Source organism: Erpetoichthys calabaricus, chromosome 1 (assembly GCF_900747795.2).
Source record: "Erpetoichthys calabaricus chromosome 1, fErpCal1.3, whole genome shotgun sequence".
Taxonomy (NCBI): domain Eukaryota; kingdom Metazoa; phylum Chordata; class Cladistia; order Polypteriformes; family Polypteridae; genus Erpetoichthys; species Erpetoichthys calabaricus.
The window spans coordinates 258,034,423-258,106,511 of NC_041394.2; positions in this window are offsets into that span (position 1 = coordinate 258,034,423).

The window sequence follows — 72,089 nt, forward strand, 5'->3', positions numbered from 1 at the left end:
AACTTTCAACCCTTACCCAAAAAAAAGATATAAATAAAGGTCTAATTGAAAGTTTCCAGAAGGAGCTGCTAATTTGTTCTTTGAAGTATTGTAAACTTGGACAGTCTGTCAAGCATCTCACCTAAAGTTTGCTTTTTAATTTGTGCTTAGCACTGCCATGGATAGTGGTTTAATGGATAATGAATGATGGTTGTTATTTTGTCTTATTTTGCCTTATTATGAAAGTTTGCATGGTAAATCAGTTCCACTTGTCTCTAAGCGCTGGTTTATGGTTAGTGTATTTCAACTTATGCCATGCAAAATAATGCATCTAATGATTTGCATAGTAACGCTTTTTGAGTAACAGATCTGTTGTTGTATTGGATGTGAAACAGATATCTGACCCACTCTGATATGTGGAATGGAAGCTTAAAGATATGAATAAAAGTATGAGAGCCCTGACTTACACTCAACACTATTTGTATAGTTAGTGACCACTTGCAGGATAATAAAATAAATGAAGTGCTTTGTGCTAGCTTTGGAAATTATTGCAGAATGTTACAGCTCATTAAAATGCATTCAACCTTTTTCCTTTAAGCTCTTTTACAGCAGGTGTAATATGAAAGCCATGATGAGTAAGATAACAAGACACCTTGTCAGTTGCATCATTTTAAAGCAGTTGCAAGTTAATGCCTCAATCATCTGTAGCTTTCATTGTTTTGGTCTTATTATTCATGTTCTATACTGTACCTTTGAATTTTGATTTGAAATGATTGTCTTGTGTGAAGCTAGGACAGCTGTTAATTGCTTCAGTGTCAGCTTGCCTGTCTGTAGCGTGTCTCTGCTGTGCCACAAAGGAATGAAACATGGCCATCTGTTAATGATCAATTGGATCAGTCATGCTAATATTCAGCAAGGAAAAAATACACCGAAGTGAATGAGCTCTCCATACTATATTCATACTTCTGGTGTTTTCTTATTCACTGGCTCAATTGGCAGCACTTAGTAAAATTAAATTTACCCTATGTGTTTAAAAATAAAAGCAAGGACACTTGTTAACTATAAATTATATTACTCTCGCCAAAATGACATGTACAGTAAATCTGGGCTGCTTTTTGTATAAATAACCTTCAGTCTTGTTTAAGTGGTTATCAAAGTCACCTGGTTGAAAAGAAAACTTAAACCTTGTGTTCTGTAAGTTCTTGACTTTGTCCATTACTGAGAGGAGAGCTAAATAAAACCTTTACACTTGACACCTGGCATTTCTCAAGTTTTGCTTGAGCCAGCACTGCAATGATGCTTGGCTTACGGATTTGAGAAATAAATCCTTAAGTTAAATTACTTAGGAAAAGCTAATTGCTTTTTTCCTAAACATGCAGAAAATGGGTAGGTCTTTCAGTATTCTTCTGAGACAGCAGGCATTCTGACTGCAATATCAGACATAGTGTTCTAGCAGGTAAAGCAGCTGTCATGCGTGTGCAATTGGGAGACAACCTCAGGGCTCGTTTGATTGCCCTCTGAACCAGACATTGCCTCTCTTCTATCTTCTTCAGCAGAAAGAATGACTGATGCTCTAGGCTCTGGTGACATCACTTCTACTACTCCGGTCTACTGAACTCACCACTTCTTATGAGTGTCCTACTTAAAGACTGACTTCTTGGGACAGTACAGTGAGATCCATTGGAACAAGACCTGCTTTTCCCTTTGTTCAATTTATTTTTCCAACATATTATATGAGGTATCCCAAGCCTTTATGATCTCTCTGCTTGTGCCTTTACATAGAATGTATTTTAAATCATAAACCAATTCCCACATGACCTACAATGGAGGTTTCCTCACCTCTCTCTCTCTCTCTCTCTTTTCACCTGATAGCAGTCATGAGCAGGAAGAAAGGCAGCAGATGTGTGCCTTGATTGGATTAAAGAGTTCTTACATAGTAAAGTATAGGTGGAGGTATGGATTGAGGAGTAGCTTGGGATGTGTAAAGAACACCTCAAATAAAACCATTTGCAAAACACTTTCAACTTAATAGTTAATTATTGTACAGATTCCTTTTGGCTGACTGGCGACCTAATTGCTAATACAAAGTAATCCTATCTATACAGCTTTACATTTGTCTCAACTATTCTGTTGCATCTTGTTTGCATTCCTTGATCTTCTCCTTCAACTCCTTCTACATGTACTACAATTGTCCCTATGCTGTGTTTAAGGTGAAAGCAACATGCCACAAGGGACTTGGAGAAATGGGAGTCAGGAAAACGAAAATAGGTTTGTAACTGGAAAAGTCAATAAAGCCTAGTGTCACAACCAAAATGAAATCCTAATTAGTAGTTATTTTTCAAGAATATTAGTTTTTAAGAATAACAGTCAAAACAATAAACAATTAGTTTTTAGTGTGTATTCACAAATTTCGATAATCTGGAAGTCTAAGGGACTGAAATGTATACCTACTTCCCTGTGACATCATGCATAGCATGACCCTGAATGTCACTCCATAGCAACTCCTTAGAAACGCATACAAAAAATAGCAACACATATAGAATTTCAAGATCCTTTTTTGGGCAAATGAAAAAAAATAATTTAACAACCTTAAAATGAAACAATTCAAAAGAATTAATAAGACATTTATTGTGTGATACTAAAACACCTAATAGAGTTAGAAAAAGGAGTTCATTTGCAAGATTAACATAACACAAAAAAGAAATAAAATCCAAGTTACAAATTCCCCTGTTTGAAAAGCTCTCTTTATGATATTCAATAGCATCTTACATTCACTAGTAATAGACAGTTTATTACTAGCAAAACACTTTAATCTCACAGTGGGTGTACTGTTATCAACACAGAAATTCATGCAGTCATTTATGCAGTAAGTAAGACCATCAATGTCTTCCTCATGTGTTTCACACAACATTTTCCAGCTCCTTGCCTCAAAGCCATCTTCTATGGCCTCATTTGTCTCTGATGTCCACCTCCTCACAATCCTAATAATCACTAGTACTGTGGGATTCTAAACAGGCATAAGAAAAAAAACAGGTTATGATCTGACATTATTGGAGGCTAGTGCAGTGGAACTACTGTACATGCATCCTTAACATACAGAAAGTCTAGTCTTAATTCCTAAATTTCCAGTAAGAAAATGTAGAAAGAGTAAATAAGAGAGAGGGGTATGATTAATTACTACAAGACTTAGCTCTGAAAGTAGTGGGGTGATATGTTTGGAGCCTGGCAGTAACTGATTATACTGAGTCACACACTGCTGCCTCATAGGAGTTTAACTGCTTGTGGGGCACTGAAGAATTGCATTCACCATAGAAAGGCACTTTATAAAATAAATTTAGTTTGAGTAGCAAATGCACAAAACCCCTGGATAGCAAGTCTGATAAATGACATTAGCAGATCCATTTACAACAGGAAATGAGGCACTGCCGTGTCCTTTATTTCACCCAGACTTAACTGAAAGCAAGTATTCTTTCACAGCGATTGAAAATGTGGTGGTGTAGACTCTCTCTAAAATCTGCTTTATTGCTCATCTGTATTATCTTATGTGTAAATGTCAACCTTTCTACCTTCTGCTGTGAAACATTCTGAACTGTCATTGTTTACACATGTCTTAAACAACTATTATCTTACACTGATAATTTCTGTATTATCTATATCTATTATTTATTATTTATTATATTACATATCTATTGACTATATTTATGTTTCTAGATTGCAAATACCATACATTGCATCAATGTTCATATTGCTAACTACACGTCAATATTTCTGCTACTTTTTGCACAATGTCATGTCTTGTTTGTGTTTTAATTTTTAAATTTAAATTTTAATTCTATTTTTAATTTATTATTTGCATGTCATGTTGTTACACTGTGGACCCTGAGCTTCGCAATTTCATCTATCTGTATACTTGTATATGGTTGAGATAACAATAAATTTCACTTTGACTTTTCTGCTACTTATGCCAATGTGATTTGTGTATGAGGACACCAGAAAATTATGAAAACCTCATGAGCAGTTCAATTAAAAATTATATCGCAAAAGCTTTGGACTGTGTAGGTAACTATTGTTAGATAGAAATATTTATACACTGTGGAACGAGCCCCGGACACAGACAGGCAGAAATGTTATTTTTGCACCACCACACGTTTATTTACACTACTACTATTTACAATGTCTCTAAGTGCACCACAAACCCCAATCTTCCCCAAAGTCCAGGCCAACCACTCTGCCTCTTCGGACCGCCTCCTTCTCTCTTTCTCCAAACCTGTCCTGCTTCCACCCGACTCCAGCCTTGAATGAAGGGAGGCAGCCCCTTTTATCTATACCCGGATGTGTTTCAGGTATGCACCGGCAATCCCGCGGACACGCCCCAGTGTGGCGGAAGTGCCTGCTGTCCTCTCGGAAGCACTCCGGGTGTTCCCTCTCTTCTTCCCCCCAGCACTTCCTGGTGTGGCGGAAGTGCTGGGGTCCAGGGTCCATCAGGCACGGGGACGCCCCCTGGCAGTGACCACGGGCTCCTACAGGGTTGAGCTTCTAAGCCCTGTACTCGTGGCCCCCAATACAACCAGGGCGGTCGCCCCCTTGTGGTCTGGAGGAGGCATGATCCCTCCTCCTGTCTCCCCGGGCATCCCGGCCTGGTAGGAATCCCAGCCGGGTGCCACAACATCTATTTTATATTTGCAATATATGAGAAACTTTATATTAGAACAAAGAATTCATTATAGAAACTTGACTAGCACAGAAATCCAATTAAGTGTTTCTCCTCAATGTAGGACAAAGTGGGCACTGCCCATTCTGCTAGGCTATTGGGGCACACCAGGCCTGTTAAGAAAGGAAACTTAACAGGGATGTAGGACTCCAACTGCACCTTTCCACTCTTGCATTCCCAACTAAGTGACTGAACTCTACCTTACACCAGGATCTGCCTGGACTTCACCAGATAACAAAGGTGCAAATCAGAGTTGAACTGACATCTCTCCAGAGGCTCCTCTGCAGGCTTCTTGAACCAGGAAGACTTATAATTCAAGAAATGATAGCTATGATGGACTGAAGAACTCATCCATGAGGAAACACTGATTTTGTAACTGTAAGTGATTTTAATCCAATCAGGGGAAGTTATGCATTCCCATAAAACACTCTGTACCATTCTGAAATTGCTTTTCTCTTTGGGATATTCTCTGGACTCTCCCTGAAGTGCCTGGAAAATTCTCTCGGAGCGCCCGCTCTGGGATTCTCTGCCCAGCAGGCAAAACTTTGCTAGCAACTGAGGACATTGTCTGTAAAAACCTCAGAGAGAAAATGGCATTACCACCATTACCATTACCAAAGGTGAAGAAGGAGAAGAACTTCTGAACAAAGAAAGAAAAATTGCTTAGAGTTCTTTCCACATGGTCTGAAGAAAGTTGATGAGAAAAAGAACAAATTATCATCTACAAAAATCCTCAAGTGCACCTACAGGTACTCGTCGACTTACGACCTATGCAAGTTACGACTGTTCGACTTTACAACGCGTTCGACAGTTTCCCCCGCTGGCCGTTGGCAGCGCCAGTCTCCCGCACTCCCAAGTCTTGCTACACAGCAGTAATGATATACGCAGCAGTGTTGCCCCACGTGTGTTTGTGTCTTGTTGTTTTGGCAATTTTCAATAATAATATACCCCTAACATGTCTACCAAGAGGAAATTGTCTCTGTCCACTCTTCAGCCTGCCAAAAAGGAAAGAAAGGCCAGTGATCTAGACACCATAATAATGATAATAAAACTATATGAAGGAGGAAAGAAAGTGAATGCGATCACATGTGATATAAAGTTATCACACTCTACTGTGTTGACTATTTTAAAGGACAAAAATAGAATTCGTGAAGCTGTGAAAGGTTCTGCACCTTTGCGATCAACAGTGATTATGAAGCAACGTACCGGGCCCATCCATGAAATGGAGAAATTGTTAAACATTTGGATGGAAGATCAGATTCAAAAGCGGACGCCGTTAAGCCTCTTTACAGTACAGTCGAAGGCTAGAAGTCTGTTTGGGACTTTAAAGGAACGCGCCGGAGAAGACTACAGTCGAGAATTTGTGGCAAGTTCTGGTTGGTTTAAGAGGTTTAAGAAAAGATTCCAGTTGCATAATGTTCGAGTGACTGGAGAAGCAGCGAGTGTGGATGAGGAAGGAGCTAGTAAGTTTGTCGATAGTTTAGACGAAATAATTAAGGATGAGGGTTATCTCGCAGAGCAGATTTTTAATGTGGATGAAACAGGGTTATATTGGAAGCAGACGCCAGGACGCACTTACATCCACAAAGAAGCCAAAAGCATGCCGGGATTTAAAGCACACAAGGATAGACTGACTCTGCTGCTTGGCGGGAATATCGCGGGGTTCAAGCTGAAGCCCTTCTTAATTTATCATTCCGAAAATCCACATGCATTTAAGAATGTGAACAGCACACTTTGCCAGTTAATTATAGATCAAACCATAATGCCTGGATGAACCAGGCTTTATTTGAGGATTGGTTCAGTAATTGTTTCATTCATCAAGTGCGTGAGTACTGTTTGAAGAGAGGAATTCCCTTCAAAATTTTACTGTTGCTCGATAATGCGCCTGGACATGCACGTCACTTAGCTGATCCCAATGTGAGATTCAACCGATGGACCAAGGTGTGATTGCTACATTAAAGGCAAACTATCTCAGAACCACCTTCGCCCAAGCCATAGCTGCTATAGATGCCGACCCGGAACTATCACTATGCGACTTTTGGAAACAGTATAATATTCTTAAGTGTATAAAGAATCTTGCTACCGCGTGGGATTCTATGATGGGAAAGTGTATGAATGGCATATGGAAGAAGTATGTTAAGCGTTATGTGAATACTTTTCCTGGTTTTAACAGTGAACAAGAACTTGATGAGATTCGTGAAAAAATAGTGAAACTGTCAAAAGACCTTTCATTGGAATGTGAAATGGAAGATGTCGAGGAGTTGCTAGACCGGGAATCAGGTGAAATTACAAATGAAGAGCTGATAGAATTGGAAGAAGAAAGAGTGGCGGAAGAAGAAACAAGAGAATTGGAGAAAGACAAAGAGGAGGAGGTGCCACAACACATGTTCACCACACAGGGATTGTCAGAAGGTTTATCTCTACTGAATAAACTCCTCGCTCATTTTGAAAAAATGGACCCAAACATTGAACGATTTGCAAGGATTGAACGGATGGCACGCGGCACATTTCGTCCTTATTGCAAAATTTATGAAGAGAAAAAAAACAAACAATTCAGACGAAGCTCACTATGTTTATGAAAAGAGCAACTCCTCCTATCATCCCGTCCACAGCCTTGCCTGATGAAGGCGATATTGACAACCCGCAGCCAAGCACCAGTGGTGCCAGGAATTAAATATATTTCTTATTTTTGTATGTTTTCCACATATTAAACCAATTGTACTGTAGTATGCTGTGTTTGACTTAGAAAGTAAGAAAATGTTGATAAAATATTACTTTAAGATGATTACAATATCATTACCCAGTCTAATATTCTTAATTTAATATAGGCTGATTTACGTCCAGATCAACTTACGACCAGTCAGTCAGAACCAATCGTGGTCGTAAGTTGACGAGTACCTGTACTTTGTCTCCAAGAGCTATTAATTGTAACTTAATAATTAGGATAAATGCAGCTATTGGATTAAGGTATTGGTGTCATTGTAAATTAAAAGTAATAATTTTTGTGCAGGATAAGTGTTTAGCTGTTGAAACTTTCTTTGTAATCCCATTACGAAAGTTCAGAGCAGCATCTCACACACATACACAAAATGCATGGGGGGGTAAACCAATGCAGACTAGCTATGAGTTAATAAATGTCATGGTATAAACATTAGAACCCTAATAACTAGCTAAAGAACTTATCCATCTTGACCACATGAATTGAAAGGTCATAATTTATATCCTGTTTATTTTCCAATAGTAGGGTAAAGGGTCTACCTAAGGCAAGAGATAGAATTTCTAAGTTATGTGCCTTCTTCTTTAAGAGAGAAAATTTTCAATGAAGCTTTCATAATTTTATTTTTTGTGTTTTTTTTGTTGTAGTTCTTCATCTATATATATCTATATACATGTACTGTATATCTATAAAGACATACAGTATATATACTTACATATATCCATCTTCTATTATCTTTATGTTATTAATAAATTGTATTTGTTTTATTGTGGTAAGCATGCCTGGGTTTTTTGTTAAAAAGTACTCACCACATCCAAACTACAACAGAGACAGTGAAAGTGTTTAATGTAGACTTTAGATTCACGAACCCCATTCATAAGTTGTATAAATCTCTTCATATTTTTGCCATCCTGGCTGGAAGGTGAAGTTTCTCACATTTCCTACACCATTGTCAACAGATGTATAAAATGAGAGACATAGCCATACAAACTCCATTGTCAAACATTGGCAGTAGAATGGGTTGTACTGAAGAGCTCCGTGACTTTAGATGTGGCACTATCATAGGATGCCATCTTTGTCACAAGTCAATACATGAAATTTCTAATTTGTTAGATATGTCCTGGTCAACTCTTAGTGCTACTGTATTATTGTGAAGTGGAAGCATCTAGAAGCAACAACAGCTCAGCCACAAAGTGGTAGACCACTCAGACTCACAGAGCAAGGCCGCATAGTGCTGAAGTGCATAGCACTTAAAAATCACCTATAGTTGGTTGCACCACTCTCAACAGATTTCCAAACTACCTCTGGAAGCAACATCAGCACCAAAACAGTGCCTCTACCTGGGGCCTTTTCGCAAAGCAAACCCCTTTAGTAAGCAAGAGTTCATCCTTGATTGAAAAGTCTGGTTCCAGAGTCAGTGTTGTTCAAAGAGGTGAGACTCACTATATCTAGTTGAAATTTTTGCACCTCCAATTTTTTCCCTTAGATAAGCTATATTTCTCATCCTAAGAACCAGTATTCACTGCAAACATCTAATATGTCATGATCAGTCCCACTCCTACAGGTTTCCTCACTAGCACTACACCCATCTCTCACCCTTCTCTTTATCATAATAAATACACATGGCAGCTTCCAACTGATTTTGTAGAAGAACATGACTTAATTTTATGGTCACAAGCTGCTTGTCCACAAATAAAACTCAAACACCTGGATCCTGGACTGGATTCTGTTAAGCCTATTATGGAAGATGTTTTTTAAGATTTAATGGGACTGATCATAAAAGTAATTTCTGGATTGCTTTTTATTTGACCCTACTCCTTAGACAAGTTTTGGCATGAGAATCTCTACCAAGGGCACAAGGAATACGATATTTAGATGAATGATCAACTTTGCAGTCATATCATATGATCTGAGTCTGTATGGAGTGATGAAACAGATCAACTGATTTTAGAGAAACTGAGGTCAACGTGAACAGACCCAGAGAACCAAAAGTACTAGTGAGGATATAGTACACTGAAAATGCTGAGAAGATGCCTCTTATAATAAAGAGGTAAGCTCTCTTTTCCAGAAGAGCTCCTTGTCAAGACTTCAGTAGCGGAAGAAGCTGTGTTGTTAGTGCCTTTCATGGTGGCACCCTTAACACTAGAATCCCTGAAGCCTATGAAAAAACTTGTAATCCCATCCCACCTTAAATCCCTTCTCTTTATCAGTGTCTTTTGTGTTGTAAATGTGTCGATCAGCACAAGCAGTAAACAGCCTGCTGTCCCATCCTCTGCCTTGATGGAGCTCAACTCGGGCAAAAAGCTCTCCCAGCTCAGGCCAAGGCTCCTTATCTTCATGTGAGGTTCATTGTATAGGGTAAATAGTACAGTATATTGTTATTTTGAATACATGTATTTCATGTGTGTTCCGTGTCTACAAAGATCTGGATAAGTGTAGGATGAAAGGAAATGCAATGCAAGAAATGCTGAACACATTACTAAATCAGAAACTTTTTCCATGTTATACTAATAATGACGTGAAGTGTATAATGCGTGAATACTTTAGTCCAAATATCAAATAAATGTGTGCATTGTTATTCAAGAATATAACCAAAGATAAAAAAGCATTTGATTAACATACCTAAAGCAGAAACTTTTTCTATGTTATACTAATAATGAAGTGAAATGTATAATGTGTGAAGACTTTAATCCAAATATCAAATAAACATGTGCACTTTTACTCAAGAATGTAACCAAAGAAAAAAAAAGCATTTGATTTATATGTTGCTGTCAATGAGCTAAAAACCCAAGCTCAAATGTCAATTGACAGAGAGTTTCTATGTATTTTTCAGTGATGCAGAGGTAAGAACCGCTGACTTATAACCCAAAGGTCCTGGGTTGAAGACTGGGCACTCTGTGTTTTGAGTAGTAAGCTGCTATTACTATTATTATTACTAAAATATAATAAAAAACATACATTTGATTTGAGTCTGTAACAGCTGGTATAAATTTTGGCTACTTGTAAAAGTTAGCGCTTGTTTTTTTATTATTCAGTTTTATTTTCTCAGTGACATTCACATGGTACAACGAACTTTCCTCTCCCTCTCTGAATTGACGGCATTTATCTCCATTCTTTTCACAAGAGCAGCAATGACCATAGTGGGTGCTTTGGCTGATACCTGCTCAGGACTATATATTGTCCCGTTACCGCTATCAAACTGGACAAAGGCAGGACCGTAACAATAGCCAGCTTCTTTGCAGTGCTTTTGCTGGCTAATAGACTGCTGCACCTCAAAACAACTCTGCTTGGCACCAAAAATATAATGGGGCTTCCAACTGCAGCTATAGTCACTTTATTATGCGAGCAATTCACCATGCTAGTGTTTAGATATGGCAGTGTCATGCTGACGGTGTATGCGCTCAAAAAGAAGAAGCCTTTGATTTCAGCCTGTAACAGCCAGTTTAAAGTTTTGCTACCTGTAAAAGACATCGTTGAAGGGGTATAAGCAGATAGACAAACGCTGGTGAGTCATGTCTTCATGGTATCTTGTTGTCAGTTGAATTTTTTGTTATTCTGTTTTATTATTGAATAAAAGCAACTTGTTTCATTATACCAGAAGTGTTTATTTTATATTCCAGTAACCACTTGAATGAGATCAAATCTGTCAATGCTTCTGTCAAGCACACACACACATTCATACATGAAAAAGTCAATATTTCAAAAAATATTTTACTAGTCATTGCTAATCTTCTAGCTCTGGAAAGTTCCAACTCTTTTCTTCTAAAAACACACGGATCACATCAAAGCACTCGACAAACTTCTCCAAACCTTTTCTGCCACTGAGCCATCTCACAGAGCATTGGATAGGCAAAGCCTTGTAAGCTATTTCCATCTCCTCCAGTAGCAATTGATACTGTTGTTGAGTTAATGTTGAGCAAGAGATCAGAAAGTTAACAATTCTAATGACATTGTCTATGACAGCAGTTAAATCAGACTTCATTATTTTGGCACACAGATTTTTTTGGTGAATAATGCAATGAAATGACATGACCGATATGATTTTCAGTTAAACTCACAAACCCCTTCTGCTTCCCCACCCTAAAAGGGTCAGCATCTGTTATAATGGCAAATATTTTATTCATGTCTATACTTCTTTGAAAATGATTGGTAAAAGCTTTTACCACCTCTTCTCCTTCAGTAGTGCCATGCATAGGCCTAAGGCAGCAAAACTCCTCTTTTACACCAATTCCTTCACAGTATCTGGGAACAGTAGCTAGACTTAAGATGTCATTGATATCCATATTTTCATCCACAGCCATACTCTACCCTGGTGCATCTGTCAGTACAACTGATTACTCCAAATGGACATTTTCTACAGTTTCAGAAATCCGCCTTTATGTAGTTCTTGCTGAAAAGGGCAAATCTTTAATTCTGGACATGATTGCTTCTTTGTTTGGCAATCCATCAAACAAAACCCCTGTAGTGCTTGCGAAGGCTTCTTTCAAGTACTCTCTGTCTGTAAATGGTTTTCCGTAATTGGTGATACATTCTGAGGGTTTATAGCTGCCTTCTGTAACCTGAGTTTAACTGTTGCATAGGGTTTTGAACACTCCGTTTTGCTTCTCATATTTTGCTGCTGCTCTCCTGATAAATTCTGCTCTGGCTGCCTCATCCCTGAATTTTACTTGATGTTCAGCAAACAACATTTTACAGCACAGAGTACATATGGCTCAACACCCTCTCACAACAAAATCAAATTCCTTTGTCCACTCAGGTTGAAAAGAACAACTTCTACACTTGCCTGCCATTTTGTACTGTATTAACACAAAGCTACCTCAGTTAGATGGTTTGGCACTGCAAAAAATGAAATCTAAGCAAGTGAAAGTATATATATATATATATATATATATATATATATTGTGACAGTTTGAGGCACGGTCGTCCTCTTGAACCCTCAGATCAGAAGTCAGACACCAGATAAAAATCCAATTATTATTTATTTTATAATAATAATGTGCACCAAGCACCCTTCTCTCCACAATACTCATAAATTAATCAATACAAATAAACCAATCCTCCTCTCCCAGACGCGTTTCCACCCTTCCACCCAGCTCAGCTCAGCGTACTGGGCTTTCCCATGGTCCTTTATATCCCCTGACCCGGAAGTGGTTCCTGTTCCACAACCCACAAGTCCTTATTACTTCCGGGCCAGGGTAAACAGTCCTTTTCTTCAACCCGGAAGCACGGCGTTTCTTCCTGTCATGGGATTATGACGCACTTCCGGGTTATAGGGCATGTAAGAGTCCACGAGCCTCCCTACATCGACTCCTGGTGGTCCCCAAGGCATCCAGCAGGGCTGTGCATAAAAACTACAACGTCCATGAGACCCTGCTGGAATTCGGGGCACGTCCACGCTGTCGGGAGAGCTCCTCCTGGCGGCCTGGGGTTGAGGGTCGGAATATGTAGCCGGCCATCTATCACAATATATATATATATATATATATATATATATATATATATATACATGTACATGTACATGTATATATCATGACATTAAATCTTGTTTTCCTTATTATAAGAATTATTGGGTTATCAAAAAATTAGTATTTATGATTTTTTAGCCTGCTTGAGGAAATGGCGTAAATTTTGCTCACCCCATTGACGGATATTTTTACTAAATAAAAGCGAAACAACTTTCTTTGCAGTGTTGCAATTGTTACTGCTGCTCTTGTGTGTGTGGCAGCTCAATAAAGAACACATGCATGTGGAATATTGCTCTTAATTTTTACTTTTTGCACTGATTTAATCTATTTTTTAATATAACTACTACAGTATAATAAACTTTGATGACACGAAAGACTATAAAATGTTTAATAAAGTTTAATAGTTATGTTTTAATGAGAAATATAAAATAATTTTGTAGACATGTGACTATCAATCTTTATGGTGCACCTAAGGACCCTGACAGGGCTGCGTTTCCAGACACCAATTCCTATGCCACTCTGTGGGTTCCTAATTGGGTTCAGCCCTGAGGAACATGGCCACTTGCCATGTGGGGGAATGAACTGCTCCTGGGATCTACTTTTATAGCATAGGATGAATTTGCATGATTATAAACTTTGTAATATTGCTTGAGTGATTATTATGAGCTTCAGTGATTATAAACTTTTTAACATTTTCTTCATTTTGTCTTTGCACATATATGAATGCACCCTTCTTGCAATGATGAGAAACTGTTGCTAAGTAAGCCAGGGTGTCTTGTTCTACGTGTTTATTGGGCAAGAAGGCTTGGGTATGGTTAATTTTAAAAACAGACTCTTTTTAAAGAACATTGTCTCTTTTCCTTCAGATATAAATCTTTTTATTTTTGATAGAGAAAACATAGGTTGTAACTAAGAAAAAGAGCCTTCTGGGAATATTCACCAGTGTCTTCCTTTTGCTAATGATACTACATGATTTAACCCACCAAGGTAATATGATTCTATATATTACTTCATACTTGCTGTTATTGGTTTTGATGCAAATAATTTAAGAGTGAAAACTTAAAGCCAGGTTTTCTCTTTAACTGCTACTAGAGATCTGGAAAATTAGAAAATTAGAGAGTTCATTCCTTGTCTAACTGCGATCCCTTACAGTCTCAAGGAGACACTCTTGTCAAGCACCCTGTTGAAGGTAAACTGTATTAAGATAAAGATTTGAAAGCAAAGACAGCCCTAGTCAGCGAGCAGCCTGCCAGCAGAGGTCCCTAGTGTTGAATATGTAAGGTACAATATAGACAGTGAGACGGGTAAAAGATTGCCAGTAACAGCTACACACAACAGGGTGCTGGTGGAAATTAGACTACTGTTGCCCCAAAGAAGGAGAAGAAGAGAGGGAAGATTTTTATACATGGCCCCCCTCCAGAGGCAGGAGGAGAGGAGGACGGTAAAGAGAGTGGAATTGAGGGTAGGAACTTTGAATGTTGGCAGTATGACTGGTAAGGGGAGAGAGTTAGCCGATATGATGGAGAGAAGGAAGGTTGATATATTGTGCATGCAAGAGACTAAATGGAAGGGGAGTAAGGCCAGGTGGATCAGAGGTGGATTCAAATTGTTCTATCATGGTGTGGATCGGAGGAGAAATGGAGTAGGGGTTATTCTGAAGGAACAGTATGTCAAGAATGTTCTGGAGGTGAAAAGAGTGTCAGACAGAGTAATGATTATGAAGCTGGAAATTGGAGGTGTGATGATGAATGTTGTTAGTGCATATGCCCTGCAAGCTGGGTGTGCATTGGATGAGAAAGAAGATTTTTGGAGTGAGTTGGATGAAGTGATGAACAGTGTACCCAATGGACAGAAAGTGGTGATTGGAGTGGATTTCAATGGACATGTTGGTGAAGGGAACAGAGGAGACGAGGAGGTGATGGGTAGGTATGGTATCAAGGTGAGGAGTAAAGAAGGTCAGATGATAGTGGATTTTGCCAAAAGGATGGACATGGCTGTGGTGAATATGTATTTTAAGAAGAGGGAGGAACATAGGGTGACGTACAAGAGTGGAGGAAGATGCACACAGGTAGATTACATCCTATGCAGAAGAGTCAATCTGAAGGAGATTGAAGACGGCAAAGACGAGCTGGGAAAGGTGTGCAGCAGGATAGGGTAATAAAGGATAAAGATGGAAACGTACTCACAAGTGAGGAGAGTGTGTTGATCAGATGGAAAGAGTACTTTGAGAGGTTAATGAATGAAGAGAATAAGAGAGAGAAGAGGTTGGATGATGTGGAGATAGTGAATCAGGAAGTGCAATGGATTAGCAAGGAGGAAGTAAGGACAGCTATGAAGAGGATGAAGAATGGAAAAGCCGTTGGTCCAGATTACATACCTGTGGAAGCATGAGGTGTTTAGGAGAGATGGCAGTGGAGTTTTTAACCAGATTGTTTAATGGAATCTTGGAAAGTGAGAGGATGCCTGAGGAGTGGAGAAGAAGTGTACTGGTGCCGATATTTAATAATAAGGAGGATGTGCAGTACTGTAGTAACTACAGAGGGATAAAATTGATGAGCCACAGCATGAAGTTTTGGGAAAGAGTAGTGAAAGCTAGGTTAAGAAGTGAGGTGATGATTAGTGAGCAGCAGCATGGTTTCATGCCAAGAAAGAGCACCACAGATGCGATGTTTGCTCTGAGGGTGTTGATGGAGAAGTATAGAGAAGGCCAGAAGGAGTTGCATTGCGTCTTTGTGGACCTGAAGAAAGCATATGACATGGTGCCTCGAGAGGAGTTGTGGTGTTGTCTAAGGAAGTTGGGAGTGGCAGAGAAGTATATAAAAGTTGTACAGGATATGTACGAGGGAAGTGTGACAGTGGTGACGTCTGTGGTAGGAGTGACGAATGCATTCAAGGTGGAGGTGGGATTACATCAGGGATCGGCTCTGAGCCCTTTCTTATTTGCAATGGTGATGGACAGGTTGACAGAGGAGATTAGACAGGAGTCCCCGTGAACTATGTTTGCTGATGACATTCTGATCTGTAGCGATAGTAGAAAGTAGGTTGAGGAGACACTGGAGAGGTGGAGATATGCTCTAGAGAGGAGAGGAATGAAGGTCAGTAGGAACAAGACAGAATACATGTGTGTAAATGAGTGGGAGCTCAGTGGAATGGTGAGGATGCAAGGAGTAAATTTAGTGAAGGTGGATAAGTTTAAATACTTGGGATCAACAGTACAGAGTAATGGGGATTGTGGAAAGAGAGGTGAAAAAGAAAGTGCAGGCAAGGTGGAGTGGGTGGAGGAGAGTGTCAGGAGTAATTTGTGGCAGACGGATATCAGCAAGAGTGGAAGGGAAGGTCTACAGGACAGTAGTGAGACCAGATATGTTATATGGGTTGGAGACGGTGGCACTGACCAGAAAGCAGGAGACAAAGCTGGAGGTGGCAGAGTTAAAGATGCTAAGATTTGCATTGGGTGTGACGAGGATGGACTGGATTAGAAATGAGTACATTAGAGGGTCAGCTCAAGTTGGACGGGAGACAAAGTCAGAGAGGTGAGATTGCATTGGTTTGGACATGTGCAGAGGAGAGATGCTGAATATATTGGGAGAAGGATGCTAAGGATAGAGCTGCCAGGGAAGAGAAAAAGAGGAAGGCCTAAGAGAAGGTTTATGGATGTGGTGATAGAGGATATGCAGGTGATGGGTGTAACAGAACAAGATACAGAGGACAGAAAGATATGGAAGAAGATGATCTGCTGTGACAACCCCTAACGGGAACAGCCGAAAGAAGAAGAAGAAGGTCTGCGGGGAGATAAGAGAGAGGATTAGTGCTCTCTGCCACCCCCTGATCTAACCGGGAATGACCTTCTTTTGAGCCCTTTTGCAGCCTCCCATGCGCATGTATGTGACAACAGACATTTTTATACATGGTCCCCCCTCATTTTCAGGGGTTCTAAAGTATTTTGACTAACTAACATAATCGTGAATATAGCGATTACTTTCAATACTTCGTTGAAAATCCTTTGCAGTCAATGACTGCCTGAAATCTGGAACACATGTCCTTCTTTAAGTGCTGGGTTACTCCCCTACTAATGCTTAGCCAGGCCTTCAGATACTGCTTGTTCGTTGGACTTTCTGCCTTCATTTTTGTCTTCAGCAAGTGAAATGTATGTCCAATTGGGTTGAGGTAAGTTGATTGAGTTGGTTATTGAAGAATATTCCACTTCTTTGCATTGATAAGCACTTGGTTTACTTTCACAGTATGTTTTTGCTCATTGCCCACCTGCACTGCGAAGCGTTGTCCTATCAGTTTTGCAGCATGTAGCTGAATCTGAGAAGATAGTTTTGCCCTAAACACTTCAGAAATCATCCTGCAACTTTCTTCAGCAGTCATATCATCAGTAAACACCAGTGACCCACTTACATTGGCAGTCAGGCATGCCCATTCCATAACACTGCCTCCACCATGTTTCACAGATGATGTGGTATGCTACAGATCATGAGCAGTTCCTTCTCTTCTCCCTATTCTTCTTTATTCATCATTCTGGTACATATTGATCTTAATTTCATTTGTATAAAGAGAACTGTTCAAAAACTGGACTGGTATTTTAAAAATAATTTCTGCCAAAGTCTAATCTGTCCTTCCTATGTTTGAGGATTAACAATGGTTTATGCCTTGTGGTAAACCCTCAGTATTTACTTTCATGAAGTCTTCTCTTGATTGTAGACTTTGACAATGATGGATCTACCTACCCAAGAGTGCTCTTGGTTTGGCTAAATGTCATGAATTATTTTTTCTTCACTAAGGAAAGAATTCTCCAATCATCACAGTTGTCTTCTGTGGTTTTCGAGACCTTGTGGAGTTCACCAATGTGTTCCTTCTTTTAAATAATGTACCAATTGTTGATTTGACCACTCGTTGTATTTCTGCAATCTCTCTGAAGGGTTTGTTTTGTTTTCTCAGGCTAATGATGAACTGTTTTTACTTGACAGTGACAGCTTCCAAATGCAAATTCCACACTTCGAATCAATTCCAGACATTTTACCTGCTTAATAATTAATAAAATAAAGAGAGAACTGCTCCCACCTGGCTATAGAACAGCTTGTCAGTCAAATGTGCAAATACTTTAGAGCCCCTGAAAATGGGGGGACCATGTATAAAAATGTCTGCCTTTTCTAAATGGCTCATAGGATATTTCTGTTAAATGCTTTGAAATAATGCTGAAAGCCTACACTTCAGTCATGTAATTATTTCTTCATTTCAAATCCATTGTTGTGGTGTACAGAGCCATAATTATGAAAATTGTGTCACTGTCCAGACACTTATGGACCTGACTGTAGCTGGTGTGGCACACGGCTGGGGGTGGTACCCAGCCAAGACGCAAAGGAGGACCTCCTCAGACCATGAGGGGTTGACCGCCCTGGTTGCTTTGGGGACCACAGCTGCAGAACTTTGAAGCTCAGCCCTGTAGGGGCCCGTGGTCACCACCAGGGGACACCCCGATGCCTATGGAGCCCTGGATCTCGGTACTTCCGCCTAACCCGGAAGTGCTGGGGGGAAGAGGATTGGGGACACCCGGAGTGTTTCCGGGTGCGCAGCCGGCACTTCCGCCACATTGGGGAGTGCCGGTGGAAGATTGTCAGGAGGCACCTGGAGCACATCTGGGTGACTATAAAAGGGGCCGCCTCCCTCCATTCGAGGGCTGGAGTTGGGAGAGGAGCAGGACTGAGCTTGGAGGAGAGGAGTGGAGGCGGACCTGAAGAGAGGCAGAGTGAAAGAGGCCTGGGGCCTCATGTATAACGCCGTGCATAGAACTCACACTATAACATGGTGTAAGCACAAAAGCGGGAATGTGCGTACGCACAGAAAAATCCAGATGCAGGAATCTGTACGTACACATACTTTCACGTTCTTCTGCTACATAAATCGAAATCTGCGTGAAAAGTAACGCACGTGCACGCGCCTTCTGTCCCGCCCCAACTCCTCCCAGAATTATGCCTCTTTGAATATGCAAATCGATATAAATAGCCTTCTGTGAAAAGACAATGGGAAAAGCACGGGGGAAAATATAAGAATTTCAGCGAATACCAAGTGGAGGCAAAGGAAAAACGTACTATTTGTTGGTTTAAACAGTGGTATAATCAACAAAAGAAAGTTGATCGAGTGACATAGCGTGTCGGAGAAACTCGAAAGCTCAAGTTCACAAAGTCGCACAGTGCCCGAAATAAAAAAGAAGTCACATATCAAAGTCAGCGTGAAAAGGCGACTTGTAGCACAGGGGTCCCCAACCACCGGTCCCCAACCACCGGTCCGCGACCCACTACCGGGCCACAGCCGGGCCGCGAGAGAACTGCCGGCAACGGAGACTCACTCAGACTTTTCAGAACGCTTGGCGGGCGGGGCTTTGCTGCGGCGCAGAGAGAGGAGAGAGACCGAGGTGAGAGAATATTACAACAAAGTATTGTTACGGTCCCAACAGTTTCCCCATATGACACGAGTCTATAGAAATCACGTTACTACGAAGTACATTCAGCAGATGCTTTCATTACAACGAAGTGACCTTGAAATGCCTGAATGAATCATCCACAGAGCAGTTAGATCTGTGGTCGCAGCTCAGATGTGCACGTTTGCACAACGATCCCCAAACAGAAACATTGTAAAAAAAATTCATTCTTCGAACTTTCCTCATACTGTTTTTTTTTTTGCTGTTTTTGTTTTCTGTGGTTTTCAGTGATACCTTTTGCTTATTGCTTGTCAACATTTGAAAAACATCCATTGGAATTTAACTCATTGTCACCCTCCTATAGAAACGGCAGACACGAAAAAAACGATAACAGTGTTAATGTTTGTGATGTGCAATCTGTTGGAATGGCAAATGCAAAGCATATGTCTTTGTTATATGCAAAAAAAGAAGAAAAATCTCAGGTTGCAAACGTATGCGAACTGCTTAATAACTTAATAATAATAGAAATGTTATGTAAATGGGCGGCACGGTGGCACAGTGGGTAGCGCTGCTGCCTCGCAGTTGGGAGACCTGGGGACCTGGGTTCGCTTCCCGGGTCCTCCCTGCGTGGAGTTTGCATGTTCTTCCCGTGTCTGCGTGGGTTTCCTCCGGGCGCTCCGGTTTCCTCCCACAGTCCAAAGACATGCAGGTTAGGTGGATTGGCGATTCTAAATTGGCCCTAGTGTGTGCTTGGTGTGTGGGTTTGTTTGTGTGTGTCCTGCGGTGGGTTGGCACCCTGCCCGGGATTGGTTCCTGCCTTGTGCCCTGTGTTGGCTGGGATTGGCTCCAGCAGACCCCCGTGACCCTGTGTTCGGATTCAGCGGGTTGGAAAATGGATGGATGGATGGATGGATGGATGGATGGATGTTATGTAAATTGTGTATAAAACTGCCCCCCCCGACCAGTCCGTGGAAAAATTTGCATCTAATAAAGTGGTCCTTGCTGTCAAAAAGGTTGGGGACCACTGTCGTAGCGGACCGTCTGAGTGTCATATGAAAGCTTATTAGGGTACAGAGAAAAAAAATAGGCACACAGTGGGAAAAAATTACGAAATGTCAACTTTAATCTCAAAATTTCCACTTTAGTCATGTAGTTTATTTTGTCATTAAAGTAGAACATCATAAACTTCATCTTAAAATCGTTTATTTTACTAGTTTCTCAAGTAGCACGTTAAATGCTTTGTTCTATGTTTGATCTTCTATGTGCTCTATGTGTGTGAATCACTACGTGCTTCCGTTCTTTCTCTTTCTCCGACAGGGCACAGAATCCATTACATTCGTGATATTACAGCTCTCTGAATAATTAAAATACTGAGATGTATACGTGATATCTTTTTCATGATGATAGGAATGAAAGCATGTTATTAAACATGGGAACACGGTGGCGCAGTGATTGTATATATCTCAAGAGGCTTGCTGCACTATGTGCGACCTTCGATGAAATAATTTATTACAGAAGTACTGTCTCTTTTAAACGTACTAACCTCCAATTCCTTTCCTTACTTTTCTTTCTCCAAATACCCAATCGCCACACAATCAGCTCTGTAATAGACGTTAAGCCATCTGTAAGCTTAGAACGCCGATTCTTCAAAACTTTTAAGGAACATTGAAATATCTTCATAGTACATGTTTAATTATTCTATCCGTCTATCCTTCCAGTGTCGCGTCAGCACCAGCAATAAGCACAAGGCAGGAGCTATCCGTGAACTAGGTAGCGCTGTGGCACCATGTCCTCACATGTTTAATTATTAACAATACAGATTATTTAAATGAAGTTAAAGTTTTATCTGTATACTATAAGCAACATATTTTGCTGCATTTCATCTTAAAAATGTAATCGTCATCATACGCGCTTTATAAAGTGGCGCAGGTTGTGCAATATTATAACTGTAGTGCAAGTTTACAGTGGGGTAATTGTACTTATAAGTACAAACAGTTCTACAAGGAGCACTTGATTGAGTGCGTTTATAGTTCTTGGGATGAAACTGTTTCTGAAACGTGAGGTCCGTACAGGAAAAGCTTTGACGCGTTTTGCCGTGGCTGAGGTAGTGTGTGCTTGAAACTGTATACCGATAATTCTCTTTCCAATCAGCTGCTGCTGTGATTCCCCTCTCAGATACAGTGATATAAATACTCCGAGTGGTGCAGTGAGAGTAATATGGAAAAAGATGATCCGCTGTGGCAACCCTTAACGGGAGCAGCTGAAAGAAGAAGAAGATGCAGTGAGCGTAACAATGGTAAAGCAGTTATGGTATTTGGAATACTATGGCTATTCCCTGGACCATTATATTGCTGCAGGTTAATTACAATCAGATGCATTACACTAATAAACAATATGCAGTTAATTTCAGTGTATTTATAAAGCCGCGTCAGGAATGTGGGTCTAAGAAAGAAAGGGTGATCACACAGGAACAGTAGCACTGCTTTGACGCTGGGCGCCGCCAGTCTGCAAAACCGAGCGGAGAAATTGCGTATTCCAGGGCATGAGGTATCGTGGAAATGTGCGTGGCTTTATGCCAAGTTTAGGTTTTATACATCGCGATTTGAGCGTGGAAACGTTCGTACGCAACATGTCTGTGCGTACACACCGTTTATACATGAGGCCCCTGGACTTTTCGGGAGTTTTGGGGGTTTGTGTGCACTTAGTATTGTAAATATTAGTTATAAAATAAACGTGTGGTGTTGCTTAAAACATGTCTACCTGTCTGTGTCCGGGGCTTGTTCCACACTGGTTTCATCAATTTGTCCTATACTGCATCTGAAAAAAAACACAAGAGATTAGTAGATACATTTTGTTTTAGATGCATTTGATAGTTGATCTGACAACATGATAAAACAGTTGAAATCCACAATATTGGACAATCTTGAAGTACACAACACTGACCTTTATAAAGTGGGGATGATATCCTTATGTGTGATACACTTCCTGTCATCATGTGGCAGCAACCAAGACAGCAACTGAAAATGAGATGGTGTCAATTACAAAAACAAAAACAACAAAAAGCAAATATCATGTTAAAATGAAACTCAAAATAAAAAATGATGATAAAAATGAATTCTAAATCAAAACCAAACCCCTTAATGGAATAGTAACACATGAAATCAGACAGGGTGGAGTGCAAATTAAAATAAACACAGAGTATCTGGAGAATAATATGGGCACATGAAAAACTTGTAAACAAGCCTGACTTGAATTTGAACCCATCCCCCTAGACAAGTAAGGCAGCAGCACTAACCACTGAGCCTCTCTTCTCAATTGTTGCTTTACTCATCAATTTATAAATCTGTTCATGAGAAGTCAAGAGTTAAAAAGAATTTCAGTGTACTTGTTACAAATGTCACATGAGGTATTGGATTTGAACTTTAACCTTGTGTTGTAAATGCCAGCTCCACGGTTTTCTAGATTGTTTTTGTGCAGAAAGTGGGCAAGCCATCTCCCCAAAGGGAAGAATAATAGATGCCACACAAAATGAGAGTGTAAACTGACTCCCAAGTGTAACAATATTTATTACTCTTCTGTTGAAAAGAAAATGATTGGGTTTGAGTATGTGTTGAACAAAATATCAAAATTATTAGCTATGACAATGACACTGCTATAACAGCTGAAATTGAGCATGATTTAAAAAAATATCATAATGAAGCTAAAATAAAAAGATATTAATAATGGAGTGCTGCTCATTACACTGAAATATAAAAATCAAGTCAGCTCTAGTCCAGCATTAGTGAAAATACTTAAGTCACATCACAAATAAGAAGAAGGTATAAGACATAGTGGGAAACACAAACTAAGATGGATGGATCAAATCAGGGAAGATTCTGGAACAAATTATGGCAGAAAAGCCAGGTGAGCTATTACCTAATAGGTCACCAAGAGATGTAATGAATAGTAGAACAATTCATTTTATAGAAGTGGGAATTTGTTCAAAAATGAAAACATATACAGTAATTATTAACCAGATAAATTCTGAAAAGTTTTTGTTTATTATTTTGTATACGCATATGTGCTTATTACAACTCAAGCCTCTATGTATGAGTCCACAGCAAACATCGCTGCTTACTGATGCAATTAGTGACGCTGCTGCAGAGTTCCTAGCTTTTATTGTGCAGTTATTTTCAGTCATTTAACTTTTTAAGGATTCATTTTAATTAAGCTCAACTAAAAACTTTTTGTCCCTTCTATTCAATTTGAAGCCAGGAATGTTCACTCAAACTACTTAGCAACTCTGCCATGGCTCTGCTATAGAATTCTAATTCCACAGTTGAATCTGGAGTTTGGTCAAAGTTGTGACTTGCTTATGTACAAGAATACACACAACAAAGTGAAAGATTTGGGGTTCCACACCATGTACTTGGAAAAAGGTTGGTTAGGTAAGTCTTTACAAATGTGAATTCCTCTTATTCCAAAACAATACATGAAAAGAACAAATAATAAAAGTGTACTGTAGTTGAGACTAAGTAAACCATTTGAAGTTCAGCATGTTTATGCCTGGCCAGTATCTCAGAAAAGTACCATCTAGGAAAAGCTTGGGTTGCTTACCCTGTGTTCTGTGTGTGGATTCCAAAGCCCCAATGCAGTGACAGACAGACAGACACACTGTGCTGTAAAAATGACTCCATTTTTCAGATGACATGCAAATTCAAGGTCTTGACTGTCTGCTCATTAAAGACCTCTGGGCATCCTTCGTAAAAAGCATGGTGTATCCCGATGTCCAGGTTAAATTGCCCTTCATGGCCTAGTCATTCTTTCCCCCACCGCTAATCATTCCCTGTCTCTAGCTGACTATCTGTCTCACCCTTTAATCACCTAAAAGTTAATATATGATGACAGTTCTAGTGCAAAATGGCTGCCATCGTACCATCCATGTGGGTGCTACACATTGGTGTTGGTTGAAGTGGCTCCCCACTCTTTATGTAAAGCGCTTTGAGTAGTGAGAGGACCATTATATCAATGTAAAGATTATTATTATTAAGTTACAAAAACAAATTTAAAACACATATGAGTGACCAAGTTTATAACAAGTTGAGGCTTTGGACTATTTACTGTCACTATTAGAACAGAAAACTGTGACTGATGGCCATAAATGACCAAAGAATTCCACAGAATAAGCATTCTGAAGTTGAGGAGTTGTCACTGTGTCTTTACAGTAGAAGTTAAGTTAAAACATTAAACATGAAAAGTTAGTGTAATGGTGACAAGGGTGTCAGAAATGTAACAAAGTAAAAGTACATTTTTTATTTAGAAATATACTTAAGTAAAAGCAAAAAGTGTTGCTGACAAAAACTACTCTGAAAAGTACAATTTCACTGAACTTTTACTTAGGGAAAAGGAATAGAATAAATTTTACATGTTGCTATCCACTTTAATTTTGTGTTTTGACTAGTAGTTTAGCAAACTACTTTAATATTGAAGATCAATCTCTGGACTAAACATATTTTGACCTTGGCTACAGCGGTTTTCTATTTTCTAATTTTCCTTCAATCTCAATTTAATAAAAGTGGTCCATCAGGACTTAATGTGAAAAAAAAAACACTACAAGGTTGTTGTTGCTGCATAGGTGAATGCTGCTCTCTGGTGATATGACAATCAGAGAATGATGGGGATCACCTTTTATAGGGATGACAAGCTGAGCATAGCTTGAGATGGAGAGGTATGCTTAGAACTGTTGGGCTCACATGTTCTTCCTCAAGGCTAGTGACTTCCAGATGTGGATGAAACAAAAAGGCATGTAATTCTATGGGCTTATCTCTCATTCTCTTTAGAACAATCTAGACAAGAACAGGCCATTCAGCCCAACAAAGCTTGACGGTCCTATCCACTTATTTCTTCCAAAAAAGCATCAAGTCGAGTTTTGAAAGTCCCTAAAGTATTATTGTCTACCACACTACTTGGTAGCTTATTCCAAGTGTCTATCGTTCTTTGTGTAAAGAAAAACTCCCTAATGTTTGTGCGAAATTTACCAATAACAAGTTTCCAACTGTGTCCCCATGTTCTTGATGAATTCGATCCACTGTACTAATTCCCTTCATAATTTTAAACACTTTAATCATGTCACCTCTTAATCTTCTTTTGCTTAAACTGTATAGGCTCAGCTATTTTAATCTATCCTCATAATTCAACCCCTGTAGCCCTGGAATCAGCCTAGTCGCTCTTCTCTGGACCTTTTCTAGTGCTACAATGTCCTTTTTGCAGCCTGGAGACCAGAACTGCACACAGTACTCAAGATGAGGCCTCACCAGTGCATTATAAAGGTTGAGCATAACCTCCTTGGACTTGTACTCCACACATCATGCTATATAACCTAGTATTCTGTTTGCCTTCTTAATGGCTTCTGAACACTGTCAGGAAGTCGATAGCTTAGAGTCCACTATGACTCCTAAATCCTTCTCATAAGGTGTATTCTCGATTTTCAAACAGCCCATTGTGTATTCAAACCTCACATTTTTACTTCCTATGTGTAATACTTTACATTTACTGACATTAAATTTCATCTGCCACAAATCTGCCCAAGCCTGTGTGCTATCCAAGTCCTTCTGTAATGATATAAAGGATTCCAAATTATCTGCTAATCCACCTATCTTGGTATCATCTGCAAATTTAACCAGCTTGTTACTTATATTCCTATTTGCACCCATCTAATAACATCACCCTGAACTCCTACTTTTTTAGTTTGATGCCCTAACCTCTCATGAGGCACCTTATCAAATGCTTTCTGAAAGTCAAGATAAATAATATCATATGCTCCACTTTGATCGTATCCTTTTGTTGCCTCCTCGTAGAATTCCAGCATGTTAGTAAAACACATCCTTCCTCTTCTGAACCCATGCTGACTGTTCAGAATAACTCCTGTCCTTGGCAGGTGTTGCTCAATCTTATCCTTAATAATTCCTTCCATTAATTTTCCTGTGATGCATGTTAAGCTTACTGGCCTATAGTTGTTTGGATCTGCCCTGTCACCATTTTATATAATGAGATGATATTTGCCATTTTCCAGTCCTTTGGAATCTCTCCAGTGTGCAATGACTTCCTAAAAATATGTGTCAAGGGTTTATATATGTACTCATTAGCCTCCTTAAGAACTTGAGGGTAAATATTATCTGGTCCTGGTGATTTGTTTGATTTCAGCTTATTTAATCTGAGCAGCACTTCTCCCTCTACAATGTCCAAATCCCTCAGTACCTCCTTAGTAGCCCCGTTTACCTCTGGGAGGTTATCCACTTGCTCACTTGTGAAGATCTCAGAAAAATGTAAGTTTAGGGCACCCACTATTTCATTGTCTGTATTTTTTAATTCCCATTTACTATTTCTGATGCACTTCACCTCCTCCTTGAGTGTTCTTTTACTACTAAAATACTGAAAGAATCTCTTATGGTCTTCTTTCGCCTTATCTGCTATATTCCTCTCCAACTGTCTTTTAGCCTCCCTGATATCCTTCTTAATGGTTGCCCTCATGTTCTTATACGCTCTACGATTCACTTTGCAGTCATTAGACATATGCCTTATAAAGCAGTTTTTTCCTTTGCAGCCTTTTTTTAAATCTTTATTAATCCACTGTGGATTTTTTAAAATTTCCTATTAATTCCAAATTTAGGTATGTATCCGTGCTGCATTATATGTAAAACATTTTTAAACCTGTTCCACTGCTCCTCAACTGTCTCCACACTTAAAAGTTTATCCCAGTGTATCCTACTTAGATTTTGTTTGTTGCATCTGGTCAAAATTTGCCCTACCAAAGTTCAACTTAACAATTTTAGTCTTTGCATCTGCACTCTTACAAAATACTGAGAATTGTATTACATTATGGTCAATTGACCCTAGTAGTTCAATCACTTCTACACCCTCAATTCTATCTTAATTATTACAAAATACTAAATCCAGACAGGCTTCACCCCTTGTTGGTGCTTTAACATGCTGTGTTAGAAAACAGTCACTGATTACTTCTAAAAACTCCTGCTCTTGTGCTCCTCCATCTGCAAGGTTATCCCAGTTAATATTTGGATAACTAAAGTCCCCATGACTATATCTCCCTGTAAACGTGCCTTTTTGATATTACTAAAAAGATGTGTGTTGAAATTACTGTCTGAATTGGGTGGTCTATAATATGTTACATATTACACATAATGTTACACTCATCCCCATCTTTGTTATTTAGCCAGGTTTCCGTTATTGCTATGATATCATAATTATGCTCTGCTACAAACAACTACAACTCACTTACCTTATTTTTGATACTTCTAGCATGAAGGCAAGCTATTTTTAATGGGTTACTCCTTCTACATTTAAATGTTGGCTTAAAAATACATTACTATGTATTTTTATTTCTACACTGTTGTTTGTTTGTCCACGTATAGTTCTAAACCTGGCCTGTCCTAAACTCCCTGCCCCCCATTTCCTCTTCTTGCATCCCTTAATTTGAGCTGAATGGTCAGAACTGTTCAGAGAAACACAATACATATAGCATTAGCCTTGGAGGCGTAAGTACAAAGGCAAAATGATGACTGGTCTATGGTTCCATTCCTCTCTAAGGCTTGCAGTGGTTTTACTGGCTTGCAGTGATTTACTGTTTTTTATTTTACCAGGGTTTGTTCCTGAGCTTATGTTTTTCCCACTTTATTGTTAATTTTGTTATTTTTGTTAATTATAATTAAAAAGTGTAGAATGAGATCCAGGGACAAAGTTGGGCAGCTGTGCAAAACTTGAAGCATCTTAAAAGACTAGTGCACAAAATGGCCAAGGAATATAATTCTTTCTGCCATCTATGAATAACAATATGAGAAGTTCCAATGCAGTATACACACAATCTAACTAAACATTTACTGTTAGAAAAAAAAAACACATCTTATACTTGCATTATATAAGAAGTGACTGTATCCAGGGTAATAACAGTGAAATTATGCAAATCATGGAGAACCCTGGTTGTTACCTTGGAGTTTAGGAAAAGAAAATTAAAGAGGAAATTCATGTTAAAAATGAGAAGTGGACCTTGAAAAGGTGTTGATGTGCTGAGATCTACCTTAATGCTATCAAATCTTCTCCTAATTCCATATGTAAAGGAATTTCCAACTTCCAAAAAAGATGAGAGACACAGTCTTGCTGACTTTGAAAGTTGAGGGAGGAAGGAGAGAAGAAGGAAAAGTTTTGAGATGTTAGCTAAAGTGGAATGTCCAATATGCAAGCACCATCCCTCACTACCACCTGGCTTTATGCTTGGAACATTTTTTAATTTTGTGTGTGAACCAAAACTTTTACCTGCTCCGGTCACTTCCTTTCATATTCCATTCTCATTCTTCCACCACACACAGCTGCCTAGATTGATGATTTTAAAGGTTGTGATACCCAGGACATAACTACAGTATAACCATTACCAGATCACATCATAATGAGATCTTTTAAAGTCTGATGTCTTATCTTTCCAAGTGCAGATCTAAAAATTTGTAGATTCAGTTAGTAGATCTATTGGCTTATATTCGAAATCATTCACTACTCCGTGTTATTATATGAATTTCTTTTATTAGAAACTTCTCATTATGTCTGTGATAAAAATAGGTTTTCTTTTAAAAGAACAGTTTAATAATTGGATTGCCCTTTAACACTAGAATTACCAGAGCCTACGAAAAAACTCGTAAATCCGTCCCACCTTAAATCGCGTCTTAAATCCGTTTGCACCTCTCCGCCAGAGTCCTTTGTCATCTAAATGTGCTGATAAACAAAAGCTACTAGCAGCCAGCTATTCCATCCCCCCACCGACTTAGAATGAACTTCTCCTAGCTCAAGCCTTGACTTGATTTGATTACCTGGGATTGAAGTGGAGTTTTAGAGTGGAAATAATTCTAGCGTTATTTGGAATACACGCATTTCATGTGTGTTCCATTTCTATAGTAGGCTGTGCAAACACATTTTTAAAACAGAAACGTTTTTCATATTCTAATAGTAAATGACAAAATGTAGGCATAAACTATATAACGTATGAAGCCTGAAGTCCATATATCAAAGAAACACTTTCACAAAAGGTACAAATAAGAGAACACGTGCGCTTTCATCCAAAAAAAAAAAAAAAAGCCGCGTTAGCATGCCACATTGACATTCTTACTATAACTGCTGCGGTGGTGTAATGGTATCAGCCCCTCACTGGGAATCAGAGGGTGGCGAGTTCGATCCCGCACGGCTCCACTTCGAGAAATGATCTGCTCTTATTCTTACAATTTTAGAATAACAACATAAATTTGATTTCAGTCTGTAACAGCCGGTGTAACTTATGATACTGGTAAAGGTTAGCTTTTTTTTTTTTTTTTTTTTAATTCACTTTTCATTCTCGCAGTCACATTCAGAATCAATCCATACAACCCCATCTGACACAGCTGGTTTCACATAAATAAAAGTGCACTTTTATTCAAGACTATAACCGAAGAATAAAGAAAGCAAGTTACAGTTGGTGGTTGATACGACAGCTTGCGTGGTGCAATGTTAAGAACTGCTGATTTCCGATCCGTACTATATAAAATCATCACATTCAAATATTACCAGTTCCCACACACCCAAGGTCCGCCATTCCTACATTTACGACATGTGTACTTGTTGCAGTGTACACACCTCTCTGTGCTATGGTTCCTATTACAGTGAATGAGCACCTGACACTGTACTTTCTTTCCTGGGGGAAGCTGAGGTCTTATAATGGAAGTTTGTTGATGCTGTATCATCTTTTCTTTTTCCATCGCCTTTTCCTGTAAGAAGCGACGACGAAGTTCCTCTGCAAGGTGAGCCATGAACACTCTTCTTTTCTCAGCGGACCCCGTGCATGCCTTATACAGTACGTGTGCGTTCATCGCTGCTAGGTCAAGGATGTTGTAGAACACAGCAACCGGCCACCTGCATGTTCCTGTTCGCACTGAACAAGCACGCGCCTTCTGGTCCATGATGTCAACGCCACGCTGGGGAAAAAAGAAAGACAAATATATGTGACATTTTGAAGAAATCATTTTATCACCAGAATAGCACCAGAATACTTCATCACACTAATATTTTTTTCATTAGCATTAGCTGCAGGTGGAAGTTCCCGTCGCACTTTATTCATGGTGCCAAGCAGAGTTGTATTGCAGTGCAGCAGTTTATTAGCCAGTGAAAGTGACGTGAAGAAGTTGTCTGTTGTTACGGTTCTGCCTTTTTGGATTGCGGCAGATTTTGAGACAAAGTACATGTGCAATGCCACTCCTTATTTAGGAAAAGATCCCAGTCGTCCCACGGGAGAAAGACTTTCCGAGTCGGTGGTCATAAAGCTTATGGAGCCATTTCTGGACAAAGGCAGAGCCGTAACAACAGACAACTTCTTCACGTCACTTTCGCTGGCTAATAGACTGCTGCACTGCAATACAACTCTGCTTGGCACCATGAATAAAGTGCGACGGGAACTTACACCTGCAGCTAAAGTCAGTTCAGTACACGAACAATTCTCCACGCTGGTGTTTAGATCTCCCAGTGCCATGCTGACAGCGTATGTGCCCAAAAAGATGAAGTCTGTCTGCATTCTCAGCACAATGCACCATGATGTGGAGATTGGGCAAGATAAAAAAAAAAAAAACAAACACGGTCACAGACTACAACCACATGAAAGTATGCTAATGAAAAAAATATTAGTGTGACGAAGTATTCTGGTGCTATTCTGGTGATAAAATGATTTCTTCAAAATGTAACATATATTTGTCTTTCTTTTTTCCCCAGCGTGGCGTTGACATCATGGACCAGAAAGCGCGTGCTTGTTCAGTGCGAACAGGAACACGCAGGTGGCCGGTTGCTGAGTTCTACAACATCCTTGACCTAGCAGCGATGAACACACACGTACTGTATAAGGCATGCACGGGGTCCACTGAGAAAAGAAGAGTGTTCATGGCTCACCTTGCAGAGGAACTTCGTCGTCGCTTCTTACAGGAAAAGGCGATGGAAAAAGAAAAGATGATACAGCATCAACAAACTTCCGTTCTAAGACCTCAGCTTCCCCCAGGGAAGAAAGTACAGTGTCAGGTGCTCATTCACTGTAATAGGAACCATAGCACAGAGAGGTGTGTACACTGCAACAAGTACACATGTCGTAAATGTAGGAATGGCGGACCTTGGGTGTGTGGGAACTGTTAATATTTGAATGTGATGATTTTATATAGCACGGATCGGAAATCAGCAGTTCTTAACATTGCACCACGCAAGCTGTCGTATCAACCACCAACTGTAACTTGCTTTCTTTATTCTTCAGTTATAGTCTTGAATAAAAGTGCACTTTTATTTATGTGAAACCAGCTGTGTCAGATGGGGTTGTATGGATTGATTCTGAATTCGACTGCGAGAATGAAAAGTGAATTAAAAAAAAAAAAAAAAAAAGCTAACCTTTACCAGTATCATAAGTTACACCGGCTGTTACAGACTGAAATCAAATTTATGTTGTTATTCTAAAATTGTAAGAATAAGAGCAGTTCATTTCTCGAAGTGGAGCCGTGCGGGATCGAACTCGTCACCCTCTGATTCCCAGTCAGGGGCTGATATCATTACACCACCGCGGCGGTTATAGTAAGAATGTCAATGTGGCATGCTAACGCGGCTTTTTTTTTTTTTTTTTTAATTTTTTGAATGAAAGCGCACGTGTTCTCTTATTTGTACCTTTTGTGAAAGTGTTTCTTTGATATATGGACTTCAGGCTTCATACGTTATATAGTTTATGCCTACATTTTGTCATTTACTATTAGAATATGAAAAACGTTTCTGTTTTAAAAATGTGTTTGCACAGCCTACTATAGAAATGGAACACACATGAAATGCGTGTATTCCAAATAACGCTAGAATTATTTCCACTCTAAAACTCCACTTCAATCCCAGGTAATCAAATCAAGGCAAGGCTTGAGCTAGGAGAGAAGTTCATTCTAAGTCGGTGGGGGGATGGAATAGCTGGCTGCTAGTAGCTTTTGTTTATCAGCACATTTAGATGACAAAAGACTCTGGCGGAGAGGTGCAAACGGATTTAAGACGCGATTTAAGGTGGGACGGATTTACGAGTTTTTTCGTAGGCTCTGGTAATTCTAGTGTTAAAGGACAGTTAGAAAATATGTAATATGTAGAAAGGGCATTTGGCGAAACTGTGGTGTCCTGGAAAGGACAGTTGATAAAGATTAGAAAATAAAGGATTTGGGCAAAGTGGGTAATCAAGGGGCCAAAGCAAAATCTAAACTGATCAAAATATCAAGCAAACAGCATTAGGCAAATATTGAGCTCAGAAAATGAAATGAACTCTTAAGCCAAAAGACGTTCAAAACAGTAAAATAACCACTAACAGAGAATTATACTTCTTCCCAATACCAGTATACTAAACAGGCTGTGCCATCATGTTTTGTAGCCACATGGTGATGGCATCACATGTTAGTCATCTGACAGGGACTTGCAGCAGCAACATTCAACAAAAGAAACAGGAAATGGTGGTACCCATTGAAATCCAAGATCCAAAAATAAGTAAATTATTAGAAATGCTCAGCAAAGATAACATTAATTTCCCGAGATGTTAAACCTTTAAAGTCTACTTCATATTTGCCAGTGTTCAGACACAAGAGATTTTGGAAGCAAAGAATGTGTTCAGCTTTAGTTGGTAACTTTGGTAAAATCAATTCAGCAGGCATGTTGGAACAAAGTCAATCCAAGAGCTATCAGAGAGCCTTTGTAGTCACGTATAAAAGGACTTCAAAATAAATCAGAACTTATTAAGTCAAACATCAACTTCTGCACAGTTTGGATCCAAGCCTTGAGAATGAATATAAAACTGAACAAAAATGTGTGGTGAAAACTAGGTGGGCAAGAGTCTTCTTTTTCTGAAATAACTCTTACTTTTCTGCTTTAGCTTTTCTCATTTACAAAAAAATATATTCCGGTAGATGTGAATCTGCTGAAAAGAGGCTAAAATGTATGGACATTGTAGTTCCAGTTAGAACAGTATGCTGCTATGCTAACAACAAGCCATGGATTACAATTGACATCAAGGGCCTTTTGAACTAGAAGAAAAGGGCTTTTAAAGGCGGTGATCAGCATGAGCTCAAGCGCGTGCAGGAGGAATTTCGAGTCCAGCTCAGGGCGGTGAAGGGACAGTACAGGAGAAAGCTGGAGCAGAAGTTGCAGAATAACAGCATGAAGGAAGTGTGGGATGGGATGAAGATCATCACTGGCTGCAGCTCAAAGCAGGGTGCCACCATTGAGAGAGATGTGGAGAGAGCAAACCAGATGAACAACTTGTTTAACAGTTTTGACCACCCTAACCCACTCTCACCTCGGAGTACTGCACCCTCCACCCATCCTTCTGCTGATACCAGCATAGGAGAGAGTTTCCCCCCACCCACAATTACAGCAGCCCAGGTAAGCAGACAGCTGAGCAGACTTCGTGCCAGCAAAGCAGTGGGTCCAGATAGAGTGTTGCCACGACTTCTCAAGGCCTGTGTGCTGGAGCTGGGGAGTCCTCTACAGCGCATCTTCAACCTGAGCCTGGAACAGGGGAGAGTCCCAAGGCTTTGGAAAACATCTTGCATCACCCCAGTCCCAAAGGTATCACATCCTAGTGAGCTCAATGACTTCTGGCCTGTCGCTCTGACGTCACATGTGATGAAGACCATGGAGCGGCTGCTGCTTCACCACCTGAAGCCATAGGTCCGCCACGCCCTTGACCCTCTGCAGTTCGCATACCAGGAGAAGGTGGGAGCGGAGGATGCCATCATCTATATGCTACACCGATCCCTCTCCCACTTGGACAGAGGCAGTGGTGCTGTAAGAATTATGTTTCTGGATTTCTCTAGCGCCTTCAACAACATCTAACTTCTGCTCCTTAGGGACAAGCTGACAGAGATGGGATTAGATTCATACCTAGTGGCATGGATCGTGAACTATCTTACAGACAGACCTCAGTATGTGCATCTCAGGAACTGCAGGTCTGACATTTTGGTCAGCAACACAGGAGCGCCGCAGGGGACTGTACTTTCTCCGGTCCTGTTCAGCCTATATACATCAGACTTCCAATACAACTCAGAGTTCTGCCACGTGCAAAAGTTCGCTGACGACACTGCTAACGTGGGCTGCATCAGGAGTGGGCAGGAGGAGGAGTATAAGAACCTCATCAAGGACTTTGTTAAATGGTGTGACTCAAACCACCTACACCTGAACACCAGCAAAACCAAGGAGCTGGTGGTGGATTTTAGGAGGACCAGGCCCCTCCTGGACCCCGTGATCATCAGAGGTGACTGTGTGCAGAGGGTGCAGACCTATAAATACCTGGGAGTGCAGCTGGATGATAAATTGGACTGGACTGCCAATACTGATGCTCTGTGCAAGAGAGGACAGAGCCGACTATACTTCCTTAGACTCGGTTGTGGCGAGTGCCCTCTTCTACGCGGTGGTGTGCTGGGGAGGCAGCATAAAGAAGAGGAACGCCTCATGCATGGACCAAACTGTGAGGAAGGCAGGCTCTATTGTAAGCACAGAGCTGGACAGTTTGGCAGAGCGACGGGCGCTGAGCAGACTCCTGTCAATCATGGAGAATCCACTGCATCCACTGAACAGTATCATCTCCAGACAGAGGAGCAGCTTCAGCGACAGACTGCTGTCACTGTCCTGCTCCACTGACAGACTGAGGAGATCGTTCCTCCCCCACACTATGCGACTCTTCAATTCCACTCGGGGTTAAACGTTAACATTATGCAAAGTTATTGTCTGTTATACCTACATTTTTATCACTCTTTAATTTAACATTGTTTTTTATCAATATGCTGCTGCTGGAGTATGTGAATTTCCATCCATCCATTATCCAACCTGCTGAATCCGAACACAGGGTCACGGGGGTCTGCTGGAGCCAATCCCAGCCAACACAGGGCACAAGGCAGGAAACAATCCCGGGCAGGGTGCCAACCCACCGCAGGACACACACAAACACCAAGCACACACTAGGGCCAATTTAGAATCACCAATCCACCTAACCTGCATGTCTTTGGACTGTGGGAGGAAACCGGAGCGCCCGGAGGAAACCCACGCAGACACGGGGAGAACATGCAAACTCCACGCAGGGAGGACCCGAGAAGTGAACCCAGGTCCCCAGGTCTCCCAACTGCGAGGCAGCAGCGCTACCCACTGTGCCACCATGCCGCCATCTATCTATCTATCTATCTATCTATCTATCTATCTATCTAAAAATATTAGCAGGCTTAGATGGAACTCTGCACAGGAGGCTGTGCGGCAATTCGATGTAGACTTCAGGCAACATTTATATCACGTAATATAAAACAAAGCCCCTTAAAAAGTGGGGTATAATACAGGGGCCTATGAAATGATATTTGTTTCCTGTAAATTTCTTTCAGAAAGTGGAGGGTTGTCAGCTGCCTTTAAAAAACAAGTTTAGGTGTTGTGGGGGTCTTACTGACAAATCAAAGTCAAAAGAATCATGAGGTCAGATGGTGACCTGAAGCAGTTTTCTCAAATCAAATCAAATGTACAATATTAATCTATATTAATCTTGCCTATTTAATAAATACATACTAAAACAGAAATGAGTGGCAGGTTCCCAAACTATCATATAGTCCTCTGACACCTTTTGCCAGTCAACATTGATCTGCAGCAGTATTGCTTTGCATTTTTCACCTATTCTAGATTTTTTGATTTTGCCTTGGGATTTAATGTATGCTTTTGCATTTGTTACCTCTGACCATGTGTGTTTAGTCCTCTGTTTTATTTTGGGTTAGAGGCTAAAAAATCATTGTTTATCATTTACCATCTTGTTGACTTTGACCTCTGTTCTGTCATGGCTTCCCATTTTTAAGCATGCTCATCTTGATCTGCACCACCTTGTGTGGCCAAGACAAGCTATCATCTCAGTCAGATGGTTGCCTCTCCCAACATAGCCAGTTAATGTACAGTAGGCCCTACATTCATGTTGGTTAATGGACAGTAAAGCTACTTTGCTGTTTACTTGGATCCTTGTGAAAGAAATCAAGAAAGTTCTAAAATGTGCCATTGGATTACCAGGAATGTTTATTAGGATCATCTGCTCTCACCCTTGAGGATTAACAGACACACAGATACATACACATAATAATAATAATTAATTACATTTATATGGTGCCTTCCTCACTACTCAAAGCGCTTTACACAGTAAGAGGGGAGCCACTTCAAACACCACTAATGTGCAGCATCTATCTGGATGATGTGACAGCAACTATGTTATGTCAGTATGCTCAACACACATTGGGATACACCATACTCTTTACGAAGAATGCCTAGGGAGGGATCTTTTATGACCACAGAGAGTCAGGACCTCGAATTTACATCTCATTCGAAAGATGGCACTATTTTTACAGTACAGTGTCTGCACAGGGACATTCGGTTCCATATTCAGACCACAGGGTAAGCACCTCTTGTTGGCCTATCCAACACCTCTTCCAGCAGCAACCCAATCTTTTACTGGGTGTTCTCCCATCTACGTACTAGAAGAACCTAAGCATGCTTAGCTTCAGGTGGATGACCTCTTCTGAAGTGCATATACAGAGCGATCCTATCAAGACAGAGTTTCAAATGGTGCCAATTTCCAGTGATTCTTCATGTAGGGATTCACTGTCACCAGCTCTAACAAACGTTGGTTATATGCCACTTACTAACCAAACTATGTTTTGTTTTTACCGCAGTTGTTCTAATTATTGAGGAGTGACCTCAACACTCTTGACACACTCTGCGAATGAGACTGTAGGTATCTAACTCACACTTGGGTACCCTTTAATTATTTCAATTGCCCTAGATAAAAGACAAAGTATATTAAAGGTAAAAGCAATATGATATTTATTAATGTATAACAATACCAAATAGAAGAAAATATAATAGAAAATAAAAGAGACAGCAAAGTCTGGATATGAACAGTCTTAAAAAAGTTTACTGAAAATCAGAAATGTCAAGGGCTGGATGTTCTAAGTAGCTTTTTTGATTTAGTGATTGGTGTTATTCATAGGGTACATCCAAATCAGACAGTCTCACGTTTCTTGATCTTGTGTTGCTTCCTATGTTGCCATTCTGTCGTTGTTTTCCTTTTACCATATTAGTGTATCAGAGGAGCCATATTTATGTTAAAACACACACATGGAGTTTCAAGATGTGATATTGCAAACATTTAACTGGCTATGTTGTCCTGAAGATGAATGACTCTAATCAAAGTGTTTGATCTTTTAAGTACCTCTGCACTCCTTCCTTTCCCAAGGTGTAAACTATTTCTGCAATTCTTAGCCTTGTGGCATCCGTCCATTCCCTGGAGGTAAATTAATTAAAACAGGTTCTGTTGCATCTGTACTTATTTCCTATTTCCATGTCAAAAATTAATTGTAAAAGAATCTGACAGGAACAAATGCATACATTACTGGTACAATACAAAAGCATGCTTGCAATGTCCATAATTAATGTCCTGTAAATTCAGTTCATCCTGGTTCGCTTGAACAAAATAATTAAAATTTAATATGCCTGTCTGTAATATGAAAAGTCTGCAGTTCAAAAATTGAAAATTTTCCATACCAGGACAGTTAGACAGGACAATTTATCCTTCTGCAGCAGCAATACTTTCTCCTTGGAAACCTGAAATCTGAACAACTCCATCTTATACAGAAGGCCTTGTGGAATCCAGTACCCAGGTGTAGATGGTTTCTTAAGCGATTACTTTTTGGCACAATTGTCTTCCAAAATCACAGTTAATTATGGCCATAGGTCTCTTTAATGGATTCTTTGCCAATTCTACTAGTGATCTGTATATTTATACTTCAATGCCTATAATGCGTATATTGGCACACTTCACCCTAGGGTATGGAATATGTTTATTTTTAACAACGCTATTTGTGTTTTATGTAGTGGAGTCATAGCATTGGGTAAGACTACAGTAGATCTTTGTCACTAGCATTATTTCATTTGTACATTGGGATTAGTAATATGATGACTTATGCACTTACATATGAATATGACTATTAGATGGACAGTGCTATTCTGATCTCCATTGTCATCTATTTAGTAAGGAGTTATTATTATTAATTTTCACTTATTGTATTGATTTAATGCTTTCTATATCCTGTCGCGGAGTGTCTCCATAGTCTGACACTCATGTCAATAGCTGTTAGTTTGACATGAGATACATTTGATTGTCCAAGTTGTACTGTAACATGGGGTAACGTACTATATAGGCTCTACTCACGCTGTTTGTGGTAAGGATCTCTAGCATATCTTGAAATTATTGTTTGGCAAATAGGTGACCAGTAGCTATTCGTAAGACAGAAGCTTTGTGCAGGATAGCTCAAGATCAATACTGGAGTGATCATAAGAACCAGGTAAACAAGACACAAGGGTAAGCCAAAATTCATTGCCAGAAGGATAAAGGAGTTCAAAACTGTTGCATAAGCTATAGCTTGGTTTACTTAAAAAATAGGTTAACAATGCTTGAGATATTAGATATCTTTATCCGCGAACTGATGTCACCAATATTCAGCTTGCATGCACATGACATGTCTCAGAGTCTTGCATGAACAAAAGATAGACAAAATGAAACAAAAAACAAACCCTGCCAAAATACTTAAAAATGTTACACCAACTCCTAAATCTTCATTCCATATGCTGAAAAGCTATAAACAAGCAGAGGATCATAATAATAATCACAAATTGCTGCCTCATTAAATATGAAGCCCTTTATTTTGTAACACTATGACTGATTATTTTATTAATCATAATTTATTTTACATACTACTTTTCTTTAGTTAGTACAATCACAAGAAAATTGTTTACGTGTGTTTTAAGTTGTTTGCTCAGAGTCACCATATAAGTTGAATCCGTATTATTTACTGGCCAGTTCCTTTGTCACTGCACCATGCTATCCAGGGAACATAAATTTATTAAAATCTCCTCGTGGTTCCATTTCTACTGTACTGACATAATGAGCTTATTCTTGAGTTACTCATCATCATTAGCTTACTAAAGGATTAAAACCATAATATATGAAATTATTAATTGAAACTAGATGCTACATATGTTTAAGACACAGGGAAGTAAAACAGCTAGAATAAAAAATAGTAACTTTTTATTATGTTTGGTGTACTGTTTTATCATAAAAATTCTTTGGGGACACCTCTCCCTCAAGTATAAACTCCTTCTCAAAGATTCTTTTTAATGGTTTAATATAATTTAATAAGTTAACTTAATATAATTCAATTAGTTCATATTTTCATATAATGGTTAATTCTCTGTCACTACTTTCATGTGCATATTCTTGTACTTATTTAGAGATACAGTAATCCCTCGCTATATCGTGCTTCGACTTCCGCGGCTTCACTCTATCGCAGATTTTATATGTAAGCATATTTAAATATATATTGCAGAATTTTCGCTGGTTCTTGGGTTTCAGTGGACAATGGGTCTTTTAATTTCTGGTGCATGCTTCCTCAGTTGGTTTGCCCAGTTGATTTCATACAAGGGACGCTATTGGCAGATGGCTGAGAAGCTACCCAATCAGAGCACGTATTACGTATTAAATAAAACTCCTCAAATATATTGTGAGCACGGGGGCTGTTCGCACCCCTAGAGGATACGGCCGCTCCTCAAAAAATGCTGAAAGACTACCTTCACATTGCTCCCTTCCTTGCTGGGCTTCCTTGTAGCTGCTTTATCAAGCGACATGCTTCCTGCAAGGTGCTTCACATACTTAAAAGCCCGAACAGCCCTATTGATTTTTGATTGTTTGCTTTTTTCTCTCTCTCTCTCTGACATTCTCTGCTCCTGACGCACACTCCTTTGAAGAGGAAGATATGTTTGCATTCATTTAATTGTGAGACGGAACTGTCATCTCTGTCTTGTCATGGAGCACGTTTAAACTTTTGAAAAAGAGACAAATGTTTGTTTGCAGTGTTTGAATAAAGTTTCTGTCTCTCTACAAACTCTTGTGTTTCTATGCAAATCTGTGACCTAAGTATGACAATATAAAAATAACCATATAAACATATGGTTTCTACTTCGCGGATTTTCACCTTTCGCGGGGGGTTCTGGAACGCAACCCCCGCGACCGAGGAGGGATCACTGTATACTGTTCACAGTTGTAGTGCACTTGCACCCAGGACTACAGTCCGCTACATTCGTTCAGTAGTTTCTTCAGATATCATCTAGGAATGACTGCCATTGAATCCTGGCTATCATACTCCCTCATTCCTGATTGACCAAGCTGAGAAAGGACCTTGGTTTCCAGTTTCTGGTGGTAGAACAGAGCAAATGTGAAGGCGGGAAGTAGACTTAATAAATTTTAACGTTTAAGTATTATTCACATAGCTAGTGCCATACCCAAAAGAAAATAGAGTGTGGCAATGCACACCATACAACCTGCTACTGCTAAATGTTTAGTCTTTCCAGATTCAAGCAATGCAAGAAAAGAAGCGTTGTTTTGACTTCTCACACCCTTTCCTCTCTTTTATCAATGCATTTCTCTAACCTTACACATTATCTGAAGTATATAAAACTAAAAGGATGTTTCTCAAATCAGCTGCTTTAGCTCAAACCTCTGGTGTTATAAATACGAGCAAACAGTGCAATGTGCCTGTATGACTTAGAGACAGCTTATGACACCATGCATGCATTATGATAACTGTTCTGCATTATACATTTGCTTAAAACTGATTCTTATCTCTTATTAGTTAAAACATGCATAATCAAACAATGCCTTAAACTTGCAATACTGTAGAGCTTTTTAAACTTTCTGCTTAAACTCATTATCAACATATTCAGGTTATTCTTAAACAAACACAACCACATTAACAGATTAGGTATGTTTTTCAGTAGCCAAGTAACACAACAAGGCAAGTAGGAATAACTTGAGCAGATGATCAATGACTCCTTGAACTATTGTATGAAATCAAAATAGAAGAAAAACAGAAAATGTTTAAAAACATAAGAACATCTTATTACAAAACTGGTAACATTTTTTGAGCCTTAAGGGTGAAGGAAAATACAAGAGATAGATAGATAGATAGACAGACAGACGGACGGACGGACGGACGGACGGACGGACGGACGGACGGACGGACGGACGGACGGACGGACGGACGGACGGACAGACAGACAGACAGACAGACAGACAGACAGACAGACAGACAGACAGACAGACAGACAGACAGACAGACAGACAGACAGACAGACAGACAGACAGACAGATAGATAGATAGATAGATAGATAGATAGATAGATAGATAGATAGATAGATAGATAGATAGATAGATACTTTATTAATCCCCAAGGGGAAATTCACATACTCCAGCAGCAGCATACTGATAAAAAAAAACAATATTAAAGAGTGATAACAATGCAGGTAAAACAGACAATAACTTTGTATAATGTTAACGTTTACCCCCAGACAGCAGTCTGTCGCTGAAGTTGCTCCTCTGTCTGGAGATGATCCTGTTTAGTGGATGCAGTGGATTCTCCATAATTGATAGGAGCCTGCTCAGCGCCCGTCGCTCTGCCACAGATGTCAAACTGTCCAGCTCCATGCCTACTATAGAGCCTGCCTTCCTCACAAGTTTGTCCAGGCATGAGGCGTCCCTCTTCTTCATGCTGCCTCCCCAGCACACCACCGCGTAGAAGAGGGCACTCGCCACAACCGTCTGATAGAGCATCTGCAGCATCTTATTGCAGATGTTGAAGGACGCCAGCCTTCTAAGGAAGTATAACCAGCTCTGTCCTTTCTTACACAGAGCATCAGTATTGGCAGTCCAGTCTAATTTATCATCCAGCTGCACTCGCAGGTATTTATAGGTCTGCACCCTCTGCACACAGTCACCTCTGATGATCACTGGGTCCATATGGGGCCTGGGCCTCCTAAAATCCACCACTAGCTCCTTGATTTTGCTGGTGTTCAGTTGTAGTTGGTTTGAGTCACACCATTTAACAAAGTCCTTGATGAGGTTCCTATACTCCTCCTCCTGCCCACTCCTGATGCAGTCCACAATAGCAGTGTCGTCAGCGAACTTTTGCACGTGGCAGGACTCTGAGTTGTTGGAATTTCAGATGACGTCACATACCGCGGTACTTCTGCTCACAAGATAACAATGGTACCCAGTTGCCAAAACAAAATGGCAGCCTCCAAAGAAAACAAAATAGCATCCAAAGCAGATTTTAAATACTTAAAAAAATATATAAATAATAAATTATAAATTTGAATTCAAAACAGAAAAATAATGTGTTAATAGTTAGAACTATAATAGCTATCTAAAATAATCCTGACACACAAGATTTGAAATGACCTTGGAGATTTTGTATATCACCTGCATCTTGTTCAACTATTATTTCTGTGTCTGGCTGATTTTGCGGTTTTGCTCACTTTAGTTTTAATTATTGCATCTTCCAGTAGTAATTTAGATTTTTTTCTTGAATATTTTTTATTACTTGTGTTTGTATTTTGGCCAACATTTTGTTTATCATTGGCACTTTCATTTTATGGTATTTTCATTTTTGTCAGCCATGTTGTTGTTGGCAACAAGCTCCCATTGCTACCATGTCATACCCACTATCTTAAACTCCCTTCGAGTGATGAAATCTCAACATGTTACTCCTTGCATTCAAAATCTTGGATGTGTTTCAAAAGAATTTTGTGGTGCTAGGTTCTTTCTCACAATGTTAGGAAACTGGATTTTTTAATTTTTCTTGGAGTTTTGGCCAGCACTTTAGGCTTTAGTGCATTAGCATTGTTTGTTTTGCTGGTTTTGAGCACTGCTCCTTTCAGACTTTTATTTTTGTCTTTACTGTTTCTGATCATTTTGCCTCCCACCTACCAATTCCACCATGGCAGTACAGTAGTCAGATCATGTAATTAAATAATTGATATAAACTTAAATGTTCCTCATTTTTCATTTATGTCTCACAGGCATCACTCACTGTTTAATATAAACCAAAAGAATTATTCCTACTTCAAGTTTGTCTAACACGGTGTTTGTTATGGTCCTTGTTACAGAAAATACTAAATAAAGAAGTCTTCAGCCATCATTATACAGTATGTAAAATGCAAACATGTCCGCCCTTTGTTTGTACCTATAGGTGTAGCCCTTGCGTTTTTTTTCTTCAGAGCATCATGGCTTACTGAAGAAATCTAATAGAAAGCTTCCTTTTTTCAGTTAGGATCATTTACATAAAACATTTTAACCTAATTTAATTTTCACCAATCAGCTTTAGATAAATGGTATACTCCAGAAAGACACATTTGAATTAATTAAGTATTATGCAAAGTCCCAAACTTGTTAAACATATTAAAAGTAGAAAGAATAAGAAACTAGACATCTCATATGTAAACTGTTATTACAGAACAAAGCACAAAGTTGAAGATTACATATGATTTCATTTTGTAATCTAAAATGTGCTGGTACAAATGGAATCAAGTTGTTCTAGTTCAACAGGCAGGCAGTTTCAAACACCTTTTGCCTTTTCCTTTATATGCCTAAAACCAGAATCGTTGGCAGTTAAAACAATTGGTATATTGAATGCAGGGCAGGAGTCACAGATTCTACACATACATTCATAAATTATTCTTGGTTTAGAATTCACAGAAAAGTGAGTTTTATAAAGTGCAGGACTCGGAGCATAAAGACCTTTCACTGTAACACTTTCAGAAATAATGAAGGCCTGTTTGGTGACACTGTACTGCTGTTAATTGTTTTAGATCACAGGATGCTAGGCAGTGCTGCAGTCGATTTCACTCCTAAGAGTCCAGATGTCTGAAACTGAAGCTGAAGTCACCTTTGGCTTACACTGTTGTATGATCTGAAGGTATTTAATACAGAATTATTCTGAAAACTCTGCTATCTACATAAAAAATTGGAGATTCTTTACTCTTTGATGAATTGTCATCACTGCTAACTTTTATCCAAGCTGTAGAAAAATGCTCACTTTCCCTACTGTATTCTGAATATTCATATACATTTTCAGATTTATGCAGTTCATGATGGTGGCATCTGCCACTTACAGGGTACACTTACACACATCTACACTCACTCACATGGACCATTTTAGAATTGGCATTTAGGAAGTGGGCGGCACGGTGGCACAGTGGGTAGCGCTGCTGCCTCGCAGTTGGGAGACCTGGGGACCTGGGTTCGCTTCCCAGGTCCTCCCTGTGTGGAGTTTGCATGTTCTCCCCGTGTCTGCGTGGGTTTCCTCTGGGCGCTCCGGTTTCCTCCCACAGTCCAAAGACATGCTGGTTAGGATTGGCGATTCTAAATTGGCCCTAGTGTATGCATGCTGTTTGGGTGTGTTTGTGTGTGTCCTGCGGTGGGTTGGCACCCTGCCCGGGATTGGTTCCTGCCTTGTGCCCTGTGTTGGCTGGGATTGGCTCCAGCAGACCCCCGTGACCCTTTGTTCGGATTCAGCGGGTTGGAAAATGGATGGATGGATTTAGGTAGTGGGAGGACATGGGAGATCCTGGAGAAAAGACATTGGGCTGATGGGTGTTTACACTACAAATAGACAATGGCTAGGGGCTCAGAATAACCACTGTGCCATCATGCTGCCAGATTCTCAATAATACTTTCAGTCTTAATTTTCTATAATTTTCTTCTGCTTAATGTATTACATTTGTCGATGTTTGTTCTTAGATATAGTCTACACAATCCTCTTGCTGTATTATTTTAATTTTTGTAACTATTACAAAGCCATTTCAGATTATGTTTATTACAAAAAAAAACTATATAAATCATTACTTGGTTGAAATTATCTGAGAACACTTCTGCTTTTTTCCTTAAATGGCATCACCTTTACATTATTCTATTATAAGGGAGTACCACTACAACCCCATTTTGCTGTCTAACAAGACTGTTAAAAATCCCAGTTGGACTGACCTGTGCAGGCCAGTGGAGGCCCTGCAATGCCACAGTGGGGTTAATTGAGTATTTTTTTACAAGGTAAAAGCGATTTGTCAAAAGAATAATAGAATGAAAACCAAATGTAGAAAAGGCGGGTCACCATGACATTTTGGTCTGCCATCAATAAATGTAATATGTTACCAAGACTAATAATCATAGAAGCCAAGGCACTTCTTCAGAGAGGTTGTTTTCTTTCCCTCAGGGATGCAGGTAAAATGATGAATTAGTTCTGAACTCTCTGAGGCTTTACCTTTAATTCACACAGCACAATGGTCAGTATCCAGAAGGAATAATATTAGCTCCAATCCATCAGTTTTTATAGATCAGTCATAAAAAATATTTATAATTAGCCACTGGTTTGCTTCTGGATATTCACAATAAATCAAATATAATGGACTAGTGGAATATTTTGTGAATTAATGTGAGCAATTAAGTGCAGAATGGTCAAGTTGTGTCTTGACAAAAGGAAGTGAAGGGTGACCAGAGTTACTCTTTTTTGGATTTTCTCGTTAGATAATTGCATCAAATGTTTATTGAGAAGTTACAAGATTTAACGTTTAAATTCTGTTAGTGTTAACAAGTTGTCGTCTTTGAAAAAAGGCACACAAATTAGAAAGGGTTAACTGATTTTTGACAGTGAACAGATTAGCATTACCTATGGTGTGGGGTACATGGAATGACCACCTGGATGGCACAGGATAAAGTAAAACAGGAAACCTCCAAAGGAAAGAGAAACATCTAAACAGTGCCACACACGTGCACATAGGGGACAACTAAGCTCTGGCAACTGTAATTCTACTGCCACAGCAAGGGTTGGCTCTGTGTCCTAATGCCTTTCTCTTTTCTCTCTGCAGAACAGGTGATTGACGGCTGTAACACCACTGACACCACTGTCAGTGCCCGTCCACTTGAAGCCGCCTCTTCCTGCCAGGAGGACTGAAAACCGGAAGTTGCACCATCTTTGCCAGTTCAATCCTAAACTCGCGTCTGGAAAGGCATTTCCGCAGTTATTGCATGTTTTCTTTTTTGCTTGCAATCCAGTTATACAGTGTTACTTGGCTGGTACCCCAAACTCTTTATCGTTGTCCTTTCTTTCTATTACAACAGGCATGATATAGCACTTCTGTAGTGTATACCCAAGATGGAAGACAGTGATCACTATGAAACATTAGATCATGTCATGTGTAGTGGCCTCCAGAGCTGAAATCTCAACAACCATTGGTTTAGGAGTGAAAGACACTACTAATCAGAGATGCTTGACTATCTGTTTCAAGAAATAGTTAGTCTTGGCTGTAACAGAGTACATGGCAATACCGGACCCCCCAGCCATTGAAACTGGTACCAGGCTGCCTGTTTATAAGACTGAAGCTTTAGAGGACCGATGAGTGGAAAACACATGGTCCCTGACTGGAACCATACTTCACTTTTACAGAAATGGGCAGCTGAGAAGCCTTTCTGCTAAGGGCTTTCAATGTAGGTATGCTGGCAGCTTCTTATCATTATAGCCAAGGGCTTGTCCAAGGATTGGAGTTTATAAACACCTGAAGTAATTGGTTCATTGAACCTAGAGGTGTTATGCGTTGACCAGAGATCTCCAGAGGAGTAGAAGTGCACACACCACTGACTTCAGTGAGTGGCAGCAGATTAGAGTAACAACGAGATGGGTCATAATAGTAACAACAAGTCAAGGGCATAACCAGGAGGACAGGAATTAAATAAACAAAGTCCAGAACATGAGATAAAATCATCAACAGAGACACAGTAGGGGAGTTAATAACTGCACAGCCTAAGCCAAAACTTAAGACGTTAATCAAAGTTGAAGAACGGAAAAGAATTTATAACCATTGGCACCTTTAACAATAATAAAGCAAGGGGTTATTTATGTTTTTATTAACCACAAAGTTGGACAGTCAGTAAGTGTATGACTCTGACCTTTATGTCATCATGGTAAAGACAACACGCATCAGCAAAGCCCCTTAGCATCAAGAGATGCCTGATGTCCTGCATACTGTCCTGTTAAACACCAAAGGAATTTGTGCTCATCCAGGCAAGACATGATGAAAAGGTAAAGCAATGATATTTATTTGAACAAAGTCATCATCCACAAGGAGCTCATGCAACAAATATCAGAGGACTTATCAGTGGATAACCCAAAAGAGGAAAAAATGAATCTTCTATGGGCAACTGGCAAAACAATGCACAAAGATTTGTTGTAAGGTAAAGAAGAGTACTAGTAGATGAAGTCACAAGGGACAAAACCAAAGCTTTGTCAGAGATAGGCAAACTGGAAAGATGATAAAACCAAAGTGACTAGTTAGATAATGGGCTAAAATGTTTTTAAAGGTCTTAAGACAAAAAAAGGCCTCTTACCCAAATGACACTAAGATTCTTTACTCCCAACAGGCACTGGAGAAGACTTTAATGGAGTCTTCGATCTAGTGAGGGATACCCAAGTGTAATGGGCACTGCTGTTTTATAGCAGAAGACCAGATGATGTTGTGAACTGCATCACCACCACCATCAAACAATAAGAATGGAGCCCAGTTGTCAGCACAATATGGCACTCTTTGTGAACAACAGAATGGCCGCCAAACCTGATGTTAAATATTTTAAACGACTCCAAAATCAAAAAACAACATCAATGTTTTAACAAACCTGTCAACGATTAAAGGTGCCTTTAAAATGAGATTATAATTGAAACAAGTATAAATCGTCTAACAGTACCTGGTTATGATTTGGTATCGTTATGAATGTGTTTTCTGAAAATTATTTTTTTTCCTTCTATGATTTATTATTATTTCCTTAGGTTTTGAAAATGTACAATTCAGTTTCATTTTTGTTTTCTTCTTTTTTATTGGTTTTGTATTAGTTATATTATATATTGTTTATGTTTTGGAGCACCATTTTGTTTTTTTTTTTAGTAGGCACTGACATTTTGAGCTTCAGTCATTCATGACATGGGTACCTCAGGATGTCACCGGCCCGGGGCTATTTATTTCTATTTATTATTTATTTATTTTTTATTGGTTTTGGTTTAGTTATTTTATATATTGTTTATGTTTTGGAGCACCATTTTGTTTTTTTTTTTTAGTAGGCACTGACATTTTGAGCTTCAGTCATTCATGACATGGGTACCTCAGGATGTCACCGGCCCGGGGCTATTTAAGCCAGCATTGCCTTTCTCTCTTTGTCCAAGTTTGTTAATAAATTCTCTAAACATAACTCTTGGTTTGCAAATAGTTTAGACACCAGGAAGTCAGAAATCTTGTTTTGTAACTGTAACTTTGTTTTGTGTCTTAGATATTGCTTTTTTGATTCTATAAAAAGTATTTCCGGTATTGACCTTGGCTAGTGTTTCTCATTTACGTATTAGCCCCTTATGTTCTGGTCCTATTCTTAAATTGATCTTGTGGCTTATCAGTTTTCACCTGTGGCAGAACATAATTCAATACAGGAACAAAATCTCTAGGCAAAAAATTCAAAGACAAACCAAAATTCAATAACACAAGAAACAAAAAAAGATATTCAAATCACTAAGACGAAAGGAAGCTGGGCTTTTTCAAATGTATAACCCACAATGCTTGAGAGATGCTCCCACAGTTCATGTCCCCGCTCCTGAATTTTGTGACTAATGCATCATAATTGCAACAAACATGAATGGGGGCAGAGACAGAAAGAAGGAAAAAAAGGATGGGAGAGGAGGAAAGGAACTCCAGAGCTTTCATGTCAAGCGCTGACATGAAGGTTTACTGGAGGTGTGAAGACACCAGGGTGGTGAGAGATAGAAATAGAGGTAGAAAAGTGAGGAGGAGAGTTCTTTCGTTGTCTTGGAGAAATAGGAAAAGTGGGTAAGCACCCACCACGGGTTCAAAAACCATGAGAGATTTTTTTTACGGTATTCTAATTTGAAGCATATCAATTAGCCATATTACCATTAGCAAATAATGTTTATGCTTTTAAGTCACTTTGTCAACTGAATGTCTACATACAAACAGAGCCCAAGACACCCCTACTCTTGCCTCCCTTCTTCGGTGGGACACTTATTGCCAGGATAAGAAGGGAAGAACAATGGGCTGAATGAGTTTGAGAAATAAACAACCCTGAGCACCAAAAAAAAACACACATCACAGAACCATACATCATTAAACTGCAGTTGACATAGCATCAGGGTGCTTTAGCTTATTTGGAAATTTACTTGCTCTCCCAACATAACCAAACACCAAGCACAGGATAATATTCTACGAACACCACTGCATGTCACACTGTTCTACCAGTCACTTCAACGTTGCCAGTTGTCCCAACATGTAGGATAAGAATTCAGCATACTTACACAAATACAGGGAGAATATTCAGGCTTCACACAGATGGTAAGTGAGTCAGGATTCTAACCCAGTCTACAAACGAAAGTGGCACCACTATAAAATAATTGTTCTGTAAAATAAACATTGCCAGGTCAGTATGTTAAAGATAAAAAGTGGGAGAACATCACTTGTTAGTTGTCTACTTCTAGTCCCCACTCAAACTCCTTGTACATAGGAATTCATATTCAATTACTTATCTAAGGACTTTATCCAAGGTGACTTATAACATTTATGATACAATTGGTCACATTTCTTTATGCTCTTCCACTTGGAGCACAGGCAGGTCTAGTGACTTTCTCATGGCCACACTATGTCAGTAGTTAGTTGTTGAACCCACAATTTCAGGGTTTGAAGTTAAAAGTCTTAACCACTACACCACACTGCCTATTTGTGTGTCCATTTATTACTGTGATTTACTTCATTATACTCAAAGGCACTCTCCAAGGTAAAGGATGAAAAAAGAACTGTTAGGTAAAACTGAGCTGTTGTTTCAGGTGAGATCCCCATAAACACTGTACATTCTCACTTTGAATCCAGTTGGATTCTTAATAGAAGTAGAACACAATTTTTGTTCTAGTTATATCCAATTTCTATTTCATAGAAGGTTTTACAGTTTACTGAGTAGAAAGTTAGTGTGGTGGTGCAGTGTTTAGTGCTACTGCCTCATAGATCCCAAGTCATTGCAAATTTTTTTCAGTGTATTCTGGTTTTCTCCCACATCCCACATTGGTGTGTAGGTTAGCATGCCTGCCATCTCTATAACGGCCTAGCAGAATGTGACTATGCAGATTGATTCTGTTTCCTGGTTGATTCCTGTCTAACATTCTGTGCCGTTAGAAATGTTCCCAAAGTATGTGAGACTGTAACACATAATTAAAAAACATACCATTCTCAGATCTGCTTAATCCAATACCTGGTCCTGGGCACTGGAGCCCATCCCAGCAACTCCTGGTGCATCTAAAAAATGGGGTTCTGATCTCATACATGAACATGGACAGAGAGAAGTAAAAAATTAAAAAATAGAAGTTTCAAGAGAAAAGTTGGCTAGCTTACCTTTGTAGAGGGCAATCTTGAGCACCCCCAAACATTTCCAAGAAGACTAAAAATATACTGTATATGATATATTATTAAGAAAAAGAAATGGCACAATAATAAGTGAGGGGTATAGGGTAAAAAGCATAGACCATGAGGGAAAAACAACAAACCTGCATCTCGAAAGACCATGTCACATAACACAACCTTATAAGCACTTTTCAGTTGCAAACTTTATTTATATAATCTATCACACACGTGTGCTTGGGAGGCAGCCATGGGGTCTAAATGAGAAGGAAAGTACAAGAGATGGGGTTTGGAAACAAGCACTAATGCCTTTCTCCCTCTTTCAACAGAACAACGGAAAAATAACTTTTCTTTTCCACTTCCGTCCCAACCAGACGACATCACTTCCAGCTCCACTATGATGACATCACTTCCACCCCCAATCGATGACGTCATTTCCGTCGTCCTCAGATGGCATCACTTCTGGCTCCAACTGATGACGTCACTTCCACTGATAGATGACGTTACTTCCATTTCCTCAAATCCCCCCCCCCTTCTGTTTCAATATAAAAGCTGCACCCTAACTGTATTGAGTCGTCGAAAATAATTTTTACAACCCTCCAACATTATACGGGGAAGGCCTCCCCAAATCTTTATATTTGTTTTGTCAATTTCTTTTCTTGACAAATCTTAGAAAGCTGGAGGCAGTGGTGGTGCATTTCTGCATCTAGCACTCGCCAACTTTGACAAACCTAATGACTCAGTCCAACCAGTCTATGATTTGCCTCCACAAAATCAAACGTATTAAGTCATACATGTGATCTCTGTGTGCATGAGAGATGAAAAACAAATAGTGCCCAGCAGGTAATACAACGCATATAATGCAGTTACGACAAGTAAGGAACACGGGTGTTTTGGATCTCACAAACAGAAGAGAGGCTGGTCTAGCTGATGTCTTATGTTTTACATACCACTACAGAAAGGAAAAAGAATGAAATAGGAGACCTCAAGTAAACTCGCTGTACCTGTAAGCATTTGAATGGGAATCAGCATAGCATGTCATTGGCTGTCCAAAAAGGGGACAAGCTGTCAATACTTTGCAAATGTAAAACTGTGGTATGAAGTCGTCACAGAATTGTCTAATGTGACATGTCTGCCTATTTCTGTTTGTGCAATCTGACATGCTCTATCATGAGATCTACAGTCATCATATCTGACATCTGTCCAACTAGACGTTTTGTACCGTGACATCGGTTTATGCCTGACTACTTAGGTTTCATGCCACCTGCCTGCTAGGGTGGATCCCCTACTTACGTATCTTTTTGTGTCTCTCCTTTATTTAACCTTTCTGTTTACCTTCCTCTCTCCTGCCAGCTGGTATCATATTGCCAATACAATTTCTCTCGACTCAGAGTTTACTGAACCAATTGCCTGAGGCGTCATTTAAGTTGGATCCCTGGAGAACCTCTGAGGTCATTTCTGGTCTCCTCTGAAGAAATTCTGGGCCAGACATAGTCCTACAAAATCCCTCAGGTCATCTGCCCAGAGGTCCATCTGACAGAGCCAGGCCAACTAAAAGACTACTGGACTTTTCTCCCACCGGTTAAAAAGGTGGAGATGGTATAAACATATATTGGGCATTCCCTGGTGTCCTACATGTCTAGCATCATAATTCAATCATTCAAGGGCCACACTTGACTCTTTGCTCTATTGGCATCTCGAGCAGGACAGCTGCCGATACAAACCTTTACCACAATTACCTTTCCACTCCACACCGCTTCATTGTTCCTGTTTAGAAAAGGCACTGTAGAAAGGAACTGGTTCCTTCTGTGGCCAGCTCCTTTGATTTAGGTGAAAAACACTTCAGTTTAGGTTCTGAAACAAGGTGACGCCAAGGGGTACACCCAAATCTCCCAGTGGTCATATGGTTGTTATCTTGATAAGCTTGAAATATTATTCTGCATTTGATTAGTAAGGTCATCTTAAATTAAGCCAACAAGCTTTGTTTTAGCTGGATATTCAGATCAATTCCAGATGAAGCAGGAAAAAATAGTAATCCCTGTAGACATGTGTTAGAGCTTTGAGATGACAGTTAAAATGGTGATATTGATTTGTATAACAATGGATAGATGTAATATAAATGACTGAAGAACTGATTATTTTATATACAGAACAATTCACCACTAAAGAAATACACGACAAGAGCCGAGCACTCCATGAAACAAATCCCTAATGTCAGCATGGTGCAGTGCTGCTTTATGAAATTCAAAGTAATCAAACATTCTTCAGGTTAAAGTCACAAAAATTAGCTTTAGTATTATTATTATTATGGTTATTATTATTGGATATTCTGCATAGTGGCCCTTTAATTACAGCCCCTATTCTTCTTTTTAATACACTGCAACATTCAGCTAAAAAGTCACTCTTGTCAATTATTGCTAACTTTCAATGACCATTAAAAGTTTGCACCAGTGGGGAAGTGTTTTTTAACGTTTAGTCACATAAAAGGCTGGCGAAAACAAAGCAAAACAACAATGCACTTACAATGAATAGACATTTATCTGCATAGTTTTCGATCTTCCGGAACAATGCTTTCATCCTTTTCATCCAGTTTCTATAATAGCTAAGCAAGTCTCTCTGCTCTTCTTTGTCTGATAGATAACAGGCAAATCGCTAGAAGTAATTGGTATGCCCGGCCAAGTGCTTTTCAACAAAAGAATGGGCAAATTGGCCAAACAGCCATGCAAAACTAAAATATAACAAAGTTAATATCCCTTAAAATTGAACTATAAATGTTTTTTTTTTGGATTTTGTGTATAAAATTCCCTAGATCAATAAAATGAAGCTGAAGCTCATATGCACATTGATGTAATAGGTAGAAGTAGATGTAGAAGTGTGACAGAGTAAGTGAGTGCTGCTGCCTCAGAACTGCAGAGACCCGCGTTTGATTCACTCTCTGCATGGGATCTCCATGTCCTCCCTTATCTGTGTGACAAAAAGCTCTAAATTGTCTGCTGTGTGTCTGCAGGACAGATTCCCATCTTCCATCCCATACAATCAGGTGTGATCTGAAGCACAGAACAGGGAACTTAGGGGTATCAGCTGGTAACCCTGTTAAATGAGAGCTGAGGGGGACAAAGAAAAATGTATGCATGCGTGCAAAACAATTAGCATTCGGGGAGTCAAATTCAATCCGGTGCCTTTGAGGTTTTGAAAACTGCTGACCCTGAAGGGGCGGGGCTTCAGGGTGACTGGCAACTGTCAGAACTGTGATGGCGCCACCTCTTGGCTCAGGATGGGACTGCTTACATTTTCAGAGCCTTGAATGTGTTCCCTACGCGAGTATGTTTGGCATTGTATATCAAGTTAGTTTCTCCATGACTCTGTAATAAAACAGCAGGTTCATAAAAATGGACTGATTAATGTTATGTATTGACATTTAACTGTGTAGCATGGAATAGCATGTCACTTCCAAAGAGGCAAAGTGCCCTCCTGGATTCATTTATATGCTGGCACTGCTTGTGTAACCTGCTTTGCAGCTTGGCAGAGGCTGAACACTCAAAACCATCCTTATTCTCAGGAGGGAAATGGTTGTCACCTTTTATTTTTTAACTTTGTGTACTTGCTTTGAGCTTTTCCAAGTCAAGGGTAGACAATCCAGCCAGCAATGAGCTTTCAAAATCCTGTCACAATAATTTAAAAAAAGGGATCTTGAACCAGGGATGCTACTTACATAAGACATTATTGGAATATGACTGCAAAGAATCTTTTTGATTTTCATCCACTGAAGTCTCTTTAAACTTTATAAATAATAAACTGCTGTGTGCTTCTTATGCTTTCTGGAAAAGAAGCTTTTAGAGATGCACTCTCACAGAGGAGTGCCAAGAGTCCTGGCGTAGAAAAGAAAAGATACGTTTGAATTGTTCATCAGCCCTGCTTTGTCCAGTCAAAACCTGGCAGCACAGTGGTTGGCTTCGGAGTGCTGTGTTCAAATCATGCAGTGTGTGTTGTCTGCACACTCATCTCGTGTTATTCTTCATAGCTTTGTAGGGTCATTATTGTCACATGTACAAGGGTACACTAAAATTCTAGCTTGCATGTGCTAATGTCAATGCCATGATTAGTAAATATAACAAACTTATGTTGAAACATCAGTCTTTGTTACATGTTGGTTGTCCTTTCAAATTAGGCAGCTTATCGCTAATATATTTTCTGTGAGTGGCTGTGAGTTTTACAAATTATTATCCAAGTTATGCAAGTTTCACAGGTAAATGTTGGGGCACTAACCCAGTCGTCCCTGTTTAATTCAGTCCAAAAATAATAACGAAAAAGGGCATATACCATGCGCCAGTACAATGATCAAAAAGAAAATTAAACTAAGAATGCCAGCAGGCTGAGTAAACGTTTGCTTCTGGTCAGGGTGGAAGGAGCTCCATCCACAAACTGAATTCCTCCTTCTGATAGCTGTGGGCTTTAAAGGTATCTTCTTTGTATTGCAGGAAGAATGAAAAAGGAGAATATAAGAACAAAAAAAATTTGACAAATGAAAGGAGGCCATTCAGTCTGTCTAGCCTGTTTGTTTAGCTAATAGCTAAGCTTTCCCAATATCTCTTCCAGATGTTTCTTAAAGATTATCAAGGTTTCTGCTTCAACTACATGTCTTGGTAGTTTTTCCAAGATTCTAGCAACTCTTTGCATAAAGAAGCGCTTCCGGACTTCATTCTTTAATGCACTTCCTCTTAATTTCCACTGATTTTTTTGAGTATGAGATTCACTTTAAGAGAATGTTGCTGGATCTACTTTGTCAAAGTCTTTGAGGAATTTAAATATCTGGATTAGGTCCCCATGCACTCTCCTCTGCTTGAGACTAAACAGGCTTAATTCTTGGGGTCTATCAGAGTAGGATACATCCTTAAGTCCTGTCATGCACTTAATTTTCTCTCCTCTGCACAGCTTCAAGTGCTGCTATGTCTTTCTTATACTGTGGCGACCATAACTGCACACAATACCCCAGGTGCGGTCCTACTAGTATATAGTTTGAGCATAACGTCTATTGACTTAAATGTAACAGTTTTATGATATAACCAGACATTTTATTTAGGAGAAGGTTATTGTGAGTACCCCCTCTCAACCTTGGGTGGTATTTATTACCTGTCTCAGATGAGTCCAGAGGGAGACCTACAGACATGCATGTGTGACACAATCTACTCCATCCATTTGCCTAGCACTCTTATCCAGCGCAGGGTCACAGGGAAGCTGAAGCTTATCCCAGAAGTCATCAGGCACAAGGCATAATCGATACCTGAACAGGGCAGCAGTCTAGCGCAGGGCAAAGACACATACATGCACATGCACAAACTAATGACAATTTAGTACAGGGGGTCCTCGGGTTACGACACAGTTCTGTTCCTACATCAGTGATGTAACCCGAATTTTGGTGTAAGTCGAAACACATCCTAACCTAAGTCACTTACATATCCTAACACATTTGCAAAATCATAATCTAGAACATAAACACAACTAAGCTACAGAAAAAGGAAAAGGACATAAATATACTGTACTGTAGTAACATAAAAAATGAGTGTAAAAAAAAATCCTTACCTTTATTCCTTCTCATGTCTCAATTTGTTTTAAGTTTTTATGTGAGTGAACGTTGTAAACTCGAAACGTTGTATGTCGAGACGTTGTAACCTGAGGACCCCCTGTATTGCCAGTAATATTTAAACCAACTTCACAGTATTTTGAGAGATGGCAATGCATTATAGTTACAACAAAACTACTTTACCTTCCACAAAATTGCAGCAGCGTCTCCACAAAATTTACTTGGCCCACAATGGCACAGCCAGTACCAGCAGAGTAAATGAGCATGTATATGGAGCAGTTCTTGTTTTTATTTGTCTGCCTGGGCGGTATCTCCACTTTCAGAGACATAAAACCCATGTCTCTGACTTGATAAAGGAGAACTTGACCCATTTTTGTGCTGTGGAGGTATCGGTGTGCATTGTCGCACTTGTAGTTTCTCATTGAAATTCATTTTGAAGGATAAAATGAAATAATTAAAAACATTGCCATTCTTCACCATTTCCATAAATTTCCTTAGTTGTCCATGCAGTGTGGCTTTGGGACCAATATTCCACACCACTGGAGTTCTGCTCCTATACTGGTTTTTACCGGTGAGATTCCGAAACTAAGAAAATCCTATATATTATCCTGAATCCATTTCAAGAACAAGGGGTTAGACATAAGGTGGATAGGAGAATCTCACAAATAAGGTTACAGAATAATCAACTCTGTTATCACTAATCACCATTTTATTCTTTGTCCATATGGAATATTAACTTTAGACATTGAATCTAGGCAGGAGTGATATGGGACAGAAGGGAGGTAAGAGTTTCCTGTAAATGGTCTTCATAGTAGTAGTTGCCATTGACACAATTTATAGAAAACAATGCTGTCTAAACTAGCTGTGGTGACATAAAATAATGTTTCACCTCATTTAACAGTGTAAAATAACACATAATAACTATGTCAGCCAGAAATTTTGTGGTCAGCTTGTATTTACCATACACACATTGTACATAATCTAATCCAATATATTTAGGCGTATAGAACAGAATCTGAGAAAATATCTTTATACAAATGATGATTATGGTAGTATGGGTGAAATTTTCAAATACACCACTATTAATTAAATATTAGTGTAATGCATTGTGTGGCAGTTAAGAAGATATGTTGGAGTGTGCTTAGGAATTCAGTACGGATAGGAACTGTAAGCATTAGAAGATGGCATAGGCCCAGATTCAAGCTTCTGACATTAAAAAAATAATAATTAGCAAGGGCAACATAAGTCACCATACCAGTACAAGTACACGGGCACTGCTGGGAGCCCAGGGTGTTTGTGTGGTGTCCCTAAGGGCTCCTGCCAAGGGTAGCAACATAGAAAGGAAAAAAGAGAAAGGTGAGCAGAAATACATCATTAGATTTGATTAGGGTTAGATAAAAATTATTAATTTTGTGGGGAAATTCAGATGCATACCACAGCAGATACATAAAAAAACAGAAAACAGATTAACAGGATAGATGATATAGTCAATCAACCAATCAATCAATCAATCAATCAGTCAATCAATCAATTAATAAATAAATAAACTTAGTGAGTGCCAGGGAAGAAACATTGAATTGCCTGATAGCAGCAGGCAGAAAAGACCCCAGAGGTGCTTCTTATCACAATGTGGTGGAATTAGTCCGCGGCTATAAGTGCTCCAAGAGGGCGCCTCCTAGTGGGGATGGAGGCGATTTTTCATGATGGCATCCAATTTTGCCGTCATCCTTTTTTCCATAACAGCTTCCAGTGTGTCCAAAGTTCACCCTGTGATGGAGCGGGTTTTTTCCACATAAGTTTGTTCTTGCATTGTGCTTCTTTTGAACTCAGGTTGCTTTCCCAGAAGTACCTGTATGAGGCATAGAACAACACACTGGTTACTGTGGACTGGTAGAATATCTCCAACAACTTGACATTCTCAAGATGCCAAAGAGGGCAAACAACCTTACAGGAAGGCCTGGTCTTTTAAGGCTTACAAAAGGCTCAATGTTGCAGGCAAAGGAGGAATTCTAGAATGGTGTCCCAGACAAAAACATGAAAATATGTATATTAAAACAAAGAAGAGAGAGGTAGTTGATGCAAAAACAAAGCTGAAAAGGTCATAGCTTTAAGTGGAGCGGGCTGCTGTCTATCCATCTTTGAACGACTGGCAACTGCTGAGTACAAAATCAAATTAAATTGAAGTGAGGGCTGTAATGCCCTGAACCCATGGTCACCTTCCTTCATCCAGGTCATTGATAGTCACAAACAAAGGATGGACCAGGGCAAGGGAGCAAACAAGCTAGACATTTTGTTCAAAAGTTCAAGACTTTATTTTCAACATTGAGAATTAAGTGCTCACAATGGCGCAAACAGTGCATATTCTAAATCAATTAATAAATCATACAATAGATCTGCAATTTAATACATACATTAAAATGTAAACTGAAGAGATAAACCCATTTTTGCGACTTCTTTGCTCTTTCCCTGTCCTCCGTGGGAACACAGGAGATCCCCCTAATGGACCCTGCCAGATTCTTGTCCACTACAGGCCCAGAACTACAATGTCTTCAGGTGCCACAGCTCTCAGAGTTGTGCTAATGTCAGGATTGCCACTATGTCAGAACTCTCCTACTTCAACCAACACTGGTGGCCTTTCCTCCTCTCGCCTGCTCCTCTGTTCTTTTAGTCAGACAATGAGAGCACATCCACCTCATGGAGCCATTGCCCAACCTTCCATCCTACTCTCCACAGATTAATCAATACCACGAATGCTGCCCAACTCATCATCCTAAATGTTACCACTCCTTTCCAGTGATCATATTCTCTCTGTCTCAAATCCAAATCCAAAACAACCTTCAGTAATGGACAGCATCCATTGGTTGGAACCCTGTTCAGGATGGATGCTGGTCCATTACCTGTCTGGGAGACCAGAATGAGGTAAAACAAGACAGTTCATGTTATCTCCAGGAGGTTGACAGAAGATGCTAATAATATAAAGAGTGCATTGGCATCCTGGAGCAGAGACATTTACCGGGCCATCAAGACAGTAATATGGAAGGTAAGGGGCAGACAATGGAACATTGCTATGGTTTCCATCTGTTCATTATGATGGCAGCATCCTTAGGTTAGGATTCCCACATGGGCACAGCTGGGCCGCTGGGGGAGCTGACAGGATTCACGATCTTCACTTTCCATTTGACCCTGAAGTGATTCCATTAGGCTATGAGAGTTGGGGTCGGGTGCAAAGTGGACAAAGCTTGCCTGGGAGGACTGGGGGAGAACAGAGAGAAAAAGAAGGAAGAATCATTCGGGGCTTTTGTGCAACAATGTAAAGAAGCCTTTGTTGAGGTATTAGTACTCATTAAACCTTTTCATACTGGAACTTGTGTCTGTTAGGTTGTGTCTGGGGTTTGAGATGTTATTATGCTCCCTAGTGCTCACACTCCATCTACACTAAGGTCACTCTTTTTTTTTATCTGTTTATACTCAGCTGGCACCTGCTGATTGCAGAGCTATTGCAGATCGGCAACCATCAAGTAACCTTCATGTGCCCATTGACGTGCACACTTCACACTGACACTCACTAAAATAGGCTGTACCAGAATCAAAAAAAATTAAAGGAATTAACAAATAAAACAATTAATACACCCCTTGAATCGCTTCACCACAAGAGCAAAATTCATTTTTAAAACAGTCAGTTTTGAAGAAAAGGATTAAGAAAGACAGGACGAGGAGGCACGAGATTCTTCAATGTTCTTAAAAATATGCTGTTACTTTGATGCAGCTCTATCATGTAGAAAGGAGGAAATGTTGTTAATTAACAGTGTTTAATTACTGTATTTTCAACAGTGGAGACAGACAAAAAGAAGACAAAAGTGAGAATTCACAGGAAGGTGGGCAGACTTTGGCCAATTAAATTTGTAGCCAGGCAGGGCTTCAATAGAGCTAAACAAGCTAAAAATGGTGAAGGTCAGAGCAACACATAATCAACATACAAACAAGATTTCAGAAATAGTGCTGTATAATGTAGGAGGCAAAATCAAGTAGAAGCTAAAGAAAGTGATAGAAAGACGTTTAAGGAAAAAAAGAAAAAAAGAAAGAAAGAAAGAAAGAAAGAAAGAAAGAAAGAAAGCAAGAAAGAAAGAAAGAAAGAAAGAACAACAAACATGATTGACATTTTTCCATAATTCTTCCTGGATCCTTTGTGTGTTATTAAATTATGTTATACATGTTTTGGGAGGTTTTCATGTGCAGAGAATCAATTTGTGATATTAATTTCTTGACTGAAAACATTATTTATAACTTTATCATTTTTTTAATGTTAGTCTCGATGCCATTGTGTTTTGGCACAGGGATTTTTTGCGTCAACTATTTTCATAGATTTTCCTCCCATAATGCATTGGGACGGTATGACAATGAAATCACTGGTGAACCAGTATAAAGCTCATCCAAGCAATTCCTCAATATTCACAATACTTTTTGCTTGTCATCTTTGTGTTTCTTTTGATACTTGACTTTTTAACTTTGATTTCTAGTTAGCATTTTGGGCTCTGTCAATCATGCTTTTGTCTTCTGGTTTTGTCCTTTGCACTGTTTCTTGACCTACGTCTTTTCACCCTGTCTTTTCCCCTAGACAACTTCTAGTAAGTACAAAATCTAAGATCACAACATGGCAGAACTTTTCATAATACAGTAACCATGAAATAATCCATAAAATCCTGTACATAACATAAAATTGGTAACAAGCAAAACATTTGTCTGGCTAGTTTACACCTAGAACTCTGTGACATTTCATTTCCATAAAAAACTTTGGTTGCTGCTGTCTAAAGATGCCAAAACTGGCGAGGTCTGGACATCTGATTCTCTGTCCTTCACAGTTGGCGGATGACATTAGAGATTGTGAAGGATGTACTGGCTTGGAATAATCTGTCAGTGACGTCTGAGATCCTTAAGGGTCTCTGAGTATGAGAGCATAGCAGAGGTGAGTTAATGTTTAACCTTGAGGCAGTGATCAATGATGGGATCAGTAGTCTCAATGTCTCTAGCCAGCTGGATATGGTCAACAGCGGCTGCTGGCATTCCAGAACAAAGTTTATCTGACATCTCACTAAGCCACATCACTGACTTTGCATGCTTGGTCTTAGAGCCTGAAGGACCCTAGCATTCTTGGCCTGGACTGCAGTTGAAATAAAATCTACAAAAAATTAACATGCAGACTGGCTAAACCTCCTACAGAAGAGTCTCTTGGTCAGTAGTTTTAATGACAAATCTTGGCAAAAAGAGTAAATGCTGTGGTATCTTTCAATTACAAAAACACATGTAAGGAAATACCAAGGAAACCAACTTATTAAAAAATTAGTATCATTGCCACTCTCTGCATTCAGTTTTATCCATATAATAGGCTGTTTATCTGTCCTCTGGTTCAATTAATTTTATATTCATGGAGGCTCCATTGCCCCCCAGTGATCAGTACCAATCCAAGGTGTTCATCAGCTTTTCACAGTCCTGAGTTTCTGCTGCTATTCCTTGACCTCCACCACTTCCCAAAGCCAAGTTCACCTTTAAAGATTTTCTTAATGGTGTCACAAATGACAACAAGCTGTTCAAATATAAATAACTTGATGTTGCAAAGAGTGTACCCATAATGGCTTTGTTGTATTTTTTCAGAAAATGGTGCATCTATTGAGAGACTGGAGATATTAATGTGCTTTAGCAGTTCATATAATGAGAATTCTCGGGTGAATGATACAGAAAGTTTGGGAAAACGGAAAGCAACAGAGAGTTAAGTATCAAATATCAATCTGCCAACAGGTTTCAAGCACTCCCCCTTTTTTGATCATTTGGGAATATGTTATTTGCACAAACAGAAAATCATAAACACATGGAATACGTTACCAGATAGTGTGGTAGACATCAGAACTTTAAGGACCTTCAAAACTCAACTTGATGTTATTTGGAAGAATTAAGTGAATAGGACTGGTGAGCTTTGTCGGGCTGAATTTGGCCTGTTCTTGACTGGTTGAAAGGCTTCTGCGAGGGACAAAACATCAGTTTTTTGAACAACTGGAAACTTTTCTGCGGAAGGCCGCATTTTTTCAGGCAAGATGGTCTATAGATTCAGCACCCAGGTCCTTTCCAAAAATATCTGTAAGGTAATTTGTCCCACTTGACTAAGTAATTTTAATCCAAATCCTTTCCATAATGCCTTGCTAGGATATGATAACTCTGAAGAGAATTCTTCCTGCATTAATTCCATAAATAACCAACCTCAGACTAAGTGAAAAATCCAGACAATGCGGAATAAATGCGAATAATTTAATTACCATTTCACCTCCAGATGTACACCGTATTAAAACTATAACAAAAGACTATAGATTAAATAAGAAATCCACACGAAGCATCATTAATATGAATTACATAATTACCATTTCGAACAGCCATAACGCTCCACCAATTCAGCTCTGCTCTTCCAAGACCTTAAATATGGCCTTATTTAATATCAGAGCGTTGACCAATAAAACGTTTTTCATCAACGATCTTATTAATATTAGGAAAATTGACTTTCTAACATTACGTGAAATGTGGCTTAGCACTGATGGTGCAGCTGTTTTAATTGAATCTGAACCTCTGAATTCCAGCTTTACTCATGCGGTCCACCAAGGCAAAAATGACAACAGTTTAGGAAATATTTAATCGAGCTGGCTAAAGTGTAAAGATGTTGGCTTTGGCACGTTTGTATTTTTTTTAATATCTTGCCATTGTTATTCAAGGAGTTTCTCAGTCTCTAGTATTGTTCGTGTATAGACCTCCTAAATATAATGCATCTTTCTTTGGGGAATTTGCAAAAATAGTGTCAATTATAATAATTAACTATAACAGGTTCCTAATTGCTGGCAACTTTAATTTTCATATCAATAATCAGTGTGACCCGAAAACAAAAGAATTTATGAACCTCCTCAATTCTTTTGATCTGAGCCTGCAATTTCGCCAACCAACACACAAGGGGGGGGGGGGGCACATGTTGGATTTAGTGATTACTAAAGATTTAAAATTTGATGTGAGGCAGATCGTGGATATTGGTTTATCAGACCATTTTCTCTTATTACTTAATGTAGAAATACTAATAGCTACAACTAATGAGAAGTGTATTGTTAAAAACACTTTTTTGATGCAACTGCAGCTTCAAAGTTTGCTAACATTTTAAAAAATGTTAATTGTAGTGTTTACTACAATAGTGTTAATAATGTAAATAGTAAGGTGGAAAATTTAATGCTAAAGAGAGAGCTGCTGCTGACATAGTCGCTCCTGAAAAGTACGTTAAAAAATCCTCCAACACTATTATATCATGGAACACCCAAAGAGTGTCTAATTTAAGGAAAACATGCCAGATAGCTGAGCATAAATGAAGAATAATTAATTTGATAGTTCACTATGATATATTGAAGGCTAAAATAACAGAATGCAACAACATAGTCCGTCTTCAGAGACGATGCTACGTCTCTAAAATTATAAATAATAACGCTGGTAATCCAAGAGTTTTATTCTCTACCATTGATCGTTTGCTAAACCCAGGTCACTCAATGGAATGCCTCCAAAAAATTTCCAGTGATACTTGTGAGGCTTTTGTAATATTTTTTAATCACAAAATTAATGATATTAGAATAATATAGTACATCCCCCTAATACTAATACTAATCCTATTAAATCCCAGTATTCCATTTTAGGCAAATTAAATTCTCTCACCAGGATAGATTTACCCGATTTATATAGAATCATTTCTCAGCTGAAACCCTCCGCCTGTGTCCTTGACCCAATACCAACAAGTTTTTTCAAAGAAGTGCTAATTGATAGTGTTCTTCAAATAGTAAATATGAGGGTCTTCCCAGACTTAAGACTGCTGTTGTTAAATACTTACTCAAGAAAAATAATCTCGACTCCTCTGTTTTTGACAATTTTAGACCTATTTCTGACCTGCCTTTCTTAAGTAAAATCCTAGAAAAGGCAGTCATTATTCAGCTAAATAATCACGTGAATAAACATTCTGTTCTTAACAAGTTTCAGGTTTCAGAACAAATCACAGTACAGAAACTGCACAGGTTAAAGTAGTCAATGACTTGCGGGTAAATTCAGACAGTGGCCGTTTATCTGTTCTCATCCTCTTAGATTTGAGTACAGCATTTGATACCATTGATCACAATATTCTTAGAAATCACCTTAGTCAATGGGTGGACCTCTCAGACGGTGTCTTAAATTGGTTCCAGTCTTACTTAACAGGTAGAAAATTCTTTGTTAATTGTGGTAATTATACTTCGAAGACACATGATATTCTATATGGTGTTCCAGAAGGATCCATCCTGGGTCCACTGCTTTTTTCAATCTACATGCTACCATTAAGTTAGATTATGTCAAGGAATAACATGAGCTACCATAGCTATGCTGATGACACACAACTGTATTTATCAATAATGCCTGATGACACCGACTCTCTTGATTCACTGACCCAATATCTTACATGTGTTTCTCAATGGATGAGTAGTAATTTTCTGAAACTAAATAAGAAGAAAACAGAAATCTTTGTGATTAACAAAAATGGATATAGTGAGGGTGTTAGAAATAAACTTGATCAATTAGGCTTAAAAACAGAGGAAAGAATTTAGGGGTACTTATTGACTCTGACCTAAATTTCAAATCGCATATTAATCAGATTAGCAGGACAGCATTTTTTCACTTAAGGAATATAGCAAAAGTTAGATCCCTTATAACTTTGCAAGATGCTGAAAGATTATTTCATGCTTTTGTTTTTAGTCAATTAGATTACTGTCATGAACCACTCTCACGACTACACAAAAAAGACATCAAACGGTTGAAACTAGTGCAGAATGCAGCTGCCAGAATCTTAACTAGGAAAAGAAAATTCAAACACATCTCTCCAGTTTTGATGTCATTACATTGGTTACCTGTGCTATTTAGAATTGACTTTAAAATACTGCTTATGGTTTACAAAGTCTCAAATAATCTCACTCCATCCTATATTTCAGAATGCCTTTCACCTTACACTCCTAATCGTAACCTTAGATCTTCAAATGAGTGTCTGCTTATAATCCCAAGAGCTAAACTTAAAAGAAGTGGTGAGACAGCCTTCTGGTGTTATGCACCTAAAATCTGGAATAGCTGACTGATAGAAATTCACCCGGTGGAGCACTTTAAAAAACTGCTAAAAACTCATTATTTTAACATGGCTTTCTCATAGCTACATTTTAGTGTAACCGTGATAAACTATATATGCATCGAATTATTGCTTTAATCATGGCTCCGCAATCCATACTAACCCCTACTTTTCTCTGCTATTCTTCTTCCGGTTTTTCTGAGGTTGCTATCTGTGCCACCACCACCTGAGCAAAGCACCGTGATGTTCCTACATTGATTGATTGAAAGCCAGATGTCCATATGGCCATCATCATTTAATTCTTCCACATGAATCCTTAAAACCATGAGGACTCATTTAGATCATTTTTGTTAGGTACAATGCCTAGAGGGGGCTGGGTGGTCTCGTGGCCTCAGAACCCCTGCAGATTTTGTTTTTTTTTTTTCTCCAGCCCTCTGGAGTTTTTTTTTTTTTGTTTCTTTTTCTGTCCTCCCAGCCATTGGACCTTACTTTATTCTTTGTTATTTAGTATTGCCTAATGTTATTTTTGAGAACTTATAACTATAACTTTTCTTTTTTTAATCTTGTAAAGCACTTTGAGCTACACCATTTGTATGAAAATGTTCTATATAAATAAATGTTGTTGTTGTTGTCTACATTTTTCTAATGTTCTAATGTTCCAATGTGAAATGGTGTGCCTTTCTATATGCAGTCCTTGCTTTATAATGCCAAATTTAATGGGGGTTGGTTAGTTGGTAATCCAAAACTGCTACTGTTAAATAAACTGCAACACTTGTGGAGTGAACGAAGAAAGTGTCGGCAACTGATCGTAAAGCTTTTGCAACATTTTTTACAGAAAAAATAAGCAATATCACATTTAATATAATATTGACCTCTAGAACTGAGTTAGTTGAACCTCCCTATACTCAGTACAGCAAACTCAACACCTACAGAAAAAGAAGTGTACTTGAACCTCATAAAACAATTCCCTAACTGAATTCATCCATTGCAAGTCTCAGACTGTTTCCTGGATGAGATATTGGGAGAGCTTAGCTTTAGCTAAACAAACGAGCCTAATGGACTGAAAGGTCAAATTTCTTAAGTTTCTTATGTTTCTTATGTCATGTCATTTGGTATGGGATTCATCGTGTGGGAGGACAGAGACATAACAACTGGACAGACACACAGACATATATCTATTTACCAAGATAGATACCAATGTAGTGATGAGCAAGAAAAATCTTCAATCTGATATTTTAATGGAGATCAGAGATGACAAAATTTCTGACAGAATGAGAGCCAAAGATGGCCAATGCCGGATCAGGGCAAACAATATAAAAATGTCAGTTATAAAACATCTCTTGTTACTCTTGTCAAATAATCCACATATCAAGTCATCCGGTCATACGCTCACTACAGGCAAAAGGCATGCATTATTTTGATAAAATACTATTAAATAAATACTTCCGGAAATTCAGAGCAGTGCATGCAGGGGAAACACATTCATACTGGATCAAACCTTTGAGTTGAAGATCTGGCCCTTCTGCTCATTTATAGGTCCAGAGTCATGTCCTCAATTCAAAAGTTTGTTCCCGTGTGACATGTACACCCTTTATATGAAAATGTGCTATAGAAATAAGTGTTGTTGTTGATATGAAACAGACAACTTTTATTTTCTGTGTTGAATTTCCTAGATTGATTTAATTCCAAGATGGTGCAGAATGGTAATTGCCAATGGTGGGTCTGAGTGTGCTCAGTGTTTAAGAAATTCAAGTGTAGTTGAGTGGGCCAATAAGTGCTTACCAGCATATCAGGAATATATGACATGATGAGACCAAGAAAGCAGCCCGAAGTGATTTTTGCCATATTGGAACTTCCAGAAACTGTGACGCTAATTTATGTAGTTTGCTTTTAATGGTAATCTGTATTATAACTGCATTAACAGAAATGGTAGAACAAGCATTAAAACTGTATAATAGGAAAGAACTAGTTTCTTCACTGATGCATTGTATGTTGGAAAGAAAGAAACAAAATCTAGTGTTTTTCAGATTTAAATATCACTTTGATATGACACTAAGAGCAAAGGAAAAACATCAGATATGGATTTCATTTGGAATAAACATTAACAGCTTTGTTTTTCTTGTTGATTGGTGTTTAATATACAACTAAATATACAAGCTCAATCACAAACCTACGGAAAACAAAATACCTGTCAGTTTCAATGAAATATGACCTTTGCTGTGTGTCATTTAGAAAGGGCAGGCGATTCAGGAAAATGATAGCTGACAAAGAAGATGGCGATAAGAACTCTCCGAAAATTAAAATGGTTCAGACAGAACTCTGAAGAGAAAAGGTGGCCTTGGGATATAGAAATTACAAGATAGCAGGATTGTGTCTCTTTCAACGAAAGTAAAAGCTCCCCAAAATGTTATCGCTTCTATCCTGAGGACCCATCAATCAACACTTCTGTTAGAAGATTGATTCTCACTTCAAAATCAATGTCATTCAATTTAGATGTGCTTGAATCAATGCTGAGAACTGGCTTCATTTGTCGGAGCATTAAAGAGCGGCTTTAACTGTTTATATGAATGTGTCCCAAGGATACAGAGTACTCCAATTCTTTTCAGAAACATAGCTATCAAAGATAAAATAGCAATCATCATCATTATGTAGATCTAAAACGTCATTCTGTTGCCATGTAAGTCAGCACTTTCACCTTTTTCTCTTATACACTAAATCAATGTCGTTTGACTTACAGAAATGGCTCCTTTTTTAACAAAAATGTGTATCGTTCATGAAATGTGATGTGGATGAGGGCACAATTTGACATCTCTTTTTGAGACACTCAAAAGTTTTTTTTTAGCTTTAGCATTGAGTTGTGTTACTGGAGTCCTAGCAAGCCTCCTTTGTTGAGGTTTGTTGTTTTCTTTTGCATCACAGTTTCTACTGCTCTTATATCATGAGCTTATCCATCCTTCCATCCAGCCATCCATTTTCTCTGAGGACTTTGTGTACTCTAGAGTTCCTACATAAACTCAGGGAAAACATGCAAACTACACAGAGCAGGCAAAGTTTGGGAAATACATCCACAAACAGTCCATCAAGTTCATTTGGTTAGCTTATCACTACTGTAGGTTGTCCTAAAATCCCATCCAAATTCTTTTCTTTAAATTATTGATTTTACAAATGATGTTGCAGTGGTACTTCACTTATATTTTAGTTTTAAATCAAGCTCAATACCATTAATTTGGAGAACTATTGGATCAGAGAACAAAATATAAAATTGTTCCACATAGATGTTGAAATGCCAAGCAGGTTAATAGAAGCTAAACTTATATATTTTACAACATCATTGTTAAATTCTTGATGAATCCAAAAAATGCCTTTGACCCTTCCTGATTTGTAGTGGATGTATGGGAATTCTTCTGGCTGACTAAGATAAAATGATAAGGAGTGTAGTGTGTCACAAAAATGACCAAGAAACATCAAAAAGATTTGGAGCAGCCACCCATATAATATGCCTTGGCTGCAAAATGGGTAAATTGTTGAGATATGTTCACAGGTTAGAGTCCAGAACAGAACTGATGGTATGGAGGCAAGATGATGGGTTTAAAGGCCAGTACAGGAAGTGATGTTATCAGGACCTGAACTGCAAGTGATGTCATCGGGACCAGAAGTGACATCATTAACAGCACCATACCCAGAGGTGACGTCTTCGGGACCGAAAGTGACGTCTTCAATTGTGCCGGTACCGGAAGTGATGTTATCGATGGTGCCGGTACCGGAAGTGACATCATTGATAGCACCGGAACCTAGTGGGATTTCCTGTGGATGGTCTGCAGAGGATTGAGAGAGAGAGTTAGTGCAGCTCACCACCCCCTGGTCTGGTGTGGTACTACTATTAGTCAGGCCCTCTAGCTGCCTCCCAGTTGCATATATGTGACAAGTGTCATCAGAAAAGGGCTTTCATGATGGAATGCTGTCCCTTCAGGTGTTCCTCCAAATAATGCTGTTAGAGGAGTTGGTGTAAATGTGTAACTATAACCATCCACAAAGACAGTGCGTTGATTTTCAAACAACAAACCCTGGATTATTAAGGAGCTAAACAATCTCCTGAATGAGAAAAGGAGAGCATTCAATTACTGTGACAAATAGGCTTTGAAGGATGTATAGAGTGTGTTAAAGAAAAAGCTGTATGAAGGAAGGAAGCTTACAAAACTATAATAGACAACAAACTCACTCATGTTAATCTGGAGGATGTCTGAAATGGACTGCATATAATTACTGGACTCAAGCAATCCAGGGCTCAGGTCCTAGAAGGGGATGTGGACAAAGCTAATGCCCAGAACTGATTTTCTAATACATTTTCCTTCTCATTGTCACCTTCTTCCAATGTCAGGTATCCCCACACCATCCCTACTACATTAACAACTCCTACCATGTCAACTCGAATCACGTACAAATCGGTTTACGACCAAAAAGTTCACTAAACTTTTGTATCTGTTCACGACCACACACTCGGTATACGAACAAGCCAGTTTCCCTTTCGGTTTTTGCGCGCCGATGATTTCCGCACATGTTCAGTCTCTCCCTGTGCATTCCCTGTGCAGTGAGTGAGAAAGAGAGACACACACACACAGGCGCATGAGAGAAAGACACACACACACAGGCGCACGAGAGAGAGAGACATACACAAGCGCGCGAGAGAGACACACACACACTCACAGGCACGCGAGAGAGAGAGCGAGCGAGAGAGAGAACTGGATGCGTAAGGCAGAGAAGGAAGTTAAAGAATGCACTGGGCTTGTTTTTGTTTTCACTTCTGTTTACAGTGATTGGTTCGTAGTGTGCATTGTTGCAATGTTACTTTTCTTGGTGGTTTATTAAATTACGGATTTTCAAATGTTCATTTTTTTACCCTGTGCTTAAAACTCGTTAAAAGAATGTTTTTAGCGAGCGGTTCGTAGCGCTATAGCGCGAACTCTTGCAGTGTTAGTTTTCTCTGTTGTTCAAGGTTTTCTCAGTGTTATTCAATGTTTTTACATTTAGTTTACTATTACGCTGTGCATTCTATGGTATAATTAACTAGTTTTGTGCTTAGAAACTTTAAAAAATATATATTTACATACAGTTCGTATGGTCTGGAACGGATTAATTGTATTTACATACAATCCTATGGGGGAAATTGCTTTGGTTCACGACCAAATCGGGTTACGACCAGAGTTCGGAACGAATTATGGTCGTGAACCGAGGTTCCACTGTAACTGAAGACCAAGTAAGGAGACAACTGAGGAAGCTACATACAGGACCAGATGGAGTCTGTCCACGAGTTCTTATGGCCTGTGCTGACTTCAACTTTGTGATGTCCTCAGTCTCCTCTTCAGTTTGTCCCATGGCTCCAGAAACTGTCACTGCTGTGCTATGAAAAACATCTTGCAATGTTCCCTAATGACTACAGACCAGTGGCCAGACCACAGAGGAACTATATAGGAAAGGGCAGAGCAGGCTCTTTTTCCTTAGGAGATTGCATTCCTTTAATGTGGGAAGTGACATCTTTCACATCGTCTACAACTCTGTCATGGCCAGTGCGATTTTCTATATTGCAGTGTGCTGTAACATCACTTCAAGAGAGGCCCAATGAATCAACAAGTTAATTAAAAGGGCAAGCTCAATTATAGGACACACTCTAGACCCACTGCAGGTAGTAGCAAAGGAGAGAATTAAAACAAAACTGAGTGCCGTTAAGAACAATGCTGCACATCCTCTCTCTGACACACTAACACCGAGTACTTTCAGCCAACAAATCATTCAGCAGAAGTGTGTGAAGAAAGGCATTCGGGGCTCTTTTATACCAACAGCAATACGTCTACATAAGGCCTCAGTGTGACTGGGACAGCCAAGTCAGAACTTTACATTTTTTTAATTCTCTTGCTTTATAGTCATTCAGATGTGTGTTCAGACCAAAGTGTCTGTGTATATTTGTTTATTTACTTTTCTACCTATTTATGAATTCATTTTTTTTAAAACAGTTTCTGTAAAAAGCCAAATTTCCCTTTGGAGACAAAAAAAGTTCTATCTAATCTAATCTAACAAATAAGGAAAGATTTTTCCCAATATATTATGAGACTAGGGCTTTCCCAAACCTTTCCTAGCCAGGCTTGATGACATTGATTGTATGCAAAACAAAACTCTGCTGTTTTTCGCTCATCATTAGTCAGGGAGATGTGAGTTTGTTAACAGAAAACAGTCATGGATTTGATGACATTTATAATTTATGGGGTGAAAAGATGCCCTGTCCACTTAGAGTTATCACACATGTTGTATAAAAGATTTTGGTCTGTAGATTTTCAGCTTTGTCCACACTAAATGAACTTCATATCTGCTTTAGCTGTGTTTTGTAATATTAAGGTAACTAGCTATGGATGGAAGCTAGTCACACAAGATGTACTTGATGCGATGATGCTTAGCCAATTTAAAAACACATCTTTACAAATATCTTTGTAAAAACAAATATGCATATCTTTGACGTGTGAAAGGAAACTCTGGGAACCCACATAAAGAAAATATAAAAGGCACCTCATATCAGAACTGAAATAGTTCTAGCACTTTGTGATGTTAGTTCTGTCCAACACAAAATAAGAATCATTTAATAGAATGACTTTACCTCAGATATGCCAAGTGGTTGTGACTGACTTCAATCCA